General features: G+C 41.2%; 1 pseudogene; it reads left to right on the top strand.

Moving 5' to 3' along the window:
* The first annotated feature begins 38,825 nt into the window (after window positions 1-38,825).
* On the top strand, window positions 38,826-48,898 carry LOC138378336 (dehydrogenase/reductase SDR family member 4-like; annotated as a pseudogene).
* Window positions 48,899-72,089: the final 23,191 nt, after the last annotated feature.

Genomic DNA, 72,089 nt, shown 5'->3' with positions numbered 1-72,089 from the left:
GTTCTTTTTTAAAGTTGTTTTTGGCAATTCTAGGTCATCTGCATTTCCATATGAATTTTAGAATCAGTTTGTCAATTTGTAGAAAAAAAGCCAGCTGTGATTTTGGTTGGGATTGCATTGAATATATTAATCAATTTGGGGAGAATTGACATCCTAACAATATTGAGTCTTACAACCCAGGAACAAAGTGTATCTCTCAATTTATTTAGGTCATCTTTAATTTTTCAACAAAGTCCTGTAGTGTTGAATATACAGGTCTTTCACATCTTTTGTGGGGGTATTTAAATTTCTGACTGTATTTGTGGGCTTGTCTATTTCTCCTTGCAGATTCTATCAGTTTTTACTTACTGTATTTGGAAGCATTGTCATTAGATGCATAAACACTTAGGATTATTATGTGCTTTTAATGTACTGACCCCTTTATTATCATGAAATGATGTTCTTTATTCCTGGTACACTCTTTACTGTTATTTTTATTTTTATTTTATTTATTTATTTTTTGAGACAGAGTCTCACTCTTTTGCCCAGGCTAGAGTGCTGTAGCGTCAGCCTAGCTCACAGCAACCTCACACTCCTGGGCTCAAGCGATCCTACTGCCTCAGCCTCCCGAGTAGCTGGGACTACAGGCATGCGCCACCGTGCCCAGCTAATTTTTCCTATATATATATTTAGATGTCCATATAATTTCTTTCTATTTTTAGTAGAGACAGGATTTCGATCTTGCTCAGGCTGGTCTCGAACTCCTGAGCTCAAACGATCCACCCGCCTCGGCCTCCCAGAGTGCTAGGATTACAGGCGTCAGCCACCTCTCCCAGCCCACTCTTTACTTTGAAATCTACTTTGTTCGCTGTTAGTACAGCTATAGCTTTTTTTTTTTTTTAAATTAGATAACTTGGTGCATTTTTCTCCATTTTTTTTCTTTTAGTGTATGTTTTTATATTTAAAATCCATTTTCTGTCTGGGCAGGGTGGCTTATGCCTGTAATCCCAGCACTTTGGGAGGCAAAGGTGGGAGGATTGCTTGAGGCCAGGAGTTTGAAACCAGCCTTTGCAACAGTTAAGGCATACCCTGTCTCTCCAAAAAAAAGCCTGGTGTGGTGGCACACGTCTATAGTCCTAGGTACTTGGGAAGCTGAGGGCAGGAAGATTGCTTGAGCCCAGAAGTTCAAGGCTACAGTGAGCTATCATCACACCACTGCAGTCCAGCCTGGACAATGGAGTCAGACAAGCTATCTCTAAAAACAAACAAACAAACAAACAAACCCCAAATCCATTTTTTGTAGGCAGTACATAGTTGGGTATTGCTTTTTTTAAAAAATTCAATCTCATGATCTTGAGCTATTAATTGAGGTGTTTATACCATTTACATTTAAATTTAGACTGTGAGTTAGACAATAATATTCAAATGGATGTTTCAAACATTTAAATATTCAAATTAAATTTAGTTAGTTAATAATATTAGATCAGCGTTAACATTTTCTTCAAATATATAGTCAATTTGTTACCCATCACAGCTAAGAGATATTTAAAGTGGACCAAGTTTTCCTGTTCTGTTTCTCCTTCAGGTTGCTTAACATAAAATGATACATCTTTATGCCTTAACAATCCTGCTTGTAGACTTCAGGGGATGTACTTCTGTTGGCATTTTTTATTGCAACTTCAACCATGCCCATTTCAAAATAACTTCTTTGCACACTGAAGTTTCTCAAGTTTTTGGATAAGTATTATGGGTTACATTTAATTTGGGCACCTCTTGGCGATAAAGAAAATGTCTGTGTAACTTCCCCAGTGAGGTATCTTCAAATCAGACTGTAGGCATGAGCAGTAGCCCTGGAAAGGGTTCCTCCCGAGAGCTGATTCCATCTCTGATGTATAAATGTATGACAACTGCAACCACCCAAGTGGCACATCTCTGACTTTAGGGCATGTTCTCAGGCTGAAGATAAGGCTTCTCCACAAGAAAGTGGAGAAGGTGGTGGGAGGAGAGTGGGGTAGAGTTGGAAGTGAGGATTGGGTGGAGAGAAGGCATATGGAACAATGTGTACAGATCCATGGAGCTGTGACACGGACGTATCACAGGTAACCAAGATTAGAGGGCAGGGTGTGATGTATAGTGAGCAAAGTGACGTGAGATAATGCTAGAAAGGAAAATCGGGGTCTGTAGGATAGTCCTCGCTATTGGTTTAAATCCTGTTAGCGTGACTTCCAGAGACGTTTGGGGACACAGTAGAGACACGGGAAAGATGAAAGGGGAAAGAACATGCAATCTGCTTATAATTTCAACAATTCTTTCCTCAACTTTTCATTTATTGATAGTATGCCATCATGTGAGAACCATGCTAGGGAAGTAATGTGCTAGGGAAATAATGACTCATCCAGGAAAGTAATAACAGTTCATGTTTCCTTGTATTTAGCAGAGTGAGGACGGCAAGGAGAAAATGAGGGAATGAGGGGCAGACAGTGAGCAGAACTGATGGCCATCCCTTGGAAAGCACTATAGTAAATCTTGGCTTCTCTCACAGATTCACTGGTTGCCACATTTTCAATATCATTAAAGTTTTTTTTCTTACAAGTAATGCAAAGATACATTCCTATTATGAAAGATGTGAAAAATTCAGAAGATTCAGAGCCTTCTTTTGTACTCCCCCCATACTTCCACCAATCAATAACCATCTCCTCCTCTGAATATACATAATTTTTTTTTTTTTAAACAGAATCTTGCTCTGTTGCCCTGGCTAGAGTGCCATGGCATCCTCATAATTCACAGCAACCTCAAACTCCTGGTCTTAGGCGATCCTTCTGCCTCAGCCTCCTGAGTAGCTGGGACTATAGGTGTGCACCACCACGCCTGGCTAATTTTTTCTATTTTTAGTTTCCCAGCTAATTTTTTTTTCTATTTTTAGTAGAGATGGGGTCTTGCTCATGCTCAGGCTGGTCTCAAACTCCCGAGCTCAAGCAATCTTCCCACATGAGCCTCCCAGAGTGCTAGGATTACAGGCATGAGCCACCATACCTGGCCAATACACATCATTTAGTTTGGGGTGTATTTTCCCCTACATTTTTATACGCATTTAAACACTTATAATTCTATGTGCAGTTATAAATAAATATTTATATTTGCTATTGTGTGGGGTCATATTCTTTGTATCATTCTTCTATTTGCTTTCGGTAATGTTTCACTGAAACTCGGAGACCTGCCTCTATCAGCAGACATGTAATTATCTCACTAATACCAATTCTGAGTAGCGACCTTCTTTCCACCCTGTCTTTCAGATGAGATGCTGAAGTAGGAATTCTGGGCTCACAGGAATCATGAAGTTGTTTGTAAAGAAGCTGTTGTAATAGTTTCTGCTATGTTGGGGGCATGGGCTTCACTCTCAGTAGCTCCCTGGGATGTGTGGGGTTTGGAAAGTAAGCATACAAGCCCAAGGCACATTTTCATCCTGACAAATAGCACTTATGGGTTTGTATGACTGTCATGTCCAGTTTCATGAGTTCATGATCTAAACAACGTGACCCACATTAATGTGTCTCTACACCCAGAATAGCATGAACTCGCATGCCCCAGGACATCTCCTTTCACTGCCGCGTTCTCCTCCTAAATTTCCCCAGGGCAGGAAGATGGTACGGATATCAGTGGCATAGGTTTTGAACTCTCCAAATTCTGTCTTTAAAACAGACAGAGCAACTGCATAGCAAAACCTCAAGCCCGTGGAAAACAGTTACAAATCTCTATGACAAGGTATGTCCACAACCCTGAGACAGAAGGGGTGACAGATCACCAACAGCTACAAGACGTGCCTGGTGTCAACATCTATGTGGGGAGGAGAAGACAGAAGCAATGGGGTGCATCTGAGGAATCTGAGAACAGGAAATCCTGAAAGAGCTGACAAGAATTCGCTGGCAAGCACAGTGGGCCACTTTGGAAATAGCAGCTGAAACTGGGAGGGGCTTTGTCCAATACTGGGTGATGACTTGAGGATCCCAGCAGAGAATGAAGGGGCTGGAGTGGCCAGCCCCTATGAACTTTGAAACAGGCCCGCCCAGGTTCCTTTCTAGAATAGAGTCTTACACTGAAGAGAAATCTCTGGGAATAAAAGCAAAATTGAGCCAGATAGGGGCAACAGGGATGATGGAAGATAAAAGTGGGGCAGTGAGAACAGAGCCAGGAAATTTCAGAAAACTATCTTATTTTTAAACAATGCACAAAACCATGGAATAGGCAGCAGTTTGAACTTACAGAGTCCACTGTGAACCATATTTCCTTGTAAAAGTTCAGGAAAACAAAATTTGCATAAAATTGAGTACAGGAAAAGATCAAAGTCAAATCCCATCTAAGGTCATTATTCAACAACATATAAGAAACAGAATAACATCCCTACATGTAGTAATACTAAAATACACGAAGAAGATGTAGGCCAAGGATTTTATATCCACTGATACTGACTTTCAAGCATAGGCACACCTCATTTTATTGAACTTTGCTTTATTGCACTTCACAGATATTCTGTGTTTTTTACAGATTGAAGGTTTATGGCAACCCTGCATGGTGAAATTCTATTGGTGCCATTATTCTAACAGCAGGTGATCACTTTGTGTCTCTGTGTCACATCTTGGTAATTCTCACAATATTTCAAAAATTTTCATTATTATCATATCTGTTATGGTGATCTGTGATTCATGATCTTGGATGTTACTGTAATAATTATTTTGGGGCACCGTGAACCACGCCCATGTAAGATAAAGAACTTAATTGATAATTGTTGTTTGTGTTCTGACTGCTCCACCGACCAGCCATTCCCCGATCTCTCTCCCTGTCCTTGGCCCTCCTTATTCCCTAAGAAATAACAATATTGAAATTAGACCAATCAATAACTGTATAATGGCCTGCAAAGTGTTCAAGTGAAAGGAAGGGTTGCAGGTTTCTCATTTTAAATCAAACTGGAAATGATTAAGCTTAGTGAGGAAGGCATGTTGAAAAGTGAGATAGGCTGAAAGCCAGGGTTCTCGTGCCAAACAGTTAGACAAGTTGTGAATGCAAAGACAAGTTGTGAATGCAAAGAAAAGTTCTTGAAGGAAATTAAAAGGGTTATTCCAGTGAGCACACACATGATAAGAAAGGCAAACAGCCTTATTGTCGATATGGAGAAAATTTTAGTCAGTTTTTATTTACCCATTGACCTGCTAAAGGACATCTTGGTTACTTCCAGGTTTGGGCAGCTATGAATAAACACCCATGTGTAGGTTTCTGAGTAGGCATAAGTTCTCAACTCCTTTGGACAAATACCAAGAACTGTTATTGCTGTATTGCACAATAAGAGTATGTTTAATTTTATAAGAAACCACCAAACTGTGTTCCAAAGTGACTGTGCATTTTGCGTTCTCACCAGCAATGAGTGAGAGTTCCTGTTGCTCCAAGATTCACCAGCATTTGTTGTCAGTGTTCTGGATTTTGACCCTTTTAATATGTGTATAGTGGTATCTCATTGCTGTTTTAATTTGCATTTTCCCAATAACATAAGATATGGAGCATCTTTTTATATCCTTATTTGCCATCTCTATGTATTCTTTGGTGAGGTGTCTGTTCAGGTCTTTGGCCCATATTTTAATCAGGTTATTGTTTTCTTATTGTTGAGTTTTAAGAGTTCTTTGTATATTGTAGATACAAATTCTTTATCAGATATATGTATTGCAAACATTTTCTCACAGTCTCTGGATTGTCTTCTCATTAAAAAATGGAGTAGAACAGAAAATTTCACAGTACACTGAAACTACAGTGAGGGTGAAAATTGTTTTATGAAATTTTCGTTTCATTCGTGTGTGTCAGTGTGTGTGTGTGTATGTGTGTAGCATGTTGCAATGGAAAATGTATTAATACTTCTTTCTTGTGGTAAAGGAATAAGTGAGAGGAGAATAAGAAAGGTTGAAAAACATTCCTTTAGAGAAAACATTTACAAGAAATTTGATGCAATTTTACCTTCTTTCTCTCTGATACATAATGCTTGTTTAATGACTAGCTAACAAATTGTTAGTTATGCATGCCTAGAAATGTTAATTGACTAATGTTTTACAAACAATGCCATTCTGTCATTCATTCAACCAGTATTTATTTAGCATCTATTGTTGGTTAGGCTTCAGTGATAGAATCTTTGGAAATTTCAGGCGAAAAAACCCCGACTAATCTCTTTGAATGGAACAGTGAACAAAATTAAACAAGATGTTTGAGTAGGGATTTAAACTGGTTTTGTAATCATAATGAACAGAGGAATGTCACCATGAGAGAACACGGAGCATACATATCAAGACTCTCTGTCTCTGCTGGGGCAGGGTGGCTGGCTGGGAGGGACTGCAGGATCAGACTAGGCCACCGTGGCAGCGCCACAGTCCCATCTCAGCTAGGACCCCCTGTTTGGGGATATGAACCTCCTGGGGCCGGACAATATTCTCTTCACCTGGACAGCCTTGGCTCTTGCTTACACAGCTGACTCAAAGTATGTTAATTAAGGGGTGTGAAACAATGATTAATTTTTGAAAAGGAAGGGAGAAAAATCCACACGGGGGGTGACATTGGTAGGGGTGTGGAAATGAGTTACCCCAGAGGGACACTGTGTGCCATGCTACTATTGTTTATCCATGGTAACTCAAGCGGAACCATTGGGAACTTGGAAAAATACGCTGGTTTACAGCTGGGTTGAAAGTTATAGAAAAGGGACAGTCTTGGAATAAGAATAAGTTGTAGATATTGTGGTATCTGACCAAGATGGCCTTAAGCTTCCCCTCTGCTTGACAAAACAGGCTTCTTCCTGACTCTAGGACCCTAATCTCCCTTTTCTTAGATATTTAAATTTCAGCTATGATAAGTTCAATGAACACATGGAAGGTGCTAAGCTTAGTCAAAAAGGTCGGAAGAAGCTTACTTAAGGAAATTAAAAATAAGCTGAGGTGCCAAGGATGTGGAGAGATTGGAACCCTTGTGCACTAGTGGTGGGAATGCAAAATGGTGCAGTTGCTATGGAAAACAATACGATGGTTCCACAAAAAATTACAAATAGAATTACCATATGATTCAGCAATTCCACATCTGGGTATATACCCCAAAGATTTGAAAGCAAGAACTTAAAGAGATAGTTGTATACCCATGTTCATAGCAGCATTATTCAAAATAGCTAAAATGTGGAAGCAACCCAAGTGTCCATCAACGGATGAATGGATAAGCAAAATGTCACATATACAGACAGTGTAATAGAATATTATTCAGCCTTAAAAAGGAAGTAAATGTTGCAATATGCTACAACATGGTTGAACCTTGAGAACATTATGTTAAGTGAAATAAGTCAGTCACAAAATGACAAATGTACCACTCTCTTTATATGAGGTAGCTAGAGTGCTCAAATTTATAGAGAAAGAAAGTAGAATGGTATGTGACGTAGACTCAGAGGAGGGGAGAATGGGAGTAGAGTTTCAGTTTGAGAAGATAAACCTAGTTCTGGAGATGGATAGTGGTGCTAGTTACACAACAGTGTGAATGTACTTAATCCCACTGAGCACTTAAACATGGTTACAATGATCAATTTTATGTTATGTGTATTTTACCACAATAAAAATATAAACTGAGGCTTGAATGATGAGTGTGAGATAGACAAGGAAGGGGGCCACAAAGAGGCTTCTAGGCAGAAGGAAGAGTGTACCCATGTCTTGGGTGTGGACATGGATACTTACGAGAACTAGAAGAAGTCCGATGCTCTGGGATGTGGGGTGTAGGGGGACAGCAGGGCATAGGGCCAGAGATAAAGCTGAGGAGGTGCTGTCACAACTCTCACAGCCAATCAGTCACCGAATCCCGCAGATGCAAGTAGAGCATCCTGGATCCCTGCTGCCACTGCTTCAGTTGAGACCCTAAACAACTTTTGGTGGTACGACTAGAGCCATCTCTTAACTGTGCTCCTCCTGCCTTCTTGTCCTTCCCTAATGTGCACGGCCCCCAGTGTCCTGCACAGCCCCAAATGTCCCGCAGGCTCTGGAGGCAGACGCCTGGGTCTCAAATCTAGTTTTGCCAGTTGCTAATTATGACCTTGGGCAAATCACGTGGCATCCTTAAATGCCCATGGTTAAGGGTGGCACTAATATTTCCTGCCATAGGGTCTGTGTGAAGATTCAAAGGGCCAATACACAGGCAGCATGTGCGAAGCTCAGGTAACAATCTCAGATGTGCAAGAAATGTAACTTTATTCTCTTGTGACCAAACAGAATTTTTATGTTGGCTGGGCGCGGTGGCTGACGCCTGTAATCCTAGCACTCTGGGAGGCCGAGGCGGGTGGATCGCTCGAGGTCAGGAGTTCGAGACCAGTCTGAGCAAGAGCTAGACCCCGTCTCTACTAAAAAATAGAAACAAATTATCTGAACAACTAAAAATATATATAGAAAAATTAGCCCGGCGTGGTGGCACATGCCTGTAGTCCCAGCTACTCGGGAGGCTGAGACAGGAGGATCGCTTGAGCTCAGGAGTTTGAGGTTGCTGTGAGCGAGGCTGACACCACGGCACTCTAGCCAGGGCAACAGAGCGAGACTCTGTCTCAAAAATAAATAAATAAATAAATAAAAAATAAATAAATAAATACAGAATTTTTATTTTGAGCCACCATTCTGGTAAGTTCCAGAAAGTTGATCTCAGTCAACTCAAGGCATCCCCAGGGCTTTCATTTCCGCAGCACTGGTCGAGAGACGCCATCTGACCAGACTCCCGCGAGGAGGATGGAGTGCAAGTGGTCTATTTCAGAGGGGATCCTGGGAAGCTCCAGCAAGCGAGGGGTGATGTGGGGCGCAGAAGGGCAGGAGGCCACTACAGGGAGCCTTCGTGAGCAAGTAACTGTTTTGGGCTACTGGAAGGTTTGCCAGGTTTGCCAGGTTTGCCAGAGTAACTACAAGACTCCTGGTTAAATTTGAATTTCAGACAAACAATAAATAACTTTTTTAGTATATATCTATCCCAACCATTGCAAGAAACATAATTATACTAAAATTATTCATAATTTATTTAGAATTCCAAATTTACTGGGTGTCCTATATTTTTGCTTGCTAAATCTGGCAACCCCAGCCAGTGGGGTTCAGTCTCCCCTGAGAATGCCTCATAGACTGGAACATGCCCCACAGTTGTCCCCAGTGATGGGCAAAGAAGTGGGGGCATTTATTCACCCACTCCCGTTCATCATGGGTTGAGCACTCCCCTGGCATTTCTGGCCTCCCCTGTGCCCAAGTGGAATGTCCTCTGGCCAGCCAAAGCCCCTGGGCATAGTCACTTGCCTTAAGCTGCTGCCGTGGAGATGTTGGGTGCTAAGGGAAAATGGACGGAGCATCTCATCATATAAGGCTGGCAGGCACCGAGACGTCCACATCCCTGCATTGTCCTTAGTTTCCGTTGGCCCTGACAGCCAACTTCCCTAAGGGCTTATTAGCTTGATGTTGTGCTAAAAACAACAGAAATGTGGGTCCATGGTAATGGAAAAGAGTACCTTGTGTGACACATACGCTCACATCTGTTTTCTTGAGGAAGCAGTTCCCATATGGCCCAGAGACTAAGAGTGGACATCTGCCCTTTCACTCAGTATCATTCACTGCAATAATCTTAGACTATAGCCAGACCATGCACCAGCCGGCTAGCCCAGCTTAAGGGAGGTGCCTCAGTCACGCTGAGCTCTAGCCAACGAAAGGCCACGAGAGGAGAAGAAATAAAAACTAACCCTATTCTTCCTGCTTCACCAGCAGTGACTGCTATTGTACAGAAAGGGTTTCTGGTTATGGAGGTGGAGGAATTATCCAGAAGCTGCTCAGGATTCCAAGGAGAAGGGGTTTTAATACAGGACATCAGAAGCTTACATAATGATTAAAGGATTGGGGAAGCAATGTGGAAACTGTTGCTACTTTCATGAAATCAGGAAGGGATGGATTCCAAGAAAGCTGCTGGCAATAATCCCATCTGCCTACGATACCAAAGCAGGTGATTCTCAGGAGGGTGCCTGGAAGCCAGAGCAAATCATATGCCTGTCATATGTCCAAGCATCAGTTCACAACAGCCAACAGGGACATGACACTGACTTCTCTTCTGTCTTCCAAATGCCCTGTGAGTGCCTTTAATTGGCAGACTCTAACCTGGAGCCATACAGGAAAGTGACACTGGGAAATGAAGTTTCAGACCTCCCTGCAGTGCAGAGGAGAATGGAGAAAGGACAGGGATGACATCGAGTAAAGACAAACTGTACAAGCAAATTAAACCAAGTCCCATGTCAAGGGTGGAAGGCACACAGGATACCATCAAAGCCCTATGACCCCTTGTGTATTGGTAAAGAGTCTTATGTATGCTATTAGCAGAATCCTTAGGGCAAATTAAATCCAGGCAGATGTCATGGCTCAATAATTCAGCCAGCTTCGATTTCTTTCTCAAATGTCACACTGCCTAGAAGTCTCAAATATGAATCTGACATACATACAATTCCCATGTGGCATTGGCTAACTTTCTTAGTCTAAAGCTGGTAGTGCCCTCAAGCATAACTATACTCTTCAAAGCACAGATCCAAGAGAGGAAGGTCCAGAAGGGGGCAGAAGCCTCCTCTCTTCCATGTTTAAATCCACCCCCAGAGCAGCTCTTGGCAGGGCCCAGAGCCTCCCTGATGATGGATACAAAATCCAGGGCCATCTGCTTTGGGTTACACCAAAGGGCTGTGGCCTGAAGCTATGGCCCCACAGGACAGACACGTCATTGTGCAAAAGAACCCACAATGCTTAATTCACACTACAAGAAACAAACACACGTGGTAGCAGAGTACCATTTTGTTAAACTTCCAGATGTCTGAGGAGATTGGGGAGACGGTGGTATAAGAAGCACAGGAAGAAAAGGAGACTTAGAGGAGGAAGGTAAATTCAGCTGCACAAGCTGAGTTTAAGCTGTTTTCAGGAGAGCCAGGTGGAGGAAGCCAGTAGGGCCCTGGAGCCAGGAGTCTATGTATTCCTTTTTGTTGAGAATATGCAAGAAAATCACCACACTGCCAACTTCCTATCCGTTTCCAGATTCACTCCTGTCTTTCCAGCGCTTGGAGCCCCGAGGGCAAGCTGCTACAGCCTCTCCAGAGCCCTGCAGAGCTGTCTCCCTCTCTACCCCTCTCTTCCCTCATCTCCCTGCCACATCATCTGCACCTGCTTATCAATGCCCTGTGTGCGTTCTAGGCCCATGGTGCCAAGTGTGATAACTTGGTCACCAAAGAGCAGTCACTTGATAAATATTTGCTGACTTGCACTGATGGGAAAGACAAAGTTGTTTAAATTCTTACACCTTGAGCTGTTTTCAAATCAGATTTGAGGAGCAGCCAGTCAGGGACGAGAGTGAGCCAAAAGCAGGAAAAGAGCAGCTACGTCTGGGGTCCCGGCCCTGTACCTTCTGGGTTCCCCTTTGTGCTGCCTGGTCCTCATCTACCAGCAAGCAAATCCCAATCCTCCAGCTAACTGCTAAGAGGCAGAGGGCAGAACCCAGGTGACATGGGGGCACTGCGCAACTCTAGAGGCATAGACTTGAAACCACCCTTTACAAATTAATAAAGCGGTGCAAGGTGAGAACTGTGGTAAGGGCCTAAACTTTGCAAGGCACAGGCATAGCTAAATATAATTGATAACAACCAGCCACTGTCCCCTAGTTTGCTTTCTGATAATTGCTGCTCAAGAGTCACACAACTGGTCATGAAGATTCTTAACTCTCGCCATAGATAACATCACCCTTGTGAAACTAAGGCTGGTTTTTGAGATATCTTCCAGGCCCTGCATTCCAGTGGAACAGCTTGACCCACCCAGACCAGTGACACACACCAGGGAACTGACTCAACTGATCTTGTGACCCAGCAATACCACCCAAGAACCAACTCAGCAAAGAAGACAATTTCTACACCCCTGTAGTTCCACCCTGAACCCAGCCAATTAGTAGACCCAATTGCCTAGCCTTTTGTCCACTAAACTATATATAAAAACCCTTTCTCCCAATTTTTTTTTTTTTTTTTTTTTTTTTGAGACAGAGTCTCACTCTGTTGCCCAGGCTAGAGTGAGTGCCGTGGCGTCAGCCTAGCTCACAGCAACCTCAAACTCCTGAGCTCAAGCGATCCTCCTGTCTCAGCCTCCCGAGTAGCTGGGACTACAGGCATGCGCCACCATGCCCGGCTAATTTTTTCTATATATATTTTTAGCTGTCCATATAATTTCTTTCTATTTTTAGTAGAGGTGGGGTCTCGCTCTTGCTCAGGCTGGTCTCGAACTCCTGAGCTCAAACGATCCGCCCACCTCGGCCTCCCAGAGTGCTAGGATTACAGGCGTGAGCCACCGCGCCCGGCCCTTTCTCCCAAATTTTTGAGGAGATGTCCTCCCATCTCTTCGCATGGTACCTGAGATATTAAACTCCTTCTCTGCTGTAACCCTTGCTGTCTCTGTATTGGCTTCTTCTTGAGCACTGGGCAATGAACCTGGTTGGGCTGTAACAGACTTCTGGCTTAGAATGAAGCCCAAAGCTCCTTCTCCTGCCCAGCCTTGCACATCGGCCTGGTTGCACTTTCCCCACGTCCCAGACAATGTGTGGTTAATTATCGTGGCCTCTGTGGGGGTGAGGGAAACTTTCCCCTTCCCCTCCAAGGTTCACTGGAAGATCAACTCACAATTAAGGCACATTAATAAGAGAAATGGTTTATTTACCCACGGGCACATGGAGAATCACAGAGTGCTTACCCAATACCACAATGGGGTCCAGAAATTTTTATACCCTCCTTTTAGAGGGGAGGGGAGATGAGGAATACAGGTAATTCTGTTTAGGGGACATAAGTGGTTGCTAGAGAGGATGGATAAATGGGGGAAACAGATGGACTTGTAAATTAACCTGAGAGACAGGTATTATGTTTAAAATGATTTGGGTCAGGTCTGGTTGCATCTTGATCTTCTTTCCTACAATATATTGAGATAACAGGGAGGGAGGGGAAGTCAATTTTTCTTTTGATGGGTCTGTCTGGTCATGCAGATAGAGGGAAAGAGCCTTCCAAGGTCTGTTGATCTCTAAAGGCCTTTTATTCAAATACTCTTTATACCAAGGAGTCATATTTTAGGGTGAAATTTCCTGAGCTCCTTCACTTACACCTTCCCTTTTTAATTTGGTTAGAAGGTTATACATGGTGTGCTGACTTCAGTTTTCTCCCCTGAATATAGCCAAGAGAGAAGATTCTTGCTGGCCCTTGTCTCTGCTGAAGGAAGGCAAACGCCTGAGGCCTGGCGAGACTGAGCCTGGCTGGGCTGAGTTCCCCGTGTGAGCCTGACCTTTGGGGGTGCAGAAGCACTGAGCTGCCTCTTCTAGGGATCTAAAACCCACAAGACAAAACTGGAGGGCTCTAATTGTGCTCTGTCGTTATGATGAGAATCCAACCCCAATCTAACACTAGTTATAGCACTGTGTCTTGGTGGGTTTCCTTAGAAATCCGCACTCAGAAGCTGGGCATGGTGGCGTGCACCTGTAGTCCCAGCTACTTGGGAGGCTGAGGTGGGAGGATCACTTGAGCCCAGGAGTTTGAGGCCAGTCTGAGCAACACAGCAAGACAGCAACAAACAACACAGCAACAAGCAACACAGGCTCTAAAGATAGAAAAGGAAAAAGAAATCAGAACCCAAGGTCAAGCTTTCATGCTAACACTTCACTGAGGGGCAAGGCATCAAAGGCGAAGGCCAAGGGGCAGTGAGTAGGGTAAAGAGGGCAAGCAGGAAAAAAAAAAAAAAAAAAGAGGGAGTGTGTCACAGAGCTGTTCACAGCCTCATAAGAAACACTGTCTCAACTGCTCAGTTACGAGTGATGTCTGGAGAGGCCGAAGAGAATCACCATGCCTCAGACAGTCTGTCTGGGACAGAAAGGACCAAGACTTTATCTGTCAGCTACTTACCACCTCCTGCCTCTCACTGGTCCAAGTTTACTCCTTGGTGTGTGAACTCCCCTATACTTCCTGAGTTTGTCACCAGTTGCTAGGGAAGCCAGAGCCTCCAGCTGTCTGATACAGTCTAGTTGCTTTTCTAGAATCATTGTTGGCATATGATATGGGAAAAAGGGCAACATACTCCTACTGCCCTTTGCCTGCTCCATATAGTTTATAGCTGGGCAGGACCTAAAGGAGATAGCTCGTGCTTGTTGGGGGTTGGAGTTATGATGACATACAGGTCTGCAGTGGCTCCTATGTCTGAAGTTTCTAGGCTATTTCTCAAGTATTTGCAACCCAGTTTTAAGAAGCAGAAGGAAAATATTAAAGAATCTATTACTTTTTGATACACTTAGATATTTTACAATAATATACATTAGGGATTTTTTAATGCAAAAAAAGGGCTGGAGCATGAGCAGGAGTGAGACCCCATCTCTACAAAAAATGGAAAAATTAGCCAGGTGTCATGGTGTGCACCTATAGTTCCAGCTACTTGGGAGGCTGAGGCAGGAGGATCACATGAACCTAGGAGTTTGAAGTTGCAGTGAGCTATGATAACAACACTGCACTCTAGCCCAGGTGACACAGTGAGACCCTGTCTCAAAACAAACAAACAAAAAACAAAACAAAACAAAACCAAAACCAGGCTGGACCCAGTGGCTATGCCTATAATCCTAGCATTTTGGGAGGCCAAGGTGGGAGGATCACTTGAGACCAGGAGTTCAAGACCAGCCTGGGCAACATAGTGAGACCTCTGTCTCTACCAAAAAATAAAAAATAAAAAAAATTATCTGGGCACAGAGATGCCCGTCTGTAGTCCCACCTACCTGGGAGGCTGAGGTAGTAGGATCGTTTGAGCCCAGGAGTTTGAGGTTGCAGTGAGCTATGATTGTGCCACTGCCCACATGACAGCGTGAGACTCTGTCTCTAAAAATATACATATATGAAATAAAATAAAAAAAATAAAAATGCAAACTAAAAAGCATAAAGAAGAAAACCACAAAGGCTGGTGAATTGGACACTGCCTCACATGCTCTCTCTTCCCTTTCACTCTTCTCATTGCTGCAGCAATAACTTTTCTGCAGGTGTAAACTGACACCACCTTCCCTCAGCTGCACCACATTTTTCTTTCTTCCCAGCATGTCTCTAATGCTGTGGACTGAAACACATTCAAACACAGGCAGCCTGAAACTGCAAGAGAGTTCGTAAGCCTTCGGGCAGCCCTTGATTAATGGGGAGTGAGAGCCGTGGGTAAATGTTCCTCTTCCCAACCTTTGAGTGGAGATTCCAAGGTACATTCTATATGGCTTCTCAGAGGATCCCAGTGGGCTTAAGCTCCTGTCTCTCATGTTGGTGACCAGCTGGACAATGCACCCTTGCATTGCCTTTTCCTTCTTTTCTGTTTCACCTTCCCCATTCCCTCCTTCCTTCTGACATCATTCTCAAAGACATTACCTCCATGCAAGCCCTGTGTTGGGCTCTGCTTTTACTTTTTTTGATGGGGGAAGGAGGCCAGGAGAGTTGATAACAAATGGTAGAAAGCAGATTCTCAGAGTAGGGTCTTAGAACCAACTGGATCACTCTCTGCTTAAATGGAAATGAGGACTCCATTGCTGACAGTAAGCAGGGTGGTCCTAACCCCTGGCGTGCAATAGCATCACAGGGTTCCTAAAACTGGGATGAGGTGCAGGATAAAGGCGAAGTGCTGGGTTATAAGGTAGCTAAGACACTTGAACAACATGAGGGCAGTGATAATTATAAGGATTGATAATTATAAGTTTGTTGGCTTTTGTTAACTTCTTTAGAAACCTTGAAGAAAGAAAATGATAAGCTCAGGTAGGCAGATATCAATGCAAGTCGTGCTGTGAAATCCAGAAAACCTCATGGTATGGTTTAAAGAGACCTAATTTCCTTCAGCCAGAGGGCAGAATATGCTGCAAATCAGCCCCAGGATTTGATTACATGAGTAATAGAACTGCAATGAAGATTGAATGCATAGCCTCCAAAGATCTCCTTACTCAGTGTCAGGACCCTAACAGAAAAGGACAATTCTGAGAACTGGACTGGAGACATTTGGGTGGGTGACCCTGATAATATTGAGCACCCAGACTCTCCTGCACCTTCTGTGCTGGTTGAAGTTCCCTCCCCCTTGTTAGAAGGGAACAGCTTCCTATTCTTACAGATCCTGCAAAGACCTCACTTGAGACAGGTGTTTCTCAAGATAATGCTCATTTACATAAAAATGTACACTCTCCTTCATTCACTTTCTCCTGACCAATAACTAGGATCATGTAGCAACACAGCACAAGTGGGAAAATACAGCCTTGCTCTAGAAGAAAATAACGTATATATTAAATGAATTGCTGGATTTAGCAAATATGAGCCAGCAGGAACTGAGCAAATGTTCACAAGTAGCTCTTGAGAGTGTTGGAGGAAGGGGAGAAACATAAGGCTGGATGGTGACAGTTTATTGACATGGGGGCACTCCTCTTTCCGCAACTCCTTAACATCCTGGCAAGGTCACCTGGAGCTGATTCTGGACCTGCTGGAATTGCTCCTTGAAGCTTGGACATGACAATAGCCTACAATAAGTAAGATGGAGACTGCTTTGGCTGACCATTGAGAAAGAGGTCAGAGGCTCTAGCAGGTGAAAATTTTAGAATAGATGTATGACACCTGGTCAGGGAACCTACTAATTGACTAGCTGTCCCAAGCCAAAGAGGTAACCAAAGGGGCTTGACCCAGAGTTCTGTGTTGATAGCAAATAGCCATAATGTACCAATGGACAAGAGAGAGAAACATCCAAGTAGAGTGTTATTTGACTTATATAACTAAGAGAAGAGGGAGAGGAAAGAGCTGTCGAGCAGCTATCACAGTGAAAAACCACAATCTCCTATCAGTTTCCAGACCCAAAGCTCATTGATTGAAAGGATGGTGGGGCCTCATTTTGGAAGACCATGTAATAGCATTTCAAGTGTGTAATATTATCTAAATCCTTCCCCAGCGAGAATTGTACCTATTTACCAAAAAATGTGCACTGAGGAAAGGGAATACTCATAACTTTTGAGGGCTGTTGAATGCAGGGGTAGAGCCGAAGCTGAACCTTGAGATCCAAAATACCATCATGGTCCTCCAATTAGACAGAGGCTTATGGAGGCCAGGTGATATGTTGGCAACATCCAGAAAAGGATTGCTAGTGACCATAGCCCTACTCAATTGTGGCCTTTAGGGACAGTGATGAAGGAAGGTTCTCCCAGAGGACAATCTTTCAAACAGTAATTTTGGATGTCAATTTGGTATGGAGAGAGAAGCTGCATGAAGTAAAATTCCTGGGTGAGGAATGGCCTACTGAGTTGGTCAGGGACGTGGAAGGAGCAAGATTGGAAGATCGGAGAGTAGGAGATCTGGTGAAGAGACAGGAAGGTGAACCTGTGGGGGTGGGGACAAATTGTTTCTACGTCAATGCCCACAGGACAGTAACCACCAAAGAGAAGGCAAGCAGAAGTCACATGAACAGAAAGACTTCCTTTTTGATTGCTCAAGTGCTTGTACAATGGGCCAGTGATAGTCAGGGTTGGGGGCTGTGCATGCAGCCAACAGCTTGGACTTCCTTTTGTTAATGCCAATGTAGCTATCTGCACTACTAAATTCCCAACCTGCCAGAAGCAGAAGCTGGCCCTGAACGCACCAAATATGAAACCATTCTTCAAGGAGAGTCACCTGAGGACAGGCTGATTATGTTGAATCCTTCTACCCTGGAGATGACAGTGATTCTTCCTTACTGAATATGTTCTGCCTGCCCCTACCTGCATGGTTCTGCTGGCACTAATCAGAATGGATTGTCAGCACAAGATGCTGCACATTGCTTCATATGAAGGGACCCATTTCATGGCAAAGGAGGTACAGTATGGGACTATAAACATGCGATCCACTGGTCCTACCATAAACTGCATCACCTAGAAGCCTTTCATCTACTAGAACAATGGAATGGCCTACCAAAGGCTGGGGCATCAGTTATGGACAAGACACTGTAGGATTGGAACTGTCCTCAGTGAGTATATGTCCTCAATATAGATGGCACTTTGTCACCATAGCTAGAACACATGGGTCTGGAAACTGAAGAGTGGTAGCAGTAGTGGCACTTCTCTTATCATCAACCTCAGTGACCCACTTGCGGAATGTATACTTCCTGTTTTCACAACCTCAGGTTCTGCTGGATCAGAAGTGCTAGTTCCTGGGCAGTTGGGACCAGGGAGACACTTTCACCAGGGGAGTCAGAAAGTGTCTTCTGAATGTAAAGCTATAAGTATCACCTGGTCATTTTGGGCTCCTCATGCCAATAGGCCAATAGACAGGAATCACTATGTAAGAGAGGAAATTGACCCTGATAACCATAAGGGAGTAGGTGGTTACTACAAGATTAATAAATAAAAGAAAACATCATGATCTGTGTTCACCAGAGTCTTCCAAAAAGCAGATATCAAAACAAGATTAAGTGTGCAAGGATTTTATTAGGGCAAATACTTGTGAGAGAAAATGGGGAGGGAGCCAGGAGATGCTGAGTGAGTATCAGACTGCCATGTAGGTCTAACTCTGAATAAAAAGAGGAGAAAGCCAGCCTGACCCTGTATCTACAAAAAAAATTAAAAAAAGATTAGCTGGATGTGGTGGCATATATCCATAGCCCTAGCTACTCAGGAGGCTGAGGCAGGAGGACCACTTGAGCTCAGGAATTTGAGGTTACAGTGAACTATGATCTCACCACTGCATACTAACCTCGATGACAAAGTAAGACCCTGTCTCAAAAAAAAAAAATAAAAATAAAAAAGAGAAAGGAAAGTTGGGAGGAAGTGTTCTAGGCTGCTGTACAGTCTAAGAAAGTCCAGCAAGGCTGCTTGGAGTCCTCAAGCCCAAGTCTGCTCTCAGAGGAGTCCCACATCTCCTAAGGTAGGTCATTGTCTGGGAGCAGCTAGGAGTGGAGGGCATAGATTCCTAGAAAATGCCCAGATGGATTTTCAAAGTGCAGCAGCTGTAGCTCCTGGTTAAATCATATTCCCTTTAGTTGTAGGTCTGCGAGGAACATTCTATTAATATTAGCACCAAGATAGATGGATGGATGACAGGTGGGGGATTGATAGATAAAAATATGCAGATATAATCTCCCTATTTATTGTTCTTTTTTCAGCCCTTGAGGAACACTTGTTCCAACTTCAATTTTTTCTCTTCACTCTGAACATTTTAATCAACACTCTCAAGACTGAAAATCTAATCTTCCAAGCCACAAAACATAGATAAATTTTACTAAGAAAAATTTAAAACTTGTGATTGTAAATGACAAAACAAATTGAGAAAGAATTTTTGCAACACATATGATAAAAAGACTAATTTCTTTAGCATGTGAAAGTGAGCCAAATGAAGAATGTTAACAACCTAGTAGAAAAATGTGTAATGCAGTGTAAACTGAAGTACCTTGCTATGGAGATTAAGTGGCCATTCTACATATCACCAGGAAGTGGCAAATCTAAGTGCAGTCCAAATTTTAATATAAAAACTTGAAAAATTGTAACTAGTTACAAAGTTTTGTTGAAAGTTCATATTATAGTAAAAAAAAAAAAAAGCAAAGGATTCTCAAGCAAGCTGCAAGGAGAAAGATGATGCAAACACTTGATCCTCTTAGAAAATGTCTTAGTTGAAATGGGTGTCAAATCAGTGTCAATGTGAACAGTGTCTCCTAAAATAATCCAGTTCCACTTACTAAATCCATATTTCCTAAGCAAATTTCTGATAACCATTATGTTCTCCAATCAGATTACTCTCCTGGGGAAAGAGGCTCTTTCCAGCTAGCATGGTATCATCAACCCTTTAGTTGGTAAATTTATGGGAATAGAATGTCCTGCTACAAACCCATTTTAATAAGTTCATAAACCTGAGGCATTATCCAATGGTCTGATCACTCATGAATAAGATGACAGTGAAAATATGGACGTGCTAAGTAGAAGGAAGTCTTCAGACTGGTGATTATCCCACTAAGGTGAGACACTCTAGGAATTCCAGCCCCAGTGAGAAGCTGGATCTCAAGTGTTTATTGCTTCTCCCTTGGAGATACTTTATTTCATTCTGTTGCTCCTATGAAGATGAAAAGGGCCTGGAGCACCTGCCTCTGAACTCCAAGGCTTCCTTGGCCACATCAGCTCTGCTGACGCTGCTGAAGCGTCCATCCTAGTACTCATGAGTTACAGAGTTCTGTCCTGAGGTTGGGGCTGAAGATTTGGGAGGAAGGGTTCACAAGGGGGTAGATTTTCAGCCAAGGGCATGAACTGCTGATTTGGGCATGGGGAAGAAGCAGGAAACACAGAGGTCTCTGCTCCAGTGATGGAATCAAGGAACTCACTAAAACTTAATGGTTAATCATAATTGTAGATCTGGACTCTCTAGGAAAGCAAAATATCTTAACATCTTACCCTTAATGCATTTACAGATTAATTCAGAAAAGAAAATTAGGGTACATAACAAGACAAAGCAATAGATGAGAATCAAATGAGTGGTATTCATTTGTTAATTCAGCAGGAATTTATTTATTGAGCATCTATTCTCAGACTATCTACTGAGCTAGATGCTGGAGACACAGAGTGTGGTTGAAAGGACAGACTAGTAAGTGGTTGGATTTAACAGGGAAGACTTACTCTTAGAAGTGCTGACCTCTAGAGGAGGTGGTGCTCAAGCTGAGTCCTGAGGAGCAGTAGGAACCATCCAGGTGATGATGAGGGTAGGTCTTGGAGAGGGAACACTGCAATGAAAATCACCCGGGCTTAGATGTGGAACCTTGACAACTCAACCAAGTGAAGTCTGGAGAGAGGACAATATTGCATGGGTGTGTCTTGGGAGGAGGAGAAAGGGATGGATGGCCTGACTTGAAGAGCAGAGACATGTCAGCTGCCCAGACATTCAAGGACCTGCCCAATCTTGAGAGCTACTCTTTTCACTGGGATTCCCTCTAGGTCTTAGACAAAGCAACTGGGACACATCACCAATGTAAGAAGAGATTAGATACTTCTGAACAACTTTCCTGCCTAATTCAGATGCCATAGCTCTTGGCAGGGATGTTCTATGAACAGGTAGTTGCACGTGTGAATATGTGTTCCACTCCCATGTCTTTTCCTGGAAGAAAATGGTGTTATGGATTTTTAAAAAAGACCCAACTACATGCTGCCTTTAAGAAACTTACTTCACCTATTAAGGCACATAGACTGAAAGTGAAGGGGTGGAAAAAGATATTCCATGCAACTGGAAACCAAAAAAGAGCAGAAGTAGCTATACTCATGTTGGATAAAACAGACTACAAATAGACTATTAAAAAAAGACAAGGAAGGTCACTATATAATGATAAAGGGTCAATTCCCGCAAGACGATATAACAATTATAAATATCCATGCACCTAACATTGGAGTTCCCAAGTATATAGAGCAAATATTAATAGATCTAAAGGGAGAGAAAGACTGAAGTACAATAACAGTAGGGAACTTTAATACCCTACTCCCAGCGATGGACAGATCATCCAGACAGAAAATCAACAAAGAAATATCAGAGTTAAACTACACACTTGGTCTAATAGGTCTAATTGACCATTTCACCCAACTGCTGCAGAATATATTCTTTTCATTGGCACATGGAACATTTTCCAAAATAGATCATATCTGAGGCCACGAAACGAGCCTGTATAAATTCAAAAAAGTAGAAATCATATCAAGTATCTTCTCTGAACATAATGGAATAAAAGTAGAAATCAATAATGGGAGGAACCTTGGAAAGTACACAAGCACATGGAAATTAAACAAGATGCTCCTGAATGACCAATAGGTCAATGAAGAAATTAAGAAGGAAATTAAAAAATTATTTGAAACAAATGAAAATGGAAATACAACATACCAAAATCTTTAGGATACTGCAAAAGCAATACTAAGAGGGAAATTTATAGCAATAAATGCCTATCTCAAAAAAGTAGAAAGACTTCAAATTAATAATATAATCATGTACCTCAAGGAACTAGAAACGCAAGAACAAACCAAACTAAAAATTATAGAAGGAAAGAAGTAAAAAAGATCAGAGAAGAAATAAATGAAACCGAGACCAAAAAAAATTCAGAAGATCAACAAAACAAAAAGTTGGTTTTTTGAAAAGATAAATAAAATTGACAAACCTGGCCAGACACAGTGGCTCATGCCTTTGCCCTCCACCTCCAGGTTTTTTAATTCCTCAAAACAGGGGTAGGGGGGTAGTGTTATTTGAGGTCCTTTAATATTGGGAGGCTGAAGGGACTTCCCATTGATTCATCCAATTTCCAACAGTGTTGCATTAAGACCTTTGTTTCAACCCCATCGATGTCAGATTTATTCATCCCATTTATTAATAATCGTCTATGATTTCTACTCTCCTGGAATATGTCCGTTGACTTGTCCCTTTATCTTGCCTCACTTTCTTGTGAATTACCCTAATTTTCTTAGCATCTGTAAGGCCGGTAAGGGCAAGCTAAGATAACAAAACTGATGAGGTTTCTCTTACCATTGTTTGTTTTTGCAGAAGTAAGATTACATGGGGGTTCCCTTGTAAATGTAGCCCCTTTAATCTTGGGATTTACCATGACCTGGGTAAGGGGATATTCAGTGGATGAATACCCTGATCATCATAAAGCCAATCTAAACATGGCTTGCATATAAAGTATATCATCAGACCCTTTATTTAAAGAAGTCCATTTAGCATTTTTTGGAGGACAACAATTTGCCTTCTCAATGTAAACAAACTTTATAGCAGCTTTTATCTAGTCGACCAGACTAGTCATCCCTAAGGAATAACTTGCTGTGCTTGGACCATGCATAGCTATCTACAGTGGTTCAATAGAGAGCTGTGGATCCTACATCAAACCAAGCATGTTCTTCCATTCTGCAGTATTCAAAACCAAGTATGCCGACCCTATGTTAGTTTCAGTAAAGGTTTCACAAGAAGTTGATGATAAGTCTCCACAAAATGACACAGCTCTTTCATATCATTCCTCCTGCTTTCAATAGTTTCTTGGTTTTGTCCTCCTCCAACATGGATAAACGTCCCAGTGCCCAGAGGTTGTAGCCACGCTGTCCGTTGTCCCAGCATATTTTTCCCTTTGACAGTGACCCTGAGGTTAGCGGCCATAGCTCAGGCTGGCTGAAATCTGAGCTCGGCCCAGCATCAGGATCCCGCCCAACACTCTCTTTCACTTTCATTTTGGCTATTACAGGTAGCAGTAATCAAGGGATTGTCTCTTTGGCTTATTTCTTATTATTTTGCATTGTCTTATATATTCAATAAGCCAACTCCTTGGGAGTTGGATCTATCACTTCTAAATTCCATTGGCAACTTTCACCTCTAGTAACTGATCACAGTGCAGATGCAGTTCCACAGCACGGATGACCAGATAGCCATCCAGGAATTAAAGGTTCATCAATACCTGCCCTCGCATCCTTTATCTTCCCAGATCACACGTTTCAGTGAGTCAGGGTTGATCTAGTGAATGTCAATACAGATGCCAGCTGCAAAAGTTACCCAACTATGAAGTTGGGGGAATAGTTCATGAGACTCCCCTCACTTTGACACCAATTGCAAGTTTGGAGATCCCCAAGACCACCCTCAGGTTCAAACATTCATGAGAAGGACTCACAGAATCACTTAAAGTGCCATACTCACAGTTACAGTTTATTACAGGCAAAGGGGACCACAGATTAAAATCAGCTAAAGGAACAGACACCTAGGGCAGAGTCCAGGAAAATTACCAAATGTGGATCTTCTCATTGTCTTCTTCCTGCAGAGTCAGGGTAATATCACTTTCCTGGCGTGGGTACATGACAGTGCACACAGAGTTTTGCAAACCAAGGAAGCTCACCCAATCCTCTGTGTCTAGAGTCCTTATTGGAACCCCATCATGTAAGCTTGGTTGCCTGCCCAGTGGCTGATGTCAGTTTCCGGCCCCTCAGGAGGTCAACTGACACATGCTGCCTGAGGCAAAGCCCCTACCATCCATCCCAGAGTTACTGTCTGGCTGGCCCAAGGCCCCAGGGCAAACAAAGGCACTTCTGTCAGGCAGAACCTTCCAAGGGCTTAGAGATCACCTCCCAGAGACTGAGGGCAAAGGCCAGACCTTTTTTGGACAAGATTAAATTCTTTCCTATACAAGTCTGAAGTCTTATTAGAAACCACCAGGAAAACTGCAGAACAAAATTTAACAGTATTTTCCTTCCTTTCCACACAAACACATGGATGGGGGAAGGATCCTGTCCCTGAATCTGGATATTCTGCTCATCCTGAGAACTTGACTTCAAGAAAAGAGGAAGAACCTTGTGAATTGAAGAAAATCCCATGAGATTCACTGATCTGTCCTACAAAAGTTTTGGATTTCTGTGAAGGAGTATCCTACCCCTCACAGGAAAGCAATAAATACTATACTGAAGTTTTCTACTTTTTACATATGTGAGAAAGTTTTCTCTTGTTTGAACAACCATCAAGAACAGAAACAAATATTGTCTCATTTGAGGTGAAAATGATACCTGTGTGTGCTTATCACAAGTTTGACCTAGAATTCAGTATTTGTGTAGTAAAAAAACAAGGACAGGTTTTAGATGAAAAATATAAATTTCATTCTTTATTTTTAGCTTCAAAACCAATACTTTGTATGCACACATAGGCCTATAAAGCAGATCAAGAAACTGATAAATGTATCTAATGATTTGGTACCTGCTAGACCTTTATTTGAGCCTGATCATGTTACTCAATGAGAATTTTTTTTTTCAAATTTTTAATAAGTTGCATTGGTGGTACAATGTAAGCACAGCTGCCTTCCAAGGTCTTAACAAATCAGTGTGTTAGACTATATTTTTATTCATATTGCTTTGGCTTGTGATTAATTGCTTTACCTCCAGTTCTGTCAAAAAATTTTATATAGTAAATAACATTAAGATAAATTTATAACCATTATTTAAATAAATCTACCAAACTGACCTTTCAAAAATTCAATTCCTTTTGGCTTAATCCAGTTATTTAAGGGAAATGTATTATGTTTGCCTTAAAGTTTGCAAAATTTATGAAAAGGTAAGAAAGAGATTAATTTCGGGTAAGGTTATCTAATCTTTTGCTACCTGATTCTATTCAAGATAGATTGGCTTAAAAAACTTGTTAACTTTAAATAGGAGAAATAACTGCTCTTGCATGTATCATATACCACGTCCCATACCTCATTAGCATGTCTTAGAATATGAATGTGTGATAAAACTTTGAGGTCTGCTTGCAGAAAACTTCTTGAAAATCAAGTAGGATTTTTTTTTTTTTTAAAGGAAAAACTTCAGTCTCCTAATCTACACTGATTTGCAGAAGAGGGGACTAAAAAACAGGCCACATTGAACAGATCGACAGAAAAATATCATTCCACTTTAAAAAAGAACACTAAGAATTAATCCTGGGTCATTACTTTCATAACTTACTGTCATAATAATAGTAGATGCTTCAGATGGAATAGTGTTAATGCAAGGATTCCTTGAGAACTAATAATTATTTCAAAAGTCTTCCTTCAAGGTAGGAAGATTGAGAATGGACTCTCTAGAACCTACTGACACTATGTTAGTGTGACTTGGATTTCTGTGCCTTCTTCTTTGCTCTCTTTCTAATCCTTGAGGACTGTGATGAGCTAAGTTCTACTGACGGCTGAGCCCAGAACACTCAAAATGCAGCATCCCTCGTGAAATCCTTTTGCGCGAGCCGAGCACCAGTGCCCCGTCGGGCATCAGCTTTGCTGCGGGGCTGAGACATGGTTGCGAGTCTCCCTGCATTCTCATGAGCTCCTTTGGTCAAAAATCACAGAATTGCTATCTAATGAGGTAAATATACTATGTGCTGAGTCAAAAAGATGTCTGAGTCATATTTACATGAAAACAATAAGTCACAAAATGATATATAGTGTGTAAATACATTTATGTAAACATACCAAGTTACATAGTGATATGCGTTCCTGGCTATGTGTTTGGAGACACAGAGATGAAAACTGTAGGTTGTGAAACATATATTTTGGTCTTCTGTCCTGGCTCTTGGTCATAGCTCCTGAAACCTTTGTAATTTCCTAAGACATAAAGGTGCTAGGAGCATCTTTTGTTCGAATATTTGGTCTTTGGCCCCAGTTCCTGACACAGAGCTCCGAAGTCCTTTAGAATTTCCTGTGTGCTAGGAATGTCTTTTCTCCTAATGAGGTGATGCTTCCCGGACTCCTTGACAGGGGCTGGTCAGCAGGAAGACCAAGCCATGACTAGAAGCTTGGAACGTTCAGCCCCACCCCCAGCATCAGGGAGGGGAGAGGAGCTGGAGATTGAGTTAATAATCGATCTTGCTTGCGTGATGAAGCCTCCATACAAATCCCTAAAAGACAGAGTTCAGACGGCTTCTGTGTTGGTGAACACATCTGTGTGCCGGGAGGGTGGTACATCCCAACTCCACGGGGACAGAGCTTCTGCCTTCAGGACCGTTTCAGACCTTGCTCTATATACCTCTTCACCTGGCTGTTCATCTGTTCCTTTATCATATCCTTAAAAATAAATGGGTAAAAGTGTTTTCTACGTTCTGTGATTCAACAGAGCAAATTATCACACCTGAGGAGGGTGTTGCGGGAACCCCCACACTTTAGCCAAGGTAGATAGAAGTGTGGGTAACCTGAGGACCCGTTGTAACTGGTGCCCAATTGAAAAAATTTCAATGACCCCTATATAATCCTGTCCCTTAACTGACTACTTGATCTCTTGAGTTTTTTTCCCAGAAATGGTGGATTTTCTGAAAGACAAAGGAGCTGGGATTCTGAAGGCCCCTGGACAGACTTCTTGACAAGATCCGACACCCCCACAACCTGCCCCCAATGCACGTAGCCCCTTGTTAGTTACACCACAACCTGCTCCAAGGCACGCGGCACCTCCTTTAAAAGGCCATGATCTCTGTTAGTCGGAGAGACAGATTCGAGGCAACTTCTCCTGTTCTCCCTACATGACGTCTGTCATATTAAAAATTCCTTTCTTTTTTGGCAGTCCTTGTTGTCTCAATAATTGGATCTTTGTGCGACTAGTATCTGGACCCAGCAACTGGACCTAAACGAAAATCCCCTTGCTGTTTCGACAGCACCACTCCTTGCAATTGGCATCTGAAGTGGAGGCAGTCCTAGGGGACTGAGCCCTTAACCTATGGGGCCTGCCCTAACTCCAGGTAGTTTGTGTCATAATTGAATCATGGGACACTCAGTTGGTGTCCTGAGAGTAGGAGAATTGGTAGGTGTGGGGAAAACTCCCACACATTTGGTCGCAGAAATGCTGGAAGTGTTGAGTGTAGTAGAAAAAAACAGTTTGTTTCTTTCTTTAAGGTAAATTGAGGGGAGATGTGCAGGGGGGAATGGAAGGAAAGAATTTTAACAGATATAAAACTGCTAAATATACAAAATGGAGTGAGAGCTGCTCTATACAAAATGACAAAATTAACAAAGTAATATACAAGTCATTCATGTAGCAATTTGCAGTTATCAAAACATGTTCATATATATGTGCATGTATATATGTGTAGGTAACATAAATGTGTATGTGTGTATAAATTCTCTGCCCAAAGATAGGACAAACTGGTTCTTTCCTGGTGCAGGAACACTGTATTATACCTTCAAGACCTGAGTCATATTACTGTTTGTTTTGAATTAAAAAAATTAAAAAGTCGAACAAATACTTGCAAGACTAGGTTCTAATGCCAGTTACCTTGTCGAGGATGCAAACCACTTTTCGGCTCAAATGCATACTTGGACTTACAGCTGTGATAGATGGATGAACGTAGGCATACTTTGGAAAGAAACTGCCTGGAGTACAGGGATTAATATTTCCATACATTTAAGCCTGACTCCAAAACTGGCAATGAAAGTCTGTATCTAATCAAGCCTTAGAACATGTAATATTTGAAATAGAAGAGGTACATTCTGTCCCAAGGACTTTGGAACGGGGAGCAGGAAAATGGCAGCCAAGAAAACCTTTACAGAGCAGCGCAGGCTGAGACTGGGAGGTGTACCTGCTGGCGGGGCCAGGCAAGAGTTAACTTGGTTAACTCTTAATTAACCATAGTTAACTTGGTTGCCCACCCTCAGCCTGCATTTAGACGACCCCCACCCCTGACTTCAACAGGCACATTGGGTCAGTATGCAAAATACTTGAGTTTTAGTTCACACATTTTATCGATTTCATGACTGATTTGATAAAACATCATGACTTAGAAGTTAAGAGCATGGGTCTCGAAGACAAATCTCAGTGCTGATGAATAATGATTATATAGATTGGGCAGGTTATTTAACTTTTCTATGACTCAGTTTCCTTATGTGCAGAATGGGGATAGCACCAGCCACCTCAGTGCGTTTTTATAAAGATGAAAACACCTAATGAGCCTTAGTTTGGCACATAGTGAGCACTACAGAAAATGGACCCATTAATAGTAGAAGCAACTGCTCTAGAACCCTCCTTAGGAAGAAAGAGCCTGATTTTAACAGAAAAAAAAATCAGCTGTGCTGCACACCCTTTCTCTCCAGCTGAATCTCGTCTTTGTCTCCCTGGGTCTCAAGACGCAATCCTAATGATCCTATAAGAGGTTCAAGGCATCTACAGAGGACAGATATTAAGACGGAGTGTGAGTTTTTAACAGACCAAGAAACTCCAGATAATAAATGACAGTCTATCATGTGCAAACTTAACTCTGGAAAAGTATAAAATATTGACTCTGCTCTTAAGGTGCTATCAGCCTGATGAGTGTGGGAGGAGGGGCAGGGGATAGACTTAGAGTTTGGTTGGAAAGACAGACATGCTAAACAACGTAGGTGCAGTTATGAGGCTTCCCTATAGAACTGATTATTTCTAGAGGAGGTGATGGCTTTGCTGAATCTGATGGAAGAATAGGAACACTACAGGTGATGAGAAGGTGCAAGCATGAAATGCAAGAAAATTGTTATGTTTATAGTAAAAGGAGCTTGTGAAGGCAAAGGCAAATGAAGTTGGAGAGATCAGTCAGGGACAAATCAATGAAATTCCAGTGCAAGAAGCCAAGGAATTTATACTTTCATCGTCACAAAGCCAAGGGAGAGCCTTTGTTGAATCTTCGCAACAAGACAGACTTGATCAGCTTTTAACCTTGGTTTTAAGCTTTTAAGCTTTTAACCAAGCTTTTAAGCTTGGTTTGGAAGAGAGAGCGAAGAGAAGCTATGGCCACATTCTAGGCAAGACCACTCTAACAAAACCCAGCAATAGTGGAATCAGGAGAAGGTCAACTAGAAGAACTTGGCGGTAATTGAATGTGGAAGACGTGAGAAGGGTCTTGGCTGACTGAGGCTTCCAGCTTGGACAACTGAATGGATAGTGGCCCTATCACATAGAAAACACAAGTAAATGCACAGGGGTCCTGGGAGCTGATGAGTACAGTCTACAGAGATTCAGAGAGGTCACTGTTCACTGTGGTGATCAGCAAAGCTGTAAAAGAGGCCCTATGTGATGGACAGAATGTGATTTGGTGTCTTTCAGTAGAACATTCAGTCCTGGTTTGAGGCTTTGATGACTCAACAAAGCAATCGCTGGAAAGAGGACAGGGAGACCTCGTGGGTGTGTCTTGGGAGGGAGGAGAAAGAGAAGGTTGGCCTGACTTAAAGGGCAGAGAAAACGGCAGCTGCCCAGACACCCAAGGACCTGCCCGTCTTGAGAGCAACTCCTGTTACTGTGATTCCTTCACGGCCTCAGTGAAAGCACCTGGGACCCTCCACCAAGGTAATAAGACCATATTCTGACTATTTTGTCTGGATATTCATATATTCTTCCAAACAAACCACATGCCTGAGACTGGTGTCCCATCCCTTGGGCAAGAGAATGCTTTAGAGTAGTATATATGCGAAGACTTCCCAAGAGATAAGTAGGCACATATATTTTTAAGAAATCAATTTTTTCATTTATATGAAAGGTTTAGGAAAGGCAAATCTATAAAATTTATAGATACAGGAAGTAGAGCAAGGTATGGAGCCCAGGGTTAGACTAGGGATTAACTGTGAGAGGCATGAGGGGTTTAAAGTTACTAAAAGTCACTGAATTAAATGTAATAATATGTAAAATATGCTTCTTTATTTTCTTTTTCTTCTTCTTTTTTTTTTTTTCTTTTTTTGTTTTGAGACAGAGTCTCGCTCTGTTGCCTGGGCTAGAGTGCCGTGGCATCAGCCTAGCTCACAGCAATCTCAGACTCCTGGGCTCAAGCAATCCTTCTGCCTCAGCCTCCCAAGTAGCTGGGACTACAGGCATGCGCCACCATGCCCAGCTAATCTTTTCTATATGTATTTTTAGTTGTCCAGATAATTTCTTTCTATTTTTAGTAGAGATGGGGGGTCTCGCTCTTGCTCAGACTGGTCTCGAACTCCTGACCTTGAGCGATCCTCCCACCTCGGCCTCCCAGAGTGCTAGGATTACAGGCGTGAGCCACCGCGCCTGGCCTAAAATATACTTCAATAAACTTTTTTTTTTTTTTTTGAGACAGGGTCTTGCTCTGTAGCCCTGGCTAGAGTACTGTGGTGTCATTATGGCTCACTGCAACCTCAAACTCCCATGCTGAAGTAACCCTTCTTCAGCCTCTTGAGTAGCTGGAACTATAAGCTCGTACTACCATGTCAGGCTATTTTTTCTATTTTTTGTAGAGATGAGGTTTCACTCTTGCTTAGGCTAGTCTTGAACTCCTGTCCTCAATCGATCCTCCCACCTTGGCCTCCCAGAGTGCTAGGATTCCAGGTGTGAGCCACCACGCCTGGCTTAAAGTTGTTTTTTAAAAAAGGAAATTACCAGCCTGAGCAAGAGCGAGACCCCATCTCTACTAAAAATAGAAAGAAATTATATGGACAGCTAAAAATATATATAGAAAAAATTAGCCGGGCATGGTGGTGCATGCCTGTAGTCCCAGCTACTCGGGAGGCTGAGGCAGGAGGATCCTTGAGCTCAGGAGTTTGAGGTTGCTGTGAGCTAGGCTGATGCCACGGCACTCACTCTAGCCTGGGCAACAGAGTGAGACTCTGTCTCAAAAAAAAAAATAAATAAAAATAAAAAAAATAAAAAAGGAAATTAGTTTTCAGATCTTCAACTTCCATGTATGGTCTTTCCTGAAAATGATCTCCCCAAGAAAGTACCTGTGTTCAAGATTAGGTGAAACTTGCTTTGCCATCTCCCTTTTTAGTTAGCCAAAAAGGAATAAAGTCATATTCTTCTCTTATTTTTCATTTTTACTATGATGTGTTGACTCAGAGTGAAGAATCCTCCCAGTTGCCAACAAATAGACCATCCTAAATATCAGTTACTAGGTTGTCTCCTATAATGAATGATTAAAGCGTAGGGGTTCTATCTTTCTCTGTCTTGTACCTAATTTGGTTAAGAGTATAGCCTGGTATTAGAAATAAAGTGTTTCAACCTGTGTTGAGAGTTCTGAATTCAGATATATTGTGAAATGGTGCAATGGGGCCAGATGCAGTGGCTCATGCCTGTAATCCTAGCACTCTGGGAGGCCGAGGCAGGAGGATTGCTTGAGATCAGGAGTTAAAGACCAGCCTGAGCAAAAGTGAGACACCCATCTCTACTAAAAGTCGAAAAATTAGCCTGGTGTCGTGGTGCACACCTGTAGTCCCAGCTACTTGGGAGGCTGAGGCAGGACCATCACTTGGGCCCAGGAGTTTGAGGTTGCAGTGAGTTATGGTGACACCATGGCACTCTAGCCCAGGCAATAGAGTGAGACCCTGTCTCAAAAAAAAAAAAAAAAAAAAAAAAAAAAAATCGGACAGTGGATGTGTTGGCAATTTTCCTTTAAGGACCTCCTGTTTCCACACTTCAGCTCTTACCAAGGAATACATACGGGGGAGCGTTCTACAAGAGCAAGAGAACCGGAGAATTGGTCGTTGGTGTTGAAAACTCCCACACAATATCCTTCACACAGGCCATTTTTCTCTCTACAAAGTGGCTAACCAGTTCTACTTCTCAAATCTCTGCCCACTGGAAGGGGTTCCCCTGACTGTTGTCTTTGAGAGCCACTCCTGAGTGGGGCTGTAACATAGCAGCAGTTCTTTTATGCTTATAAATATTTCATGCATATCATATCTGCTAATCCATTATCCATAAACCAGGACCAATTTACTTCCTCCTCTGCCATCTGGTCATAGGGGACACTGCCCTAAGACCACAGGCAGAAGCTGAGACAGAGGCATCTATGCAATTGGGACGGCAGGTGGCATGGGAGTCTGGGCCACCAGCTTGTGTAATTTACTCATTGTGTAACTTACTCTGGGGCTGCGTAGCCCTGGTCCCTGTTGGGGATCATGCCTTTTATGACTGACTGACAGCTGTAGTTACTCCATCCTTTAATATTCCAGGGCCAGATGCACAGTCTCCACTGGGGATCAGGAGCTACTTTTCAAATGCTGTATTGTTCTCTGCTGCATTTAGCATGGCCTCGCTCCAGAACCCTGATGTTCTGCTCTGAGACTCCCCATCAGGGCTTACCAAAGATTCCTCATGGATCTTTGTCAGCACAGATACCTGCATGAGATCTGTCAGGTCCTGTGGCCCAAGTGGCAGGGTGGGTTATGCAACATTTTAGCCTGCTGCAGAGCCATCTCTTCCTCTGGGCCCCACTCAAAACTGACAGCCTTCCTACTTACCCAATAAATAGGTTGGGGCAGAATTTCTGAGAATAGTATATGATGTCCCCCAAACCTGAAGAGGACTATGAAATTTTAATTGTCCTTCACCTTTGAGTGAATGTTTCAACATGCCTCAGATCACTGGAATCCTAAAAACCACCTTTGTGACAGGTTTCTGGATCTCTGTAGGGTTACCTTCCACCCCCTGAGGACATTCAGAGTTCTTGACACTCCCTGCTCATCAGGTCCAATTATCACTATGTCATCGCTACAATGGGGCCAATATGAAATTCACATTTTGAGAAGCAGGTGCCCAAGCCAGAAAACCGGGCCCCATTTCTAGCTCCTCCTGCTCTCAGGGTGACCAATCTCTCACCAAGGCCTGACAATTTTAACTAATAAATATTTCCTGCACCTGACTTCCCCTCTGCATCTGCACTACTTCTGACTAGCCCAGGCCTAGGCTGGGTATCTTCCACTTGTCCCTCCGAGCTCATGCTCTACTCTGTGCCATGCTCTTGGAGGCTGACCTGTATAGATTACATCTTGCTTCCAGAAGGGTTTTGCTAACAGAGAGCACTGAGAGTAGGTCAGAGAAAAGGAAAGGAATGGGGTTGTGTTATTTATTCCTGTGGCTCCCTCCTGCAGGAGTGTCTCGGGCTCACTATGACGCTTGACCATAGGTTAGAGCTCTCTCTATTTGTTGGGATAGTCCACTTCCTCCTCTTGCCCCTCCAGGCCTGGATGGTAATAAAACTTCCCTGGTTTTAGCTCCAGGGCACTGCACTATCCCTTGTGGTTTCCCTATATCTTGCCTTTGTAAACAGCCCCTTCATGAAACTCTTTAATTTACCCAATTTAAGGATGTCATCTATTTCCTGACTGTATCTCACTGATACAGGATCTTAGAATCTCTTGCTACAGCAATCTCCCATCTACCGCATCAAATATGTGCATGTGGGCACACACATACACTCACATGCTGGAGTTGTCTCTATGAGGCAAAAAATCCGTCCATATCAATATCTGACCCCTTCACTTATTAAATTTCAGTGACTCCCGTATGCCCTCTAGATAAAGTCCAAGCTCTTTGTCTTGGCATGCAATAACCCTGGCCCTTGACTAATTCTACAGCTGCCCCCCACTTGATGTTCCGGGGATACCAAACTCTTGGTAGTTTCTCCAACTCTGTTGTTTCTCTCCTCCTCACCTGTACTCATGCTACCTTTCTTGCTTGATATGCCTTTCCATAGTTTCAAACTCCTTACTCCATTCATCCTTTAAGAATCAGTTCAGGAAATTAAAAAACAAATCATGTGTACTGTGGTCCCATTTATGCAAAATCAAGTCCATAGATATTATATGAGAATGGATATGTGAAGAGATGACTAAGAGAATGAAAATAATAATAATGGTAGTTAGTGAAAGGTCAAATTTTTACTTTCTTCTGTTGAAGGATAATTTTTTAAAGGTAAAATCATGACTCTCATACAAATATAAAATAAACAAATACTAAAAATTTTATGAACTCATTAATTAATGAGGGGAACCACTAAGATATCATCACCGATTCAAAGAATCACACATGTAGGCCATAGAGAAGAGTAAAATATAGTTGCGAAGCTGATTTCTTACACAGTGAAGGAGGAAAATCAATTGAATTTCCTCCAGATAAAATTTATTCGCATCTATGGATAGGCATCATTTGCATTGCCATTAGTTATCTAAAACTCACAGAATAATAAATAGCTCAAAGACAATGAAAGGTGCAGAGATCCCACAAAATCAAGTCACCTAAAATAGTATGCTAGACAAAGCCTAGTTTTCTGTTGAAGACACCAAGTCCATTCAAAGTTAGGTCTGTTTTGAAGTTTTTTGTAACGTTTCCCTCCATATTAGAAGCCCCTTTTCCTGAGTCAACTTAGGCATTACTTTCCCCAGTATATTTTACCTAACCATCCCCAATCCGAGGTTAAATTAGGTGCCCTTCCCTTCCCTGAGCACCCATAAAACTGTGTTAATCATATGTTTGTCCAACCACAATGCATTATGATGATTTATTTTTCTGCAGGCCCAGCTCAGACTGTGAGTGTCTTGAGTACCAAAATCATGAGAGTTATCTTTGTGTAATATTCTGAGTGCCCAGCTCAGAGCAGGTTCCCAGTCGATGTTCATTGAATGAATGAAGAAACCGGTGCATTCCTAAGTTCTGTACCTTTTTCCAAAATAAAAACATACATATAATTGCCGCAGAAAAGGAGGGGTTGGGAGAGAGAGAGAGAGAGAGAGAGAGAGATATGATTAGCTCATGCTTCTCCCAAGCAGAGTCTTCCTTATCAAAAAGACTGATGATGGTTTTGGGCATGGAGACAGAATGATTCTGTGCTTGGGCAAGATGAAGCCCCGGAGATTTAAGAATAAACTACCTGGAGTAACATTGACAAAAAATTATGTAAAAGGAGAAGAAAACCTGACATTCCATTTTGAATCCTTGGCTACAAAGGAGGTGAAGAACCATAATGAACAAGTAAGGATTGTAGGAGCTAAATTTTTGAGAAAAAGGATTATGAATTTGTCTGTAAAGTTTGCTTCAAAAGCATTTATCTGCTTTGATATTTGCCTAAGATTCACTAAGGTTGAAGTGCTTAATAAGAGAATTGGCTTTATGTAAATAAGATAAGTTCAGAGCTATAGATTTGTGGCGATTTGAACAGAGGGGCAGTATCCTAAATCTCAGGAACACAGATTTACAGTGTACACAAAGCCTGATGGCACCCAAAGCCAGGACACTTAAAAATCATGAATGTCTACTTTACAATAGTGCTTTGAGACCAGAGCTGAACTGACACAACGGACAGCCTAGGGGAAGGGTCTGACATGCAGTGACCAAAGAATTTTGACCCGTCGGTCCAGTGAGGCCCCTAAGAAACCACAGTATCACTGCAGCCAAATCTTCATTCATTCACTTATTCATTCATGAAAAAAAAATACCTATTAAGCAATTACTAGGTGATGGGTACTCTGCTAGAAGTGAGAAATGCAACACGGTCATGTAGGGTTAGGGAGATAGAAGTTAGAAGAGGAGTAAACACAGGGACCACTTGGTCACATGGAGGAGACAATAAATCAGCTTTGGGGGTTTGGAAAGGACTCCCACATGTGCTGAAAACAAAGATAAGACTGGAAGAAGAGACTAAGATATGAAAAGCAGCCAGACCAGAGCACTGGAAGCAGGGAGTGCATGTCAAGGCTGAGGCAAGACACCCACGGAGGATAAAATGACAAAATGCATCACCTTAAGTAGCCGGGGAATGACTTGTATTTTGGGCACTTTACAGTTTACAAATCCCTTGCATATCTTTTTTTTTTCCAAAATATTAAGGGGGTACAAATGTTTTTGTTACATGGATACACTGTATAATGCTGAAATCAGGGCTTGCAGTGTGCCAGTCACCAGGACAGTGTTCATTGTACCTGATAGGTAAGTTTATATCCCTCACCTCCTCTCATTTTTAGTTTCCCCCCTTCTTAGTTTCCAACATCTTTTACATCTCTTTGTGCCCATGTGTATCCATTGTTTAGCATCCTTTTATTAGTGAGAACATGTGGTGTTTGTTTTTCATTCCTGAGATACTTAGGATAGTGGTCTCCAGTACCATCCAAGTTGCTACAAAAGACATTATTTATTTCATTCCTTTTTATGGCTGAGTAGTACATACATGCACACACACACATACGAGTGCACCCCACATTTTCTTTATCCACTCATGAATTGATGGGCACTTAGGTTGATTCCACATCTTTGCAATTATAAATTGTGCTGCAATAAACATTCAAGTACAGGTATCTTTTTGACAAAATGACTTCTTTTCCTTCTTTTCCTTTTCCACAGTAGTGGGATTGCTGGATCAAATGGTAGGTCTACTTTTAGCTAGTGGAGGAATCTCCGTACTGTTTTCCATAGAGGTTGTACTAGTTTACAGTCCCACCAACAGTGTATAAGCATTCCTTTTTCTCTGCATTCATGCCATCATCTGTTGTTTTTTTGACTTTTTAACAGTGGCTATTTTGACAGCAGTAAGGTGGTATCTCATCGTAGTTTTAGTCTGCATTTCCCTGATTGTTAGTGATGTTGAACATATTTTCATATGTTTTTTTGCCATTTGTCTATCTTCTTTTGAAAAAATTCTGTTCATGTCTTTTGTCCACTTTTTGATGGGGTTGTTTGGTTTTTTTCTTACTGATTTGTTTGAGTTCTTTGTAGATTCTGGATAATAGTTCTTTGTCTGTTGTATATAGTTTGTGAATAATTTCTCCCATTCTGTAGGTTGCCTGTTTACTCTGTTGATTATTTCCTTTGAAGCTTTTTCATTTAATTAAGTCTCATTTATTTTCTTTTAGAATGTTTATGGTTTCATGCCTTACATTTAAACCTTTAATCCATCTTGAATTAATTTTTGCATATGGTGAGAGATAGGAGTCCTGTTTCATTCTTCTGCATGTGACTATCCAATCTTCTTAGCACCATTTATTAAATAGGGCTTCCTTTTCCCAGTGTGTGTTGTTGTCTGCTTTGTCAGTGATCAGTTTGTTGTAGCTATATGGTTTTATTTCTGGGTTCCCTATTCTGTTCCATTGGTCTATGTCTCTACAATTATACCAATATCATGATATTTTAGTTACTATAGCCTTGTAGTAAATTTGAAGTCAGGTAAAGTGATGCCTCCAGATTTGTTCTTTTTGCTTAAGATTGCTTTGACTATTTGGGCTTTTTTTGGTTACAAATTAGTTTAGGATTATTTTTTCTAGATCTGTGAATTAAGACATTGGTATTTTGATGGGAATTGCATTAAATCTGTAAATCACTTTGGGCAGTATGGACATTTTAACAATGTTGAGTCTACCAATCCATCATTTGTGTCATCCACAATTTCTTTCATCAATGTTTTGTAGTACTCCTTGTAGAAATCTTTCACCTCCTTGGTTAAGTCTATTCCTAAGTATTTTGTTTTCTTTGTAGCTGTTGTAAATGTTATTGAGTTCTTGATTTGACTCTCAGCTTGACTCTTCTTAGTATATAGAAATGCTACTGATTTGTGTGCATTGATTTTATAACCTGAGACTTTGCTGAATTTATTTATCAATACTAGGAGTCTTTTGGTGGAGTCTTTAGGATTTTCTAGATACAAGATCATATCTTCAGCAAACAGGGATAGTTTTACCTCCTCTTTCCTCATTTGGATGCCTTTTCTTTCTCTTGCCTGATTGCTATGGCTAGGACTTCTAGTACTATGTTGAATAGATGTGGTGACAGTGGGCACCCTTGCTTTGTTCCATTCTTAGGGGGAATCCTTCAACTTTTCTCCATTCAGTATGATGTTGGCCGTGGGTTTGTCATATATGGTTTTTATTAATTAATTTTGAGGTATGTTCCTTCTATGCCTAGTTTGTTGAGGGTTTTTGTCATGAAGGGGTGTTGTATTTTATCAAATGCTTTTTCTGCATTTATTGAGATGATCATATGGTCTTTGTTTTTGCTTCTGTTTATGTAGTGAATCACATTTATTGATTTGTGTATGTTGAACCATCTCTGCGTCACTGGGATGAAGCCCACTTGGTCATGATGAATTATTTTTTTGATGTGCTATTGAATTTGGTTTGCTAGTATTTAGCTGAGGATTTTTGCATCTCTGTTCATAAGGGATATTGTTCTGTAGTTTTCTTTTTCATTGTGTCTACATCTTAATTTATTTAGTCCTCTCACAACAAACCTGTGAAGTAGATGTTCATTATCTTAGGAGTTCTCAACAAATAAATACTTACTGAACTTATGTTATGTGTGTATATGTCAGCAGTTGATTCCAGACAACAGAAACTACTCCAGTTAGTTTAAAGCGAAGAGATTTAATATAGAAAATTCTGTGTTCAAAAAACCATTGGAATGACTAAAAGAGAAGGTTCTAGGCTGAGCTTCCAGGAGAGATTCCTAGACCAGTCCAGCTCTAATTCAACAAGGAAAATGATCATCTTCCTACTTGCAGAAACTGTTTGTTGGAATTGTTATTGCCTTTCTAGAGGCCTCCCTCCCTGGAACGAGCTTGCCAAGAGAAAGATCAAACAGAAACCACCATGTTGAGGCTCCTGACCAGGTGTCGGAGGGACTTCTTGTCTGTGGTTCCACTCTCCATGAGAAACACCAGCAGTGGCACCAATGATAGCCTCAAACTAGTCAACAAAGTTGCTGTGATCACAGGATCCACTAATGGGTGAGAGCAATTCTTTGGGAATTCAGGAACTGAATTCATCCCCACAAAACAAAGTCTACTAGGCTCAAGTGCTAGCAGTTTTTTGAGAATGTGATGAAGAAGAAGAAACAATGAGGAACAAGAGAGGAAACTAGGAAAGGAGACAAAAACCAGTGCAGGATATGTTATCGTGATGGCCCACTACAGGCCACTGGGTGATGGGTTCCACAGGTCCTCTGGGAAACATGAAATGCATCTCAGAGGCATACATCAGGGGAAGACAGAGGGAATTCTTTCATTGTACCTTTCCTTTATTGCTCCAGAGTTGTTCTACATGGGTTAAGGCCCCACACTTCCAAGTTGCTTGCCTGTAAGCACTCAGTGGTTTCACAGGCTGGGGCAGGGAACACTGGCTACAGCTGGAAAGTAAGCCAAAGCCTTGAGGACCTGAGAACAGTTTGTCACAGTAGCAGTTCTAGTAGGAGGGGAAGCCAAGAAGATCTGATGTGGACATAGGGGGTCCAATATACCTGCAGACTGAGGGATTCCCTCTTCACCTCTTCTGGTTCTCTGACCACCCACAAGTAGGGCATGAGGTTACCTGCTCTGGGTTAGTGGAGAGAACTCATTTGGTGCCTCAGAATGAGAAATGCAGCAAGAAAGGGCTCAGTCCAGGGCTGAATTGTCATATCCTCTCCACTTCTGTTCCAAGGATCATCTTGGCCATCGCCCGGCGCCTGGCCCAGGACGGGGCCCACGTGGTGGTCAGCAGCCGGAAGCAGCAGAACGTGGACCGGGCTGTGGCCACGCTGCAGGGGGAGGGGCTGAGTGTGACAGGCGCCATGTGCCACGTGGGGAAGGAGGAGGACCGGGAGCGGCTAGTGGCCACGGTGAGGGGAATAAAAAAAGGTGCAGACAGGGTCTCAAGGATTCTGCTGCTGTGACCCACACTAGGGGAGAGGACTAATGGCCCATCAAAAATCCAGTTGACTATGTGTCACTCAACCCTTGGCCAGGAGGCCCAGTCTGCCCTGAACAGACCTGGGCAAAGAAAGGACATACCCAGGGAGTGCACCTAGCCCAGGATTCAGGGAGATGTTGGAGTGGGCAACACACTGGTGGGAAAGGAGAAGTCTGCTTCTCCACCAATTCCATGTTGAGTATCAGCCAGAGCCTCCTGGAAGATCCCTGAAGAGGGATCTGAGGGGGCAGAGATGTTGTAGAGAAGGAAATTCTTGTTGTATAGTCAGAGCTACAGTGTTCAGGGAAAGGAAGAGGGGACAGTGAAATCTCAGGAAATGGTGCAGGTGAGAGCTGTGTTTGGAGACTGGTAGCCAACAGTGCCTGGGACTAGGCAGTAGGAGGATATGAAAGAGTACCTGGGGTGACACTCCACCCCTTTTGTCCAGAAGTTCAGTGCCTGGTTCCTAAAAGAGAGGAAATGGTTCTTCATTCTCACTTGGTGTTATTCTCCTGTCCTCTGGAATTAACGCAGACACAGCCCCAGAGACATCAAATAGGGGTCACCGCCCACTGCAGCAGGAACCTTCTTTCACTCCCTGACCCTGGTCTTCTATGGCTCTTCCTACCCTCAGGCCCTAGAGCACGGTGGAGGTGTGGACTTCCTGGTGTGTGTGACAGGGGTCAGTCCTCTGGTAAGGAGGTATCTTGAAGAGCAATGAGGAGATCTGGGACAAGGTGAGGTCTGGGGAAGCCAGTGAAGGGTGGATTGAACTTCATCCTCACCCTCGGAGTAACCCTCTCTCCATCTCAGCTCACACACCCAGAGCTGGTCTTTAGCTTCCACTCATCCACCCTCCCATCACAGACCCCTTGGCACAGAGTGAGGTCACATATCTGGACTTCCTGAGCCTCAATTTCCCCATCTGTGAGATGGAGATGAGACTGTCTATGCTGCAGTTCTGGTCTGCTCTCTCCACTGTTCAGGAGTTCCCAGTCTGCAGGGAGTCTCCAACAGAAAGCCAAATAGTTACAAAAAATAGGGAGCATCATGGAGGGAATGACTTCCTTCCTTACCCAGGGATGCTTAATCCCCAACATTGGCACCTCTGGCCTTCTCTAGATTCAGCTGTTTGTGCCTCCTCTGCTCCAGATGAAACTGGTGGCCTAGGAGGTGTGGCGAGACATTATGCAGACTCTGGGGTCTTCTGCCTAGAGAGTCCTCAGCCTTTGTTCCTGAATTGTAGGGATGTCCCCCATTTCCATGCATGTCCAGGAAAGCCAACACTCTGTCCACTTCCCCTTGTCAGAGGCCATCACGCCCACATCCTAAAGTGGTACATTTTCTAATATGGCAAGAACACTGGCCTGTGTCTTTCCTCCTCTGTTCCTCATCTGCTCTGATTTCAGATCCTGGATATGAACGTGAAGGCCCCAGCCCTGCTGCTGTGCCAGCTGGTACCCCACATGGAGAAGAGAGGGTGAGGGTGGGGAAGGGGGTGGAGGAGGGAATTGATATCCCACAGGAAGCAACGGAACTAAAGTGACAGGGGCCAGATTTGAGTTTGACCTTTCTATCGGGAAACAAGCTTGGCTGAACCTGTAATACAAAAGAGTTTGACTTTCAGACTCTGGGTCAGCCAAAAAAACAAAAGATTTCTAGTCATTAGTGTCATTGTCTTATATCAGCATGCTCAGGGAGTCTGGCTAGGACTCAATAAGAAGAAGGAGGAAGGATCCACAGACAGAAGGTCTCAGAGACCCACCACTGTCCTGGAATCAGAGAAATGGAAGTGGCCTCTCTTGGGCTGTGGGAGCTCAGGCCACAAGCGTCCAGGTTGACAACCCTGAAGCCCCCTGCAGCCTGCCCGGAACCATGTTTCCCAGTCCCACTCACCTCTTGTCCCTCCTACTTCCTAAGTATTTCACTGGCCCTGTCCTCCCCCACCGTCACCCAGCTCCAGCCAGTCAATTCCCAGATTAGAAAGCCTGCTTCCCTGCCCTCTCCACAATCCCTGGTAGATGCCTGCCTACCCAGCTCCATCCTCACCTGTGGGGTGGGCCTGGGGTTGTCTCTTGTTGCCAGTTTCCCACATCTCAGTGACTTGGGGTGCTCCCAGGTGCCTAGCGTTTGGTCTGGGGGAGGAACAGTCAGGCTGTGCTCCAGGCAGCTCCATTTCACTCATTGAATTTCAGGCCCGATCATTAGAAGGTTCCATTGTCTGCCCACCCCAGGAACATAGCTTCTCCTGAAGGCACTCCAGCCATTCCCATTCCAGCTGTCCAACTTTGCCAGTCTCATTCCTGTTCCAAAATAGATCCCTCTGGCCGTATCCCAGCCCCTCAGACCTCCCTCCTGCTTAGCCATGCCTCCTTTGACGTTATCTCCATCAGCATTGCCCTCACTCTCATTAAAATAGTCAGCGGAGGTTTTCTCAATCTCAGGTAAAGTGCTTTGCAGATGTAGCTTTAAGGCACCTCTTCCAGCTGTACCGCTTCCCTTCAGTGCTTTTCATATTGACATTTTGGAGCAGCCACTGAACTCGGCAAGCACATACTGAGCACCTAGTATAGGCCAGGCTGCTTCTCTGGACTCATGTGACTGTGAAACACATCCAGGATTTCTAACTAATAATGGCTTCTAAGGCCCCCTCCAGCCCTAACACAGGCATGGTGTGGTATTAAATCAAACCGTATTTACAAAAATATAATTTTTGTAGGTAGAAAATGACCAAATACAGTAATCTATGTGGCTCAACCCAATATAATAATTTTTAAATTGTTTTTTAAAAGCAGAACCCTTTTATCAAAGAATAACCTCCATAAGAGAGGTGCCTGTATTGAAATGTGGATTGGGGATCTGGTGCTCAACCATGTGGTCTCTGCCTAGTCCCTCGTTGCTGGTCCTGGCTGCCTCTGCAGAATCTGGCTTCACAACACTGTTTGCAAATTCCTGGTGTGGTGAAGATAGCACAGGCTTTGGAGTCAGAGACCTACCTTTAGATCCCTGCTCTGTCACTAGCTACACAAATTTGGCAGTTAAACTCTCTGGGCCTTCATTTCCTTACCTATTAAGTAGGAATAATGATGCTTAGCAGATCTGTTGTGAACATTAATTGATATGATAAAATATGTTGATTACCAAGCAAAGTGCACATTAAAGCCTGTCTATATGTATTTATTAGAGTAAATAATAAACACTTGAAAATTAATACTATGTACAGTATAAATTACCATATAAGTAGTATAAATATAATTTAATAGCAATTAAATCAATTTTAATATTTATAATAAACAGTATTAATGTTATTACCACTGCTGCTACTACTGCTACTACTACTACTAGGTTATTAAGTATGAAATGTCCAGTTTCCTTAAGGACTGCTTGACAGTGGATATCTGACATTTCACTTTGACACTTCTTGTTTTATGTTTATTGTGAAGGTACATTCTCAGTCTTTCAAATGCACATTTTGGCTTGTGATTGTCTTTCAAAAAATTTTTTAGAGGCCGGGGAAGCATGGCTCATGCCTATAATCCTAGCACTCTGGGAGGCCGAGGCGGGAGGATCGTTTGAGCTCAGGAGTTCGAGACCAGCCTGAGCAAGAGTGAGACCCCGTCTCTACTAAAAAAAAAAAAAAAAGAAATTAGCTGGACAACTAAAAATATATAGAAAAAATTAGCCAGGCATGGTGGCACATGTCTGTAGTCCCAGCTACTCGGGAGGCTGAGGCAGAAGGATTGCTTGAGCCCAGGGGTTTGAGGTTGCTGTGAGCTAGGCTGATGCCACGGCACTCTACTCAGGTAACAGAGTGAGACTCTGTCTCAAAAAAAAAAAATTTTTTTTTAGAGTAATTTTTGTGAAACCATGGATAATTCGAAAATTTGTATTATTTTCAAATATGAGTTCTACGTGGAACTAATGCAGTTCAGACAGCTTAAAATATCAATGAAGTGTTTGGGAAGGATGTGGCTAATGAACGCACAGTACGTTGATGATTTGAGAAGTTTCGTTCTGGTGATTTTAATCTTGAAAATGAGCCACGTGGGCAACCTGAAACCAAGGTGGATAATGATGAGCTGAAAACTGTAGTGGAAGTGAATCCATCTCAACCTATGTGTGAATTAACAGCAAGATTTGACGTTACTATTCCAACAATATTAGACCATTTGAAACAAATGGGTAAGGTAAAGAAACTGGATAGATGGGTATCTCAGAAGAGAAACTGTCTCGAAGCTTGCTTTTCTTTGCTGTCACAACATAAAGTCGAATAATTTCTACACCGTATTGTTACGTGTGATGAAAAATGGATTCTTTTTGACAATCACAAGTGTTCAGCACAACGGTTGGATAAAGATGAAGTGCTGAAACACAGTCTAAAACTAAATATTCATCAGAAAAAGCTCATAGTGTCTGTTTGGTGGTCCAGCAGCAGTATTGTCCACTACAGTTTCATGAAACCTCGTCAGTCAATTACAGCAGATGTCTACTGCAACCAACTGGACAAAATGATGAAGATGCTTGTGATTAAGCAGCCAAGATTGGTGAATAAAGACAGGCCAATCCTCTAGCAAGACAATGCTCAACCATATGTCGCACAAACAACACGGCTCAAACTACAGAACCTGGACTTGGAAACTCTTTGTCATCCACCATGTTCACTAGACCTTGTGCCAACTGACTACCACTTCTTCCAGGCTTTGGACCACTTCTTGCAAGGACAAATATTCACTTCTCAACAAACTATAGAAAACACCTTTTGTGATTTCATCTCCACTCACTCTCCAGGCTTCTTCACTGCTAGCATAAACAAGCTATTGTTTTTTGTTTTTTGTTTTTGAGACAGAGTCTCACTCTGTTGCCCGGGCTAGAGTGCCATGGTGTCAGCCTAGCTCACAGCAACCTCGAACCCCTGGGCTCAAGTAGTCCTACTGCCTCAGCCTCCCGAGTAGCTGGGACTACAGGCATGCGCCACCATGCTTGACTAATTTTTTCTATATATTTTTAGTTGTCCAGCTAATTTCTCTCTATTTTTTTAGTAGAGATGGGGGTCTCGCTCTTGCTCAGACTGGTCTCAAACTCCTGAGCTCAAATGATCCTCCCGCCTTGGCCTCCCAGAGTATTAGGATTACAGGCGTGAGCCACCGCATCTGGCCCAAGCTACTGTTAAGATGGCAAAACCGCCGGGCGTGGTGGCTCACGCCTGTAATCCTAGCACTCTGGGAGGCCGAGGTGGGCGGATCATTTGAGCTCAGGAGTTCGAGACCAGCCTGAGCAAGAGTGAGACCCCATCTCTACTAAAAATAGAAAGAAATTATATGGACAACTAAAATATATATATACAAAAAATTAGCCGGGCATGGTGGTGCATGCCTGTAGTCCCAGCTACTCGGGAGGCTGAGGCAGTAGGATCGCTTAAGCCCAGGAGTTTGAGGTTGCTGTGAGCTAGACTGACGCCACGGCACTCACTCTAGCCCGGGCAACAGAGTGAGACTCTGTCTCAAAAAAAAAAAAAAAAAAAAAAGATGGCAAAACCATGTCTATAGTTTAGGTGCGTACTTTGGCCAATTGTACTGCTTCTTGTTAATAAACTACACTTTAGATTCAAAATTGGACATTTCATATTTAATGAACTAATATTATTAGTTATGGGATATGTGCAAGTAAAATCAAACAAGCACAATTCCTGCCTTGTGGACAAGGCAGGAATTCATAAAGGGAGCTGCACTTAAATTGTTTGCATTCATTCTTAATCTACTTGCCAAAATCCTAACTAACCTTCACAACCCAATTTAAATAGAGCTTCCCATATGCTGAAAGAAAGTAAGTGTCAGCCTAGAAGTCTATACTTAATAAATATATCTTTCAAAAATTAGGGCAAATTTATAACATTTTCACACAAATAAAAACAAAGTTTGCTACCAGAAGACCTTCACTAAAGGAAATTCTAAGTGATATAGAGAAGCAAAAAAATGATCTCATATGGAAAATCTAGGATGAAAGTAAGAATGAAAAACACAGAATATAATAACATGAACAAATTTAAATAGCTATTATAAAAATCAATAATGATGTTTTGTGGAGTTAAAAATTAAAATATGTAAACAAATTCAAATCAGGAAGATAGAAATGGAGTTAAAATGTTGTAAGATTTTCATGTTGTTAGAGAGAGGTAAGAATATTAATTTTGAAGTTTGATAAGTTAAACAGTCCTATTTTATTTTCTAGAGTGACAGCTACAAGAATGACAATAGAGTATGTAGTACATTTTCAAACTAATAGAGAGGAAAGTGGAAATGAAAAATCAAAAAAAAAAAAACCAAAGCAAATAATTTTTTAAAAAGCATAAAATTGAATATTAGACATTATTCCTAGTATATCAGTAATTCCAGTTAAAATATAAAGATTCTCAAGCTAGAATTTTTAATCAAATTAAAAATTTTAACTCTGATTACTTTAGACAACAATGAGATGTTTTATCAAGATTTTCATTACTGCCGACTGAGTTTATAGAAATTTATTTATAGAAATAGTTCTAAGAAAGTTATAGTTCTAGGAAAGGCTAGGAATCAAGGATTTGAAGAAGGACAGATAAACCTCAGTACATCACACAAAATGTACTCAGCTCAACTACTGCATTTAAAATGCACATTTTAGTACCCTGTTACAGACATTGAAGTAAAAGCATATCTTTCTGGATTATAAACAATAGTGGTTACCAGAGTACTATATTGTCAATATTAAATAAAAGTAAAACTGGAATGTGCAGGGGAAAAAGTAAATGCACAGAAAGAAGATAGAAAAGATTATTAAATAGAGCAGAAATTAATTGAAAAGAAAAAAATGACATAGGGATCAAGAAAACCAAGCATTTATTAAAAAAAAAAAAAAAAGCAACACTAATGCTTTTGGAAAATTTCTGGTGGGACTGATCAAGAAAAAAAGAGGAAAGGCACAAATAACCAATATCAAAAATAAAAACAAAAGATGTCATTAGAAATCCTGAAGACAATAAAAAGGCACTAAGAGAATAATAATGCCAAAGAGAAATCTTTATGCTAAACTTATGTTTATACTGAAATTGTAATGAAATTGACATATTTTAAAAAATTATACACCTTACCAAAACGGGCTCAAGAATAGGTAGAAAACCTGGCCGGCTCAATAACTATTAAATAAATGTAATCTGTAGTCAGAACTTTTCCTACAAAAACAAAATCCAAACACAGATGGCTTCTCTGGCAATATAATTTGAGAAACATAAGTGAAGACCTCAAAGAAAATGGAGATCAATACTTCCACCAGGCCCAAGCTATTCTTGCTCACTAACACAGTCCTCCACCCCTCTTCCATACACACTTAAGGTAACTGTCTTCAGCTCACACACCTCCCTATCTTTTTTTTTTTTGTTTGTTTGTTTGTTTGTTGAGACAGAGTCTCACTTTGTTGCCCAGGCTAGAGTGAGTGCCGTGGCGTCAGCTTAGCTCACAGCAACCACAGACTCCTGGGCTTAAGCGATCCTCCTGCCTCAGCCTCCCAAGTAGCTGGGACTACAGGCATGCGCCACTATGCCCGGCTAATTTTTTCTATATAGATTTTTAGTTGTCCATATAATTTCTTTCTATTTTTAGTAGAGACGGGGTCTCGTTCTTGCTCAGGCTGGTCTCAAACTCCTGACCTCGAGCGATCCACCCATCTCGGCCTCCCAGAGTGCTAGGATTACAGGCGTGAGCCACCGCGCCCGGCCTCACACCTCCCTATCTTTATCTTCCCAGGCAAGGCTCAGTGGTCCTGATCTCCTCAGTTGTAGCCTATGCTCCAGTTTTGGTAAGTATGACTGCCTGTGGCTCTAGGTGAGTTAAGAGGAAACTCTCTCCCACTTCATCTGGAAAATGGGGTGCATGGAAATATCCACAGTTTGACAATTGCTCCCTCAGGACTATTCCCATGCAAAAAGGATCAATGTGTGTCACAGGTCTTGCCTTTTACATAAATGCACTTAATGGGAGCCTCTTTCCATCTGTTTTGGGCATTGTCTCCCAGACTTGATCTGGAGGTGTTACTGGGATGGATTTCCTGGGTTCTCCAAGTGACTCTCCTTTGGCTCCAATTCTAGTCTATTATCTTTTCCCCTTTCTCTCCACAGGGTCTTGGGGCCTATAATGTCAGTCAAACAGCCCTGCTGGGCCTCACCAAGACCCTTGCAGTGGAGCTGGCACCAAAGAACATTCGGGTGAACTGCCTGGTACCAGGAATCATCGATACACACTTCAGCCAAGGGGTGAGGATCAAGGGCAGCTCCTGTTTCCACCCCACTGAGCACCGGGCTGCCTTCTCCTTCCAGGCCATGCCCCACAGAGACCTGGGCTCTCAGACCTGGACCTGTGGACTCCTGCTCTGATGCTCTGGCCCACAGCCTTTGGGATCAGAATCCGTGCTCTGTCAGGGGCCAGCCAGAGTGTCTACCAGCAGCCCTTCCACAAAGACACAGGCCTGCATGATGTAGAGCCCATGTGACTCCACTTGTATGAGCAGCACTAACCTTTGACCTTTTGTTTAGGTCGTTAAGGACAGAGACCTTGGGAACCATCTGAAGGGACTCCATGGAGTACAGAGGTAGGTTGTGGTGAGGCAGTGTCCCTGGTGGATGTGGATAACAAGACCTTAGAACCTTCATGAAGGATAAAAGACCAGACACTATCCCTTGCAAGCTGTTACCTATTCCCCTTTCCGGGATCTGACGACTCACTCAGGCCCACATCTCTTCACCTGCAACCCTTCACTCATCCCCACAGGGGTCTTGACTTTCCAGCATCCCGGCGGGAGCCCAGGGCTCATGGGGAAGGCACCGTCAGTCTCAGCCCCACCTCTTCTTTCCCTGCAGAATGGGGCAGCCCAAGGAGTGTGCCAGGCTCATGTCCTTCCTGTGCTCTCCAGACCCCAGCTTCATCACTGGGGAGAGCATCCTGGTGGCTGGCTACTGCCCCCACCTCTGAGGGGCAGGAGGGCAGAGTCTGGGCTTGCCTCTCCATGCAGGAGCCTTGTGTGGCCCTGGGGCCACCACGCTGCAATACATTATTGATGAAGAGTTTGTGCTCCAAATATACACTTTGGTTCAAACTCTTCACTACCACACTCATGTGTACATATGGAAGTAAAACTCAATAGAAACCAAGCAGGTGAGAGGGGGAAGGAGGGGATGGGTAAATTCACACTAACAGGTACAATGCACACTATCTGGGCAAAGGGCACACTTTTAATGACTCAAACTGTACAAAAGCAAATTATGTAGGCAAAACATGTGTACCCCATAATATTCTGAAATTAAAAAAAAAATCTTCGCTACCAGAAATAACAAAGAACATCAGAAAAGAGGGCTTGTGGTATGAAACTATCATTAAAACCACCTGCAATAATGTCAACTCTGCCATAAAATGAAATGTGTGATTGGGAGTCTTAGAAAAAAGAAAGGAGCTAAAGTTAGGCAGACAGAGAGCTGGAAGGACGGAAAGGAAATGGCTTTTTGAACATGCTACTAAATGCTTTCATGTGGATTTTCTCCTAAACATCTCTGTGAAGCTGATGTTTATCATCTTTAATTCTACCATTGAGGAAGCCAAGACACAGGGTGATTTAAGGAACCTACTCTGAGAACAGAGCTAGTCCATGAGCAGAAATAGAACCTCAGTCTGTTTGCACAACAGGGAGCGGTCAGCACAGAACCAGTGTCTGAAGGGAAGGACCAGCCCCCAGGGTCCTCATTCTTCCCTCAGATCCTGTCCGGAAAGACTGCATCCGGTCCACCCGCATCCACACAACTCAGCCTTCCACAGACAGGTGCCACAGAAGTAACTAGAGCTTTCACATGATGACTAAACCCCTGGCACTTGAAAGTCAGGGACAGTGGCAGACCCTGTGAGTGCCTGCCCTACTTGTATCCCCTTGGCCCACAGGGGTCACAGGCATCTTTGGTGAATGAGTCCCATACACATGGAAGGCTTCCTCCCTCAGGCCCTGTGTCTCCCCTGCCGAGGGAGGTGTGCCTGGACAAAGGGGCAGACACTGGCATAGCATGGAAGAACTAGAGACTGTTGTTCTCACAAGCCCTTCCTGAGAAATCCCCTAGAGGACAAGCTTTGGACAGTCAAAATAACTAGAGGGACTTTTTTTTTTTTTTTTTTTTTTTTTTGAGACAGAGTCTTGTTCTGTTCCCCGGGCTAGAATGCCATGGTGTCAGCCTTGCTCACAGCACCCTCAAACTCCTGGGCTCAAGCAATCCTCCTGCCTCAGCCTCCCGAGTAGTTGGGACTACAGGCATGCGCCACCATGCCCGGCTAATTTTTTTCTATATATTTTTAGTTGTCCAGCTAATTTCTTTCTATTTTTAGTGGAGACAGGATTTTGCTCTTACTCAGGCTGGTCTTGAACTCCTGAGCTCAAACGATCCGCCCACCTTGGCCTCCCAGAGTGCTAGGATTACAGGCGTCAGCCATCACGCCTGGCCTACTAGAGGGACATTGTTGACCTACAGACTGATGGCAAACATTAAATACAGTTCCTTGTAGAACTAGAACTAAATGAGGTTAAAATGATGGCAGTATGAAATGTAATGGCTTTCTGTTTTGATGGTATAGATATAGCACAACTATAAAAAATTCTAAATATGTTTACTTATAAAACTAAAACTAAACAGGGGTTATAAGAGAGGGTGTCAGGTATGCAATGGCTGTGTGATTTGTTAATATAGATATAGCACAACTATAAAAATGAGGGGGAGGCTGAAGATGATGTTTTCCAAAAAATTTAAACTATTTTCAAAAATATTGGTGATAGAATAGTATTACATTCCTTAGTCCTTTGTGGAGTTCTAAATTTGATTTGAAAGTGTCATTGAGCACATTGTGTGTTCGTGTGTGTGTGTGTGTGTGTGTGTGTATACACCGTCAGTTCTGTTCACTGAAAAAGTACAGAAACAACCAAGCCAAAGGGGTTGCACACATAGCATCCAGATTGTGGTCTTAGAATACCATTTCCCACTAAAAGACCCCAAGGCTTCTTAGAGACATGTCTGATTCTAGGTCTGGGGCAGGAAATGAGCAAGATGAGTAAAGAATTGTGATTTTTCATTGTCTCAGCTGACATCACCCTTCTGCTTAGCTATTCTATTATGCTTAACACCATAGTCATTAGCCATTGCCACAGATCCCTGTGGCTCAGAGTCCCTTGGCTACCATTTTGGCTTTGCTGCTTAATAGAATAATTAGAACTGCCTGGCCTTGCTGTTTTAGATTCCTATTACCATATGGATGTTAGGACAACAGTTCCAGAAATGCTTTTCCTATTGTCATTCTTTGATTACAAAGACCCTTGAGCGTCTCAATGATGTCAGTTTCCCTTTACTAGTGGATTTCTTATTCCTGTAGTAAAGGGAGTATCTTCTAGGCCCTTCCAGGGATCATAGGCAACTTTTGCATCCTCTGATCCTTTAAAAAAATGCATTCCAGCATGCCCACTCTGTGGTTTAGCGTTTGGGGAGAGGTGTTTTCTGAGATTTAGTCTGACTGTGCAGTTAATGTTTCCCCATTCAGATGTGGTCTCCACACACTCTTGTCCTGAACTCTGATTCTCTTTCTTCTGTTATACTTCCCTTCCTACTTACCCATTTTCTTTTATATTCTCTCATTGCTTGTGTTTCTCCACAAGGGTTAGAGCCAGCTTTGCTGGAAAGGCAGCAAGTTGTAGCTTGCTGCTCCTGCCAGGTGATGATACTTTCTGGCCCAGCTGAGGTTGTGAGACAGCAATGGTTTGTGTTAACCATCTGAGAGGGGTTGCAGTATGGTAGAACCTGGAATTAGATTTTGAAAGAGAAACTATCAACTTTGTCATTCTGGATACTTGAAGTGTACAAAATTTAGAAGGGGAATGATCAGGAAAAAAAAAAAGCCAAAAAACAAACAAAAACAGGAGCCATGCCTCAATTTGGAGTATAGCTTAATAATTAAGAACATGGGCTTTGGAATTGGTGGATTGGAGTCAAATCTCTCTATTGCTTACTATGTGAGCAACTTTGGGAAAGTTAAAGTCTCAGTTTTTTCCCTTATCTATCAAACTGAGGATTAAATGATATAATGCATCTGGTACATATTAAGTATTCAGTAAATTTACCTTTATTAGTAATAATTGCATGAAGAATCTAGTAAAGGTCTTGACAATACATCCTTACTAGTGGCTCCAGAATTTGTATTTAGGACTAGTTTGGGAGCTGCACACTGCTTTGGTGTGGGTGGTTGGTAGTGGAAGGGCTTTAAACTATATTTGTAAGGCGCTTTACATAAAGTTGAGAATGCTGGCAGATGTTACTTGTCTGGTGACCAAAAGTGATTGAGAAGGAACTGGAAATGTTTAGTAGAGAGAAAGCCAGGCAAAACTGGGTTAGATGGAGATAACATAACCTTGTTTACAGTTTGAAGGGCCATCATGGGGAAGAGAGTTGATTTGCTCAATAGTGCTCAATGGCGCAAGTCCAAGGGATGCATCTAAAACCAACAGGTAGGCCAGGCGTGGTGGCTCACGCCTGTAATCCTAGCACTCTGGGAGGCCGAGGCGGGTGGATCGCTTGAGGTCAGGAGTTCAAGACCAGCCTGAGCAAGAGCGAGACCCCGTCTCTACTAAAAATAGAAAGAAATTATCTGGCCAACTAAAAATATAAAAAAAAATTAGCTGGGCATGGTGGCGCATGCCTGTAGTCCCAGCTACTCGGGAGGCTGAGGCAGTAGGATCACTTAAGCCCAGGTGGTTGAGGTTGCTGTGAGCGAGGCTGACACCACGACACTCTAGTCCGGGCTACAGAGTAAGACTCTGTCTCAAAAAAAAAAAAAAAAAAGAAAAGAAAAAAATAAATAAATAAAACCAACGGGTAGAAGCTATAGGGAGAGACAGGTTTCTGCTCCTTTTACAAAGATGTTCTCAAATACCCAAAAAGAAAATATACAGCCATGGTCATAGGGATTCCCTATATCACTAGAGCTTTTCAAGAGAGAATGAAGAGCTACCTTGCTATAAGGTTGCAGAGAGAATAAAACTCAGACGGGGTTTAAAGTAAATGATCTAAAACCACCTTCCACAGAATAGAGTCTCTGACTCTTTATTCATGTTTCTTGTCCTTGAATGAATATCAGGGTGAACTTGCAGGAAAGGTCAGAGCAATCTTAGGGATCAGATCAGAGCAAGAGCCCAAAGGCTGAAGTGATTAGAACTGGATGAAACGAACCCATAATGCTTTTAAGGAGTGTTATGCTAGCAGAAAAGTATGAGCCCATATACTTATCATCTGCCAAATTTGTGCACACTCTGTAGTCCTGAAACAAGTAAACTGCTCTTTTCTTAGTTGACTGTAGATGCAGTGATATCTCCTAAATGACTTTCCAGGAATAAACCTTTTTTAGAAAATATTGTCCAAAATAGAAAGGAAATCTTCAAAATACCAGACACATTACTCTGTCAAGCATGACAGAACCAAACAGCAGTGAACCGAAGCTGCAGGATGTGTAGAAGCACATCTCAGAGATATGGGCTGTGCAGTTCCAGACCATTGCAAGAAAGCAAATATCACCATAACCTAAATCAAGTCACATGAATTTTTTGGTTTCCCAGGGCATATAAAAGTTATATTTACACTATATTATTGTCTATGAAGTGTGCAATAGCATTATGTCTAAAAAAGACAATGTACATACCTTAATTAAAAAATACTTTAGCGCTAAAACAATGCTAATGATCATCTGAGCCTTCAGCAAGCCATAATCTTTGCTGGTGGAGGGTCTTGCCTTGGTATTGATGGCTGCTAACTGATCAAGGTGGTGCTTGCTGAAGGTTGGGGTGGCTGTGGCAATTTCTTCAAATAAGACAACAATGAAGTTTGCTGCATTGATTGACTCTTCCTTTCATGAAAGATTTCTCTGTAGCATGTGATGTTCTTTGATAGCATTTTACCCTCAGTAGAACGTCATTCAAAATTGAAATAAATCCTCTCCAATCCTACTGCTACTTAATCAACTAAGTTTATGTAATATTCTAAATCATTTGTTGTCATTTCAACAATGTTCGTAGTATCTTCACCAGGAGTACGTTCCATATCAAGAAACCTTTTCTTTGCCCATCTATAAGAAGTAACTCCTTATCCGTTAAAGTTTTCTTATAACATTATAGCAATTCAGCCATATATTCAGCTCCAACTCTAGTTCTCTTACTTTTCCCACCACATCTGTAGTTACTTCCCTCCACTGAAGTCTTGAACCCCTCAAAGTCATCCATGAGGATTGGAATCAACTTCTTTCAAATTCCTGTTGATGTTGATAGTTTGGCTTCCTCCCATGAATCACAAATGTTCTTAATGGCATCTAGAATGGTGAATTCTTCCCATAGATTTTCAATTATATTTTGCCCAAATCCATCAGAAGAATTGCTCTTTATGGCAGCTATAGCCTTATGAAATGTATTTCTTAACTAGTGAGACTTAAAAGTCAAAATTACTTCTTGATCCATGGGCTGCAGAATGGACATGTGTTAGCAGGCATGAAAACAACATTAATCTATCTCCTTGTACATCTCCATCAGAGCTCTTGGGTGATCAGGTGCACTGTCGATAAGCAGTAATATTTTGAAAGGAGTCTTTTTTCTGAGCAGTAGATATTAATAATAAGCTTAAAATATTCAGTAAACCAAACTATAAACAGAAGTACTGTTATCTAGGCTTTGTTGTTTCATTTATAGAGCACAAGCAGAGTAGATTTAGCATCATTCTTAAGAGCCCTAGGATTTTCAGAATGGTAAATGAGCATTGGCTTCAACTTAAAGTCACCAGCTGTGTTAGCCCCTCAAAAGAGAGTCAGCCTGTCCTTTGAAACCAGGAACTGACTTCCTCTCTAGCTATGAAAGTCCTAGATGGCATCTTTTTCCAATATAAGGCTAGTCCATCTACATGGAAAATCTGTCGTCTAGTATAGCCACCTTCATCAATTATCTGAGCTAGATGTCCTGGATAACTTGCTTCTACATCAGCACTTGTTTTGCCTTGCACTGTTACCTTACGGAGATGGCTTTTTCCTTCAACCTCATGAACCAATCTCTGCTAGTTTCCAACTTTTATTCTGCAGCTTCCTCACCTCTCTCAGCTTTGATAGAATTGAAGAGAGTTAGGGCCTTGCTCTGGATTAGGCTTTGGCTTAAGGGAGCGTTGTGGCTGCTTTGATCTTCTATCCAGACCACTAAAACTTCCTCCACACAGCAATAAGGCTGTTTTACTTTCTTATCATTTGTATGTTCACTGGAGTAGCACTTTTAACTTCCTTCTAAAGGAAAATAACTTTTCTTTTGCATTTACAAATTGGCTAACTATTTGGCACAAGAACCCTAGCTCTCAGGCTGTCTTGGCTTTTGATGTGCCTTCCTAACTAAGCTTAATCATTTCTAGCTTTTGATTTAAAGTGAGAGATACGCAACTCTTCCTTTCAACTCTTCAAGTGTTTCACTTGAACACTTAGAGGCCATTGCAGGGTTATTAATTGACCTAATTTCAATATTATTGTGTCTCAGGGAGTAGGGAGGTCTGAGGGGAAGGGAAGAGACAGGGGAATGGCCAATCAGTGGAGCAGAAAGAAACATTTATTGATTAAGTTTGCTGTCCTCTATGAGTGTGGTTTGTGGTGCCTCAAAACAATCACAACAGTAGCATAAAGGATGGCTGATCACAGTTCACCATAACAGATATAATAATGAAAGAATTTTGAAATATGAGAATCACCAAAATATAACACAGAGACTCAAAGTGAGCACATGCCATTGCCAAAATGGTGCCAATAAATTTGCTAGACACAGAGTAGGCACAATCCTCCAATTTGTAAAAAACAGTGTCTGCAAAGTGCAATAAAGGGAAGAGCAACAAAGCGAGATTTGCCAGTAATTTAATGATAAAGACGTGTTGTTATACATTTAGGAAATCCATAGAATATACAACGCCAAGAACGAACCCTAATGTAATCTGTGGACTTTGGGCTATTAAATTTGGGAAGGGGAGGAAAAATTGGAGTAGAAGATAAATGGTACAGATAGGAAACAGATTGAAACACTAACTTCATCTGACAAATTCTGCTGAAAACAGTTAGGTACACTGTCAAGTCAGTGGATCTAAAAATGTCTCATTCCCAGATGGTAGTATCATCAGCACACTGTGAACAATATGTTCTTTTAAAAGTAATTTGATTTCATTTATTTTTAATGACAAAGTAATACATAAATACATTCTTGTCATAAAAATTAAAATCATACAGAAAAAAGTTCCTCTTGACACTTTCTTCTAATCCCAGTGACATTTCAGGAACTATTTTAGCTTTGAGTGTACTTCCAGATCTTTCCTAATACATTTACATTGAGCTGGAAATCAAGTGTACATGAACATATAAAAATCAATTAAAAACTGGTATTAAATAGGTGTTTTGTTCTATAACTTGCTTTTTAGGTAACAATATGTTGTAGAGATTTTTCTACATTAGTGCATGTTGATGTACGTTCATTCTTTTTAATATAGTTATAGTACTGACATATTTGGAGTTAGGTACACCACTTTATAAATTTGTTTTTGTGTATTCCCTCTGTGCTTTGCTCCTGGTTTCTCTTTCTTACCTTCTCTTAAGTTGTTTGAATATTTTAAAAATGTTACATTTTAATTTACCAATTGTGATTTTTTTTTTTTTTTTTTGAGACAGAGTCTTGCTCTGTTGCCCGGGCTAGAGTGCCATGGCGTCAAGCTCACAGCAACCTCAAACTCCTGGGCTTAATTGACCCTCCTGCTTCAGCCTCCCGAGTAGCTGGGACTACAGGCATGTGCCACCATGCCCGGCTAATTTTTTTTTCTCAATATATTTTTAGCTGTCCAGATCATTTCTTTCTATTTTTAGTAGAGACGGGGGTCTGGCTCTTGCTCAGGCTGGTCTTGAACTCCTGAGCTTGAGCGATCCTCAGGCCTCAGCCTCCCAGAGTGCTAGGATTACAGGCATGAGCCACCGTGCCTGGCCTGTTTTTGTTTTTCTGTTGAGAGTTTTCTTACTTTCTTGAATCTATAGGTTTATATCTTTGGTCAAAGTTGTGAAGTTTTTAGCTATTATTTCTTTAAACTTTTTTTTGGCACCACACTCTTTCTAATCTTCTTCTGGGACTATCTTCAAATTCAGAGTTTGGAACTTCTATATGAGAGTGTGTTCATTGCACTGGAAGGCAAATCTTTGCTAATGGGAGAACATGATATAATTAACAATTTGAAATATATTAGTTTGCTAGGGTCGCCATAACAAATACCACAGACTGGGTGGCTTAAACAATAGAAATTATTTCCTTACTGTTCTGGAGGCTAGAAGTCCAAGACCAAGGTGTCAGCAGGTTTGGTTTCATTCTGAGAGTCTGTCTCTGTTGCTTACAGATAGCTATCTTCTCCCTGTATCTTCCCACAGTCTTCCCTCTGTTCATGTCTGTATCCTAATCTCTTCTTATAAAGACACCAGCCATTTTGGACTAGGGCCTGCCCCCAATGGCCTCATTTAATCTTAATTGTCTCTTTAAAAACTTTACCTTCAAATTCAGTACCATTCTGAGGTAGTAGGGATTAGGACTTCAACATATCAAGTATGTGGGGACAAAGTTCAGTCCATAACAAAGATTAATCTGGGTGTCCTTTTCTTCTCCCTTTGGCTACCCCCATTCTGGCCATGAGACAAGATGTTGCCAATTCCCTCAGTGTACTATTGTCTATTTCTGTATAATAAATTATGCCAAAACTTGGGAGCTGAAAACAACAAATATTTATTAGTTCACAGTTTCTGTGGGTTAGCTTACGCGGATCGCTCACATTGTTACAATCCAGATTTCAGGCAGGGCTGAGGCGGGTTGGAGTACCTGCTTCCCAGACGGCTCACTCACATGGCTGTTGGCAGTTGGCCTCAGTTCCTCACCACATGGGCCTCGCCACAGGCTGCTTGAGTGACCTCCTGTTATAGATGCTGGCTTGTCCCAGCATGGATGACCCAAAGGAGAGTCAAAGTTGCAGTACCTTTTATGACCTACTCTCCTCCTATGATTTGAATATGCCCCACCAAATTCATGTGCTGGATACTTAATTCCCAATGCAACAGTGTTGGTAGATGGGGCCTTTGGGGAGGTGTTTGGGTCGTGAAGGCCCCACCCTCATGAACAGATTAATGCTGCTATTAAAATGACTTGTGGAAGTGGGTTCTCTCTCTTCCACTTTTCTGCCATATGAGGAATAGCATTCCTCCCCTCCAGGGGGTGCAGCTTTCAAGGTGCCATCTTGGAATCAGGGACTGGGCCCTTACCAGACACCAAACCTGTTAGTATCTTGATTTTCCCAGCCTCCAGAACAGTGAGAAATAAATTTCTGTTCTTTATAAATTACCCAGTCTCTGGTACTCTATTATAGTAAAACAAAACAGACTACAACATCTCCCAAGTTGCACAATGTCGTTTCCACTTTATTCTAGTCATTAGAACCAAGATATTCAGTCCAACCAACATTCAAAGGGATAGGAATTTGGTTCTACCACTTGAAGGGAGGTGTGTTAATGAAATTATAAACATATTTTACATGTGGTGCATGTTTTTCCATTCTTGTGATACTTCACTTAGTAGAATGGGCCCCAGCTCTATCCAGGATAATATAAGAGGTGCTAGATCACCGTTGTTTTTTGTGGCTGAGTTGGCAGGTGGGAGGGGGAGGGGGCATGGGTGTATTCACACCTGATGGGTGCAGTGTGCACCGTCTGGGGGATGGACACACTTGAAGCTCTGACTCAGGCGGGGCAAAGGCACTATACGTACCCTTAACATTTGTACCCCTATAAGATGCTGATATAAAAATAAATAAATAAAATTATAAACATTTTAAAACCATGGCACCTTGTGAAAGAGTGGTTGGGATAGTTCTGTGACTAAAGCATCACATTTTTAGCCTCTAAGTTCAAGAGGCATGGTACAGGTCTTGGACCAAAAAAAGAAAAAAGAAAACCAGAAAAAAAAAAGTAAGTCAATAGAAAATTCCTCTAAGCTGATGAGAGAGAAGAATTTGGAGTGAAGATACAGAGTCACAGTGGCATAAATCCCCTGCCCCTGCCTTATCTAGAGCTGGGATAACTAATGGCCAGATAAAATTCCCCTTAAAGTTTAGAACCTGAGAGTAGAGTGAATGCAGGCCTTACTTCTGAGCAGCAAACATCAGGAGAAGTCTCCCAAGCTATTAGGACAGGACAGTCATGCAGACAAAAGGTGCTTTGCATGTGAGTTAAGGGAAGGTCCGAGAAAGTCCTGTGCTTTCCAAGGCCCTAGGCCAGGGTGGGAACTGGTGAGGAAGTGTTTTCAAGTTCCATGGGTCTGAGGTATGTCACAGAAATTAATTGAGAGAGGAGAGATAGCAGTCCTTGAAGAAATGTCCTGATTTGGACCAGGAAGCAAATAGAAACTGTGGAATGGATGGTTCCTACTGAGGATTAAAGGGTAGAAATGTTTAAAATTTTAATTGATGTCAAATTGTTTTCAAAAAATACTGTATTAATTTGTAGCCCATAATTGCTATGTTTTGCCAACATTTATAATAGCAACGTTTTAAATTTTTGTCATTCTGATTAGTGGGAAAAGATACATAAATTAGTTTTAATTTTATTTTGCATAATTACTAGCAGTTTGAGCATCTATTATATTTTTATTTACTGTTTCAGTTTCCTTCTCTGTGAATTTCCCACTCCTCTCTTTAGTTCGTGTTTGTATATTTTTATATATATATTCTATATATATTTCTATATATCTAAGGAAAGATTCACAGGTTGCCACATTTTCAGAAACATTTTTGTGCCACATAACTAAAGGAGCTTGCAGAAAGACTCAAGAAAACGTAAGGAAAAAGTGAGAAAAAGAATATTTCTTATTTTAGTACTACACTCTAGCTGGAATTACATGAGAATTTTTGCTCGTAGGAGCTCTACAGAAAACTAGTTAGGAAGAAGCTAATCATCTCAGAAATGGTCATTGAAAGTCATGAGCCTGAATGGCAGGAGCACTTTGCTTCTCAGGGTCTCCAGGGATAAGAGAATGAAGGAAAAAGGCAGACTCAACTTTTTTAGTTTAGTCATCTGCTTATATTGATAATGAACATCTGCTTATATTGATAATGTACCCCTTTTTAAATTTATGCACATGCCTTCAAAGTTATTCACTGCACTTGGTGTTAAACCTGTCCCATAATAGTTATGAGAGTGTCAATACCAACATCTGGTCCAGCCCTCAGGTCCCTTGGGTCTGCTATAACAGAATACCACTGACTGGGTGAGTTGTAAAGAACAGAGATTTATTTCTCACAGTTATGGAGCCTGGGAAGGCCAAAATCAAGGCACTGACAGGTTTAGCTTCTGGTTCCAAGGTGACACCTTGTTTCTGCCTCCTCTGGAGAGGAAGAACACTGTATCCTCACATGGCAGGAGGCAGAAGGGGGCAAACCCACTTCTGAAAGCCCTTTTTATAGTGGTATTAATCCATTCTGTGGATTGGAGCCCTCATGACCTAGACACCTCCCATCAGGCCCCACCTCTCAACACTGCCACGTTGGGGATTAAATTTCCACATGAGTTTTGGAAGGAACAAATATTCAAACCACTGTACATTCTTATCATTGTTCCTCTGTATGTAATGTGCCTTTTTCCTCTGGCTGCTTTGAAGATTTTCTCTTGATCTTTGGTTTTCAGAAGATTAATCATGATGTACTTAAGTGTGTTTTTCTTTGCAATCATTCTGTTTGGGGTTCACTGAGCTCCTTGGATTTGTGATGCGATGTTTTTAATGAAATTTAGAAAGTTTTGTTTGTTATTTGTTCACATATAGTTTCTGCCCCATTTTCTCTTCCTTTTCTGGGACTCCAGTTAAGAGTGCTTGAGACTATCCCACAAGTCATTGAGACTGTGTTCATTCTTTTTTTAATTTTTTTTCTCTGTGTACTTCAATTTGGATGATTTCTATTGATCTATCTTCAAGGTCGTCAATATGATTTTCTACATTGTTGAATCTGCTGTTAATCCCATTCAATGGATTTTTAAAATTCATGTATTGTATATTTTAGTTTTAAAAGTTCTATTTGGTTCTTTTTAAAAATTTCCAGTTTTTTACCCATTATATCCATCTTTTCCTACAAATTCTTTAACATATTTTTCACAGGTATTTTAAAATTCTTGTCTGCTAATTCAAACATGTGGGTTGTCTGTGGGTCTCCTTCTAATGACCACTTTTTCCTAGTTCTATGGACCACAGTTTCCTGTTTCTTCACATGTATGGTAATTGTTTATTGTATATTCTATATTATGAATAATGCATTGTAGAAGAATGTGCGTTCTATTTTTTTTTTTTTAAGAACACTGGGTTCATTCTAGCAGTACTTAAATCACTGTATGATCACATTCATTTTGTAGAGATTTGGTTTTAAGCTTTATTATTAATAGAATGGGCCTATTTCAGTTTCACTCTTTGTCTTAGAGTGAAGTCCTTAGTCCTTACTAACATGATCTTTATTCCTAAGATATGGCTTTTCCAGGGTTGGGGGCGGATGGAAAGCTCCTCTCCTGCTCACCAGGTAACTGTTGGAATTTCTGCTACCACCCCAAGCTGTTGCCTTATATTGGGTTTATTAGATTCTTGTCCTGCTCATGCACAGTTCCAGAGATAGCCAAGGATTTAAGGGAAGTTTTGATACAGAAGCTTCCACTTTGCAGCTTCCTACTTTCCACAACTTCCCTCTTCAATTTCCAGCTACTCTAGCAGTCCATGAAATCCTCTGACTTCTTAGCCCAGTAAAACTGTTGCTTTCTGCTCAAGATCCATCCCTTATGCACCACTGAACTAGGAAGTATTTTCAAAGGAAACAAGGAAATGCAGATCTCGCTCAGCACGATGCAGTTCTTTCAAGGTTTGAGTTCCCTTTCATTTCTGCTCAATTTTTATCTCTTTCCAATGTCTTCAAACAGCTGCATTAAATTGTATCTAGAATTTATAATTATAATAATCAGGAAGGTTAATTTGACATAAGCTATTCTACTATTAATAGGAACCAAAATATGATTGTGTTTTTTCATTTGGATATTTAATCCAGTAGACACTATTTAGTTATAAGATAAAACTCTAAGTTTGTTTTCTAAGAATTAACCAACTGTACCACGTGATTTACTGAATAATTCATCCTTTTAGCACTTACCCAAAGTGTCATCTTTTAGATGTCATTTACGCACATACACATTTCTGGGCTCTGTGTTCTGTTCTCGTGCTCTCCTTGACTAGTATTTTGCGCTGTCACACAATATAAGTCTCATTCCTTTCTGGAGATAGAACTTTAACTCATTTTCAAATACACCCAATGTATTCTTCCTCTTCTGGATTTAGATTACAAATTTGTATTTCCCATAAAATTATCCATTACATGAATATTTTGAAGTGTATTAGCACAATATTCTCTTTTAACTAAAAACAAACAAACAAAAAAAACCCATCTATCTTTTATGTCTCTGTGTGGTGGGATGATGTTTTGGAGTGTCCACTGGTTGCTTTGTCACCCTACTCCCAGACTGTGAGTGCTCCTGGAATTCCTTTACTTCCCAAGAGTCTCATCCCACCCTTCCCTACACTTAACTTGTATAACCAGAAGTGAGTGTCCCACTCCAGAAGCAGTAGACAAAAGTAGCAAATACTATTTTATTTCAAAAATAGTTGGTCTATTTATAAGGCAGAAGGAATCAGACATACACTTACAAAGTGAGTTTTTCTGCTCTTGGAAGCTATTTTAAAATTTCCATAAGTTGGTGAATAAGAGGAGAAAAAGCAAGAAGTGTTGGCCCCAAATGATTTATGATGCCAAGTTGCCCTTATGTCCTCCTTATTGTCTACCAAGGGGACCCACACCCATACCCACTGCAACTCTTCTACGGAGGGAAGAGGAAGAAGACGAGAACACATAAAGAGAGATTACAGGAGCAAAGACAAACCCCCACCTCATGTATTTCCCTTGGGCGGGTAGGCAAACCCTCAGAATTCCGCTCAGGATTGGTCTGATTTTTCTCCCTCCGCTCCCCATACAATGAGGAAGCTGGAAGTCTACAAGAAGCGTTTGCATTTAGCTGGCAGCAGGGGTGGCTGAGTTACACATCTGGAAATGCATTAAAACAGAGAAAAGGAAGAGGCAGTCTCAGCAGAAGAGTTGTGTTTGGGGCCAAGAGCAGGTTAAAAACTGTTCAGAGCCCAATTGTCTGTAAGCCCAAGTTACTAGGAATTTGCAGAAATGGGGGTGGAGCTTGGACATTGGATTTTCCACACAATGTGAGCTAGAACCCTCACTATAATTTTATTTTTCTCTGAAATGGCAGAATTATTTCATCTTAACATCTAGATTATGCAAATATTGTAAATTATTTTTATGAGCCTTTGAGTACGTAGGAAATTTAGGATAGTTGTTACTTCCTCACTGTAGATAACAATTACAAACAAGTACACTTGCCCAGAGCCTTCCAGATTCATAATCCAGCCCATCTTCCCTCCTGCACCCAAGATCTTACAATACTATATCCTCAAGCCTCAGAGCGTTGGGGGACAAAACAGCTACAGTGATGCTCTCTAAGCACTTGGAGAAAATGATATGGTTCGTCTACCTTTGCCTCATGCTGGATGATTGGTGAGCAGAACTGATAACTGATGAGCTCTGGCCTCAGACTCTGCTGCTCTGGGTGAAGAGTCCAGCACATAGTCCACCCCTGAAGTCCTGCCGCTCCAGGCATCTCATGGCACAGGGGCCCATGGAGGGGCATGGTCCTCAGAAATACCACCTTCATCCTCCAGCTCCATCCTCAGATAGCACTGCCCTGGACTTCATGGCCACTAGGCTGGAAAGGCTCTCCTGGTGTCCCTTCTTGAGGCTGTGTCTTCTTCCAACTCCAGACAACAGAAGCACAAACCCCACCTACAGCTGACTGGTCCCAAGGGTACAGGACCCTAGGAACGGGGCTGCATGCAGAGCCTGTTGTAAGGTCAGCACTTCTGATTACTGACATTGCTCAGGTCAGTCAAACCTCATGGATTAGCTGGGGTGGATCTGATGGCAGTTTTGACCCATCTGGAAGTTTCTAGACTGGTCTGAGGGGAACTAGTTAGCCAGAGAGTTCAGTCTTGGAGCTAAGAGATTTTTCTTTGACATATGGACTTGAGGAAGAGCAACCAAGTGTGAATTACCCACAGTGTTTCCCAGGTCTCTAAAGGCTAGCATCACTGTAGGGCTGATGGGAATGAAAATGGGAATGAAAATGGAGCTCCAGATTCTCCTCTTGGACTCATTTCTTGTTCCCAGACCTGAGAACTGTCCTTTCATGTACTCCGGACTAAGAGGTTGCTTCCAGTGCTTCCATATCCTGAAGTGGTCAAGGTGGTGCCTGAGATTCAGAGTGTGGAAGAAAAATATAAGACCATCTTTAGCAGTACAAAACAAACCAACAAATCAAGCAAAATACATAAAATCAGAAATATGAATTTCCCCTTTAAGAAAGGAAGCTCGGCCGGGCGCGGTGGCTCACGCCTGTAATCCTAGCACTCTGGGAGGCCGAGGCGGGTGGATTGCTCAAGGTCAAGAGTTCGAGACCAGCCTGAGCGAGACCCCGTCTCTACTAAAAATAGAAAGACATTATATGGACACCTAAAAATCTATATAGAAAAAAAAAAATTAGCCGGGCATAGTGGCGCATGCCTGTAGTCCCAGCTACTCGGGAGGCTGAGGCAGTAGGATCGCTTAAGCCCAGGAGTTTGAGGTTGCTGTGAGCTAAGCTGACGCCACGGCACTCACTCTAGCCTGGGCAACAAAGTGAGACTCTGTCTCAACAAAAAAAAAAAAAAAAAAAAAAAAAAGAAAGGAAGCTCATTTTTCTCAGTGAAATGCTTGCTGTCCAGATTTGTTAGGCTAGAAACAGCTCTCAACATTTACACATTTTTTTCTTGCACTCTATTTACTCTAACCTCCTGTATTTACAGAGAAAATACAAACTCCTAGTACCCATAACACTGGTTAGATTTTTTTTTTATGCTTCTAACATTTACAGTAAAGATACTTATGCTTGAGTTAGTTTTAATGTTTAGAAAGAATGTTTATATAAGTTCTAAAACAATGGCTGTTGTGAAAATAATGAATATTCAAAATTGTATGAATTGATGTAAATGATTCAGCGGTAAAGCTGACCAAACTTTTTTCTATAGATGCATTGCCTAAAAAGCTATAAAAAGCTCAGTGCAAAGTATTGCTATTTAAGATGTATGCTTTCACTCTTCCTACTGTAACGGGCTGTGTTTTTCTTTTATTTACCTAAAAAAGTTTTTTTTTAAGATATGGGGTCTTACTATGTTGCCCAGCCTGGTCTCGAACTCCTTGTCCTCAAGCAATCCTCCTGCCTCAGTCTCCTAAAGTGCTGGAATTATAGTTGTGAGCCACCATGCCCAGCCTCTTTTTATTTTTGAATAAACTGGTATCTTACAGTTTTTCTTCCTAAAATCTAAACATAAGGTAAGATTATTTGTCAATTATACCTTCACAGTGGAAAATGAAGCAGCCTGGTTAGTGTCACCAACTCCACTATCACCATACTTCTGTCAGGTTCTCTGTGGCAGGCTCTGAATCTAGGCTACTCAACAGTCATACCTCCTTGGGGAAGGTAAGTAAGCCCATGCCCAAAGAGTAAAACATATTTGTCCAAGTAAATCATGGTAATTCCATTAACCTTTGCTAGTGATTTGCTTGGGGGTAACCCTATGGCTCAGTTCTAGCAAATGAGACATGTGGAAAATATTCTGGGGAGGCTCCTAGGAAAGATTTTCTTCCTGATTAAGTTTGGCATTGGAGACATCATGTAATTAACATTTATTGGACTTTGAGAACATTAAAAGGATTAAGATATGATCTCTATTCCAGGGATGCTCAATGGAGGAGAGAAACATAAACATGCAATGTAATGTGGTGAATATCATGTATAAAGCACTAAGGAAGAACAGAAAAGGAAAAACTGTTCAGAGGCGAAAGTCAGGGCTTCCAAGGGATCTTCGACTATCCCCAGATCAGAGATTTTTCTTTTATACTTTCTTCCAGAATTATATAGTTTTAGATTTTACATTTAGGCCTATGATTGATTTTGAGTTGATATTTGTACATGGTATAAAGTATGGATCAAAGTTTTTCCTTCCTTTTCTTTTTCATTTTTGCATATGGATATCCAATTGTTCCAACACCATCTGTTGCAAAGGTGATCCTTTCTCCTCTGCGTTGCCTTTACAACATTGGCAAAATCAGTTATATGCATATAACATGTATACACCCACACACACACATATGTATATGCTAGTCTCTTTCTGGACCTTCTATTCTGGTCCATTGATCCATTTGTCTATCTTTACACCAATGCCACACTGTAGTAAATACTGTAGCTTTATACAAGTCTTGAAATCCAGTAGTGTTAGTGTTCCAACTTTTTTCTTTCATAAAGTTGTTTTGGTTATTCTAGTTAATTTACATTTCCATATGGATTTTTATTTTATTATTATTATTATTTTTTTTTTTTGAGACAGAGTCTCACTCTTTTGCCCTGGCTAGAGTGCCGTGGCATCAGCCTAGCTCACAGCAACCTCAGACTCCTGGGCTTAAGCAATCCTTCTGCCTCAGCCTCCCGAGTAGCTGGAACTACAGGTATGTGCCACCATGCCCGGCTAATTTTTTTCTATATATATTTTTAGCTGTCCAAATCATTTCTTTCTATTTTTAGTAGAGACGGGGTCTCGCTCTTGCTCAGGCTGGTCTTGAACTCCTGAGCTCAAGCAATCCTCCCGCCTCAGCCTCCCAGAGTGCTAGGATTACAGGCGTGAGCCATCTTGCCCGGCCTCTATATGGATTTTTAAATCAGCTTATCAGTTTTCACAAAAAAGGGGGCAGTTATGTTTTTTATAGGATTGCATTGAATCTATAGACCAGTTTGGGGAGAAATGACATTTTAAGGATATTGAGTCTTCCAATCCATAATAAATGAGATATTCTTTTCATTTATTTAGGTCTTTAGTGTATCTCAGCAATGTTTTGGAGTTTTCGGTGTACATGTCTTGTACATATTTGTTGGATTTATTCCTAAATATTTTATACTATTAAGTGACTAAAAAATTTTTAATTTCTGATTGTTCAGTGCTAGTGTATAGAAATGCAATTGATTTTTATATATTGATCTTACATCCTGCAATCTTAGTAAACTCACTTAATACTTCTAATAGCTAGAGGAATCTTCATTGGATTTTGTACTAGACAATCATGTTGTCTGTGAATAAAGAAAGCTTTACTCCTTTCTTTCCAATCTGAATGGTCTCTTCTTTCCCAATCTGGATGCATTTTGTTTCTTTTTCTTCCTTTATTGTGCCTCTAAAACCCTGAATACAATGTTGAATAGAAGTGGTAAAAGGGTACATTCTTGCCCTGTCTGAAATAGTAAAAACTCTTGTTTTTGAAAGATATTTGCAATGGGTATAGAATTCTAGGTTAACAGTTTTTCCCCATTATTTAAAGATGTTACCCTGCTGTCTTCTTACCTACATCGTTTCTGATAAGAAATATGATATCATTCTTATCTTTGTTCCTCTGTATATAATTTGTTCCTTTTTTTCTTAACTTCTTTTAAGATGTTCTCTTTATCATTGGTTTTGAGAAATTTGACTATAATGTACTTTGGTATGGTTTTCTTCATGTTTCTTGTGTTTGGTGTTCTTTGAGTTTCTTGAATATGTGGGTTTATAATTTTTATACAATTTAGAAATCTCTTAGCCATTATTTTTCTGAATTTTTTCTTCTGTTTCTGCCCCGACTTCCTCTTTTTGGGGACTCCAATAATGTGTAGATTATGCCACTTGAAGTTGTCCCACAGCTTCTGATGGTTTGTTGATTCAAGAAAAAAAAATTCTTTTTTCCATGTTTCATGGGGATAGTTTCTATTGCTATGTCTTCAAATTTTTCTTTCTGCTGCAATGTCTAATCTACTGTTAATCTCATCCAGTGTATTTTTAATTTTCACATTGTGGTTTTCATTTCTAGAAGTCCAATTTGGATTTTTAAAAAAATCTTTAATGCTTCTACATAACTATTGAACATATGAAATACAGCTATAATATCTGTTTTAATGTTCTTGTCTGCTAATTCTAACATCTGTGTCAGTTTCAAGTGATTGATTTTTCTCCTTATTATGATTGGATTTTGCTGCTTCTTTGCATGCCTTGTAATTTTTTATTGGAAATCAGACATTGTGAATTTTATCTTATTAAGTACTGGATATTTTTGTATTCTTATTAATATTCTTGATTTTTGTTCTGGGGTACACTTAAGTTACTTGAGAACAGTTTGATCCTTTTGTGTCTTGCTTTTAAGATTTATTAAACGGGATTAAAGCAGTGCTCAGTCTAAAGATAATTAGACTCTCCCAAGGGAAGACACCTCTGAGCACTCTACCCAATGCCTCAAGAATTATGAGGTTTTCCAGTCTGTCTGGTGGGAATAGGCACTATTCCTGGCCCTGTGAGAGCACTCATCTACCTTTCTGGAGTTCTTTTCCTGGCCTTGGTTAGTTTCTCACATTTGTATGTTGATCAGTACTCTTCTTCATACTCAAGGAGGACCTTCTGTAGATTTGTGAAGTTCTCTCAGCACTTCTCTCCTCTCCAATCCTCTGTCCTGCAAACTCTAGCTGCCTTAGTCTCCCTAGACTCTTAGGTCTGTCTCCTTAACTCAAGGAGACCCCAACTGTCACAGTGGGTAGTCAATAAATGAGTGTGATTATTTGATCAATGTCTGACCCTTACTTTATAACCAGACTGTAAGCTCCTTGAGAGCACAGACTTGGGCTGTTTTGCTCATCATTGTGTCTCCAGTGCCTCACACAGTACCTGACTGACAGTGGGTCCTCAATAAATACTCAATGAATATGCTCCATGGCTTCAGCTTCAGGGAAAAAAAAACCTCAATAAATAAAAGAATTAACTTTAAACTCAATCATAACCTATGGAAATACTAAGTTCTCAAAAACTTCATGGGCATTAATACATAATATTTTTTTCAATCATCTCTCCTTTTTTCTCTTTTAGGTTTCTCAAAGTCAAAATAAATGGATCAGAACTACATGTATCAACAGGATAAAACTCATGTAAAGTTGAACAAAGACAGCAGTTGCCCAAGAATATGTTCAATGTGATACCATATATAAAGTTTAAATATATGGTTAAATATCCTGTACATGTTTAAGGAATACGTATATATAAAGTGTATGAAGATATGCATAGGAATAACCTACACACAGTTTATGAAAATAATTTCCTCTCTAGAGGAAGAGAGGGGAGAAATGGGGAAGGGAGAATAGAAGGAATCAATTCTATGTGTAATTTTTTATTTCTTAATCTGGGATATAGTACCTGGATGTTCATTATGTCATTTTCTATACTTTATGTAACTATTTCTTAATATAAAGAAAGCTATCAGCTCATATGAAAGAATTTAGAAATTCTACATGCTGATATGAACAAACTACATGAAATGAGGCTCTAATAAAACAACCAAAGAGTCAGAACAAAGATGGAAAAAAGAAGAGAAGACATTAGCCAATAAATAACCCCACATCCATACGTGTGTTCTTAAGTGATAAAAGTGTGGGCAAGAGAATGAGGGAGTACTAGAATTTCAAGCACTTTTTACTTTATTCCTCACATTTGCCTGTACTGTTCAAAATGTTTTTTAAATGACCATAAATTATTTATAGAATCAGAGGGAAACAATAAAGCTATTTTCATTGCAGAAACAAATGGAGAAAAATAATGTGAAATCCCCTGTAATCATAACTCACAGAGAGATCCATGATCAGTACCTTAGTTTGGCAAATATTCTTCTAGTTTTTTTTTCCTAAACATTTTCTGTTATCACACATATTATTCAAAACACAGTATTTCAATTTGTAGTTTTGTATATATTCTGAATAAAAGTCCTTTCTCAGATATAAGTGTTGCAAATACTTTTTGCCATTCTGTGGCTTGTCTTTTCACTCTCCTAATAGTGTCTTAATTTTAATGAAGTCCAATTTATCAGTATTTTCATTTAGAGTTATGCTTTTTATGTTCTTTTTAACCAATGCTTGACCGTAAGATCAAAATAGTCTCCTACGTTATTGCTATGGTTTGGATATAGTTTGTCCCCACTAAACCTCATGTTGAAATTTGATCCCCAGTGTTGGAAGTGGGCATAATGGGAGGTGTTTGGGTCATGAGAGTGGATCCTTCATGGACAGATTAATGCCCTCTTTGGAGGGAGGGGTGAATAAGTTCTCACTCTATTAGTTCTTCTGAGAGCTGATTATTAAAAAGAGGCTAACAATCTCCCCCGATTCTTGCTTCCTCTCTTGCCATGTGATCTTTGCACACACAGGCTCCCCTTCACATTCTACCATGAGTGGAAGCAGTCTGGGGCCCTGCCCAGATGCTTGATCTTGAACCTCCCAGCCAACGAAGTTGTGAGCCAAACACACCTCTTTTCTTTATAAATTACCCAGCCTCAGGTATTCCTTTATAGCAACACAAAATGAATTAAGACAGTTATCTTCAATAAGCTTTACTTGTTTCACCTTTCACATTTAATCTACAATTCATTTGGAATTGAATTTTGTACGTAGTTTGAAATAGGTGAAAATGTTTGCTTGGGTTCATTTGGATATTCAGTTGATCCAGCATTATTTACGAGATGGACTTTTCTTCCTCTGCTGTATTGGTGTCGACCCTTTTTCATAAATTAGGTGACAATATGTGTGTGGGTCTCTTTCTGGACTCTTCTATTGTATGTTTTTCTATAGTTGCCTCATATCGGTTTAATTATTGTAGCTTTGTAAAAATGCCTTAATTTCTGTAAACCATTAATCTTGTTTTTCTTTGTTGTTCTTGCCATTTGAAATTCTACTCAAAATTGAGAATATGTTTTTCAATTTCCACAAAACAATAAGCCCACTGGTCAAAGCTGGAACAATTTGAGCAACAAAATAAATAAAATAGTACTAGACTATAACCCAAAGTATGAACCAAATACCTTTGCATACATACTGATATAAATAAATAATTGAATAAACGGAGGAGAATAGACCAATCTCCCATGTAGAGGAATTTTAAATAATTTATGTAGCTACTCTGCCTCTCTACTTCTTAAGTGAGGGCTGTGCATAGTGACTTCCTTCCTAAGAGAACAGTATGGAAAGGGGGGAAAATTAGCAACTTCTCAATAGAGAAAGCTGATAACATGTACCTTTGATATGATGTAATGAGAATAGCATTTTACCTCTGTGGCCTTCTTCTCCAAACCTCATAACCTCAGTCTAATCATGAGAAAACATCAAACAAATCCCAGTTGAGGACATTTGACAAAATACCTGGCAAGTACTCCTTAAAAATATCAAGGTCATCAAAAATAAGGAAAGTCTGAGAAACTGTCACAGCCCCATGGAGTCTAAGGAAACATAATGTGGCATCCCAGATGGAATCCTGGAGCAGAAAAAGGACATTAGATTAAAACTAAGGAAATATGACTGGCCAAAGCATGGATTTCTGTTAATAATAAGGTGTCAGTGTTCGTTGATTAATTGTGACAAAGCTACCATACTAGCATAACATGTTAATATTACGGGAAACTGTGTGTGATGTATGTGAAAACCCTCTGTACTGTCTTTGCAACTGTTCTGTAACTATAAATCTGTGCTGAAATAAAAAGTTTTTAAAAGCAAAAATACATAACAATAGAGCAACATCTGATGTGTGTGTCCTGCTGTGTAGCAGTAGGATACATAACATCAACTAAGTTGTGTTCTTGCCAAACAGTTTAACCCAAATGTAATCATGAATAAATCATCAAAGAATTCTAAAATATGGGGCATTCTATTAAACAATTGCCTTGTACTCTTCAACAAAAGAAAATACTTGGTGACCATTTTAGATTTTTAAAGACTGGCGATACATAGCAATCAACTGAAATGTGTGAAATTGGATCTTTAATTGAAAAAACAACAAACAACTACA

The sequence above is a fragment of the Eulemur rufifrons genome, chromosome 2 (assembly GCF_041146395.1).
Source record: "Eulemur rufifrons isolate Redbay chromosome 2, OSU_ERuf_1, whole genome shotgun sequence".
NCBI classification, from domain to species: domain Eukaryota; kingdom Metazoa; phylum Chordata; class Mammalia; order Primates; family Lemuridae; genus Eulemur; species Eulemur rufifrons.
Note: the sequence above shows the minus strand (reverse complement) of the source record. Positions and strands in the feature narration are given on the sequence as shown.